We start from the raw sequence: 72,089 nt of genomic DNA, 5'->3' as shown, positions 1-72,089 counted from the left end.
GTTTAAACCCTGCTGGAAATTCATGATCCAGCACCTCATCGGTGAAACATAGTGGGTGTGCGGTGCCCCTGTATTTGGGTGTGCCGTTGTCTTCGAACACTTGTCGTGTTGTGTTGCTTCCTGGGGCCCTCTTTTTTGGCCCGTAGATGGACCTGGCTGGGTCGTCTATTTTCCCAGGATCATAAGTCGGCTTGTGTGCGGCGCCGCTTGTCGCTTTTGGCCTGTCATCTGGTCGTCTATCCGGCCAGGCGGCCTCTTTATTTTTTGATTGTGAGGGCTCCATGGCTTCCTCGTCAAATTCTAGCAGCAGCTTGCGCTTCGGGTAGCTCTTTGTTTGGTGGCCATGGCCATATTTGTCTGCAGTCTTGAGTACTTTGCTCCACTTCATTCTGAGTATGTCTTCCGCTGTTTTGAGCTTCCGTCTTTCCTTCTTCAGACTTCTTGCAGTGGCGACGAGTCTTTTGTGAAGGTTCTTATGCTCCGGTGGTGTGTCCGGCGCGAGGTTGTCCGGACTGTTGGTTTCTCCGGGCAGGGGCTGATTATCCGGTTCGTCCTGTTCGGACGGTTGCTTGGTTGCATGTTCGTCGTCCACTGGTTTGCCCTGCTCTATTGCTGGGTCATTAGGAATGCTGTCTTTGTCGAGGCGGGACTTAGGGCGGCGTCTACGTCGCCATTTTGGTTGTTTATCGGCGGGATTATCCTTTGCCGCGCCCCGTTGTTCCTCGTTATCGCTTCCTTTTGGGGTGTCCACCATATATATGTCATGTGACGAGGTGGTCTTCCAGTGCCCTATAGGCGCTGGTTCTTGATTGTCTTCAGCATTGTCGTCCATACCGCCGATGTCTTCGGAGTCGTAGTTTAGCACGTTGGTTAGATCATCGATAGTGGCTACAAAGTGGGTGGTGGGTGGGCTTTGAATTTCTTCGTCGTCCGTATCCCAACCATCCTGGCCGTAGTCCGGCCAGGGCTCTCCGGATAGCGAGAGCTGCTTCAGCGATTTTAAGATGTCGCCGAAGGGTGAGTGCTGAAAGATGTCCACAGCGGTGAACTCCATGATCGGCACCCAATCAGATTCGATTGGCAGGGGCGCAGGAGGTTTGGAGTCCGGCAGGGAGTCCGGCACCTCGGAGTCACGAGCTTTATAAGGGACGAGGTCAGTGTTCGGCTCCATCACCGTGGAAGTTGCGGCTCTCGAGGCGGTGTCCAGCCACCCATCCTCGATCTGCGTGATCGGCTCCGGACTACGGGTCGGAGCGGATTCGTGTGCGACCTCCAAGGTACTGTCCGGCGGCAGAGTTAGATCATGCCCATCGTGACATTGCGGCATGCTTGGCTGCGGCTCGGATCCATCCAAGATCAAGTCTCCGCGGATATCCACCGTGAAGTTTAGGCGTCCAAACCTGACATGATGGCCAGGGGCGTAGCTTTCGATCTGCTCCAGATGGCCAAGCGAATTGGCCCGCAGTGCGAAGCCGCCGAATACGAAAATCTGTCTGGGGAGAAAAGTCTCGCCCAGGACTGCGTCATTGTCGATTGATGAGGCCATCAAGCCTATCGGTGACGACACAGAGGAACTCTCAATGAAAGCACCAATGTCGGTGACAAAACCGGCGGATCTCAGGTAGGGGGTCCCGAACTGTGCGTCTAGGCGGATGGTAACAGGAGACAAGGGACACGATGTTTTACCCAGGTTCGGGCCCTCTTGATGGAGGTAAAACCCTACGTCCTGCTTGATTGATATTGATAATGTGGATGTTACAAGAGTAGATCTACCACGAGATCAAGGAGGCTAAACCCTAGAAGCTAGCCTATGGTATGATTGCAGTGGTTGTTGTTCTGTCCTACGGACTAAAGCCATCCGGTTTATATAGACACCGGAGAGGGCTAGGGTTACATAGAGTCGGTTACAATGGTAGGAGATCTACATATCCGTATCGCCAAGCTTGCCTTCCACGCCAAGGAAAGTCCCATCCGGACACGGGACGAAGTCTTCAATCTTGTATCTTCATAGTCTTGGAGTCCGGCGATGATGATAGTCCGGCCGATGATGATAGTCCGGCCGATGATGATAGTCGGCCGATGATGATAGTCCGGCTATCCGGACACCCACTAGTCCAGGACTCCCTCACCCATGAAACACTATTTGGCCTATGCAACCTTTTCGACGTCATCTCTCGGAAGTCGATTGGCGTGAGGCAACTCAGAAGGCTAGAGGAAGAGATCGTGGTGATACTGTTGGAAATATGCCCTAGAGGCAATAATAAATTAGTTATTATTACTATATTTCCTTGTTCATGATAATCGTTTATTATCCATGCTATAATTGTATTGATAGGAAACTCAGATACATGTGTGGATACATAGACAACACCATGTCCCTACTAAGCCTCTAATTGACTAGCTCGTTGATCAATAGATGGTTACGGTTTCCTGACCATGGACATTGGATGTCGTTGATAATGGGATCACATCATTAGGAGAATGATGTGATGGACAAGACCCAATCCTAAGCCTAGCACAAAGATCGTAGTTCGTATGTTAAAGCTTTTCTAATGTCAAGTATCATTTCCTTAGACCATGAGATTGTGCAACTCCCGGATACCGTAGGAATCCTTTGGGTGTACCAAACGTCACAACATAACTGGGTGGCTATAAAGGTGCACTACAGGTATCTCCAAAAGTGTCGGTTGGGTTGGCACAAATCGAGACTGGGATTTGTCACTCCGGTAAACGGAGAGGTATCTCTAGGCCCACTCGGTAGGACATCATCATAATGTGCACAATGTGACCAAGGGGTTGATCACGGGAACGAGTAAAGAGACTTGCCGATAACGAGATTGAACAAGGTATCGGTATACCGACGATCGAAACTCGGGCAAGTACTATACCGCTAGACAAAGGTAATTGTATACGGGATCGACTGAGTCCTTGACATCGTGGTTCATCCGATGAGATCATCGTGGAACATGTGGGAGCCAACAAGGGTATCTAGATCCCGCTGTTGGTTATTGGCCAGAGAACGTCTCGGTCATGTCTGCATGGTTCCCGAACCCGTAGGGTCTACACACTTAAGGTTCGATGACGCTAGGGTTATAAAGGAAGTTTGTATGTGGTTACCGAATGTTGTTCGGAGTCCCGGATGAGATCCCGGACGTCACGAGGAGTTTCGGAATGGTCAGGAGGTAAAGATTTATATATGGGAAGTCCTGTTTTGGTCATCGAAAAAGTTTCGGGTTTTAACAGTAACGTACCGGGACCACCGGGAGGGTCCCGGGGGTCCACCAAGTAGGGCCACCAACCCCTGAGGGCTGCATGGGCCATGTGTGGGAGGGAACCAGCCCCAGGTGGGCTGGTGCGCCCCCCACAAGGGGCCCAAGGCGCAGGGGAGAGTGGGAGGGGGCAAACCCTAGGGCAGATGGGCCCTAAGGCCCACCCCAGGCGCGCCTCCCCTCTCTCCCCCTCTGGCCGCCACCCAGATGGGATCTGGGGGCTGCCGCCACCCCTGGGGAGGGAACCCTAGAGGGGGCGCAGCCCCCTCCCCCCCCCCTACAAATAGTGGGGGTTTTGGGGCTGCCAGAGACGTGAGAACCTCTCCCTCTTGGCGCAGCCCTACCTCTCTTACTCCTCCTCTCCCGCGGTGCTTGGCGAAGCCCTGCTGGACTACCAAGCTCCTCCATCACCACCACGCCGTTGTGCTGCTGTTGGATGGAGTCTTCCTGAACCTCTCCCTCTCACCTTGCTGGATCAAGGCATGGGAGACGTCACCGGGCTGTACGTGTGTTGAACGCGGAGGTGCCGTCCGTTCGGCACTAGGATCTCCGGTGATTTGGATCACGACGAGTACGACTCCTTCAACCCCGTTCTCTTGAACGCTTCCGCTTAGCGATCTACAAGGGTATGTAGATGCACTCTCCTTCCCCTCGTTGCTGGTTTCTCCATAGATAGATCTTGGTGACACGTAGGAAAATTTCGAATTTCTGCTACGTTCCCCAACAGTGGCATCATGAGCTAGGTCTATTGCGTAGATTCTTTGCACGAGTAGAACACAAAGTAGTTGTGGGATGAAGCAGCCCGGACCGACCTTACACGTACTCTTATGTGAGACAGGTTCCACCGACTCACATGCACTTGGTGCATAAGGTGGCTAGCGGGTGCCAGTCTCTCCCACTTTAGTCGGAACGGATTCGATGAAAAGGGTCCTTATGAAGGGTAAATAGCAATTGGCATATCACATTGTGGTTTTGCGTAGGTAAGAAACGTTCTTGCTAGAAACCCATAGCAGCCACGTAAAACATGCAAACAACAATTAGAGGACGTCTAACTTGTTTTTGCAGGGTATGCTATGTGATGTGATATGGCCAAGAAGAATGTGATGAATGATATGTGATGTATGAGATTGATCATGTTCTTGTAATAGGAATCACGACTTGCATGTCGATGAGTATGACAACCGGCAGGAGCCATAGGAGTTGTCTTAATTTATTGTATGACCTGCGTGTCATTAAACAACGCCATGTAATTACTTTACTTTATTGCTAACCGGTAGCCATAGTAGTAGAAGTAATAGTTGGCGAGACAACTTCATGGAGAGACGATGATGGAGATCATGGTGTCATGCCGGTGACGATGATGATCATGGAGCCCCGAAGATGGAGATCAAAAGGAGCAATATGATATTGGCCATATCATGTCACTATTTGATTGCATGTGATGTTTATCATGTTTATGCATCTTATTTGCTTAGAACGATGGTAGTAAATAAGATGATCCCTCATTAAAATTTCAAGAAAGTGTTCCCCTAACTGTGCACCGTTGCGAAAGTTCGTCGTTTCGAAGCACCACGTGATGATCGGGTGTGATAGATTCTTACGTTCACATACAACGGGTGTAAGCCAGATTTACACACGCGAAACACTTAGGTTGACTTGACGAGCCTAGCATGTACAGACATGGCCTCGGAACACACGAGACCGAAAGGTCGAGCATGAGTCGTATAGTAGATACGATCAACATGAAGATGTTCACCGATGATGACTAGTCCGTCTCACGTGATGATCGGACACGGCCTAGTTGACTCGGATCATGTAATCACTTAGATGACTAGAGGGATGTCTATCTGAGTGGGAGTTCATAAGATGAACTTAATTATCCTGAACATAGTCAAAAGATCTTTGCAAATTATGTCATAAGCTCGCGCTTTAGTTCCACTGTTTAGATATGTTCCTAGAGAAAATATAGTTGAAAGTTGACAGTAGCGATTATGCGGACAGTAGAAAGCTTATGTCCTTAATGCACCGCTCAGTGTGCTGAACCCCAAACATCGTTTGTGGATGTTGCGAACATCGGACATACACGTTTTGATAACTACGTGATAGTTCGGTTAAACGGTTTAGAGTAGAGGCACAAAAGACGTTTTCAAAATGTCATGGAAAATATGAGATGTTTCGAGGGCTGAAATTGGGATTTCAGGCTCGTGCCCACGTCAAGAGGTATGAGACCTCCGACGATTTTCTTAGCCTGCAAACTAAGGGAGGAAAAGCTCAATCGTTGAGCTTGTGCTCAGATTGTCTGAGTACAACAATCACTTGAATCGAGTGGGAGTTGATCTTCCAGATGAGATAGTGATGTTTCTCCAAAAGTCACTGTCACCAAGCTGCTAGAGCTTCGTGATGAACTATAACATATCAGGGATAGATATAATGATCCTTGAGGTATTCGCGATGTTTGACACCGCGAAAGTAGGAATCAAGAAGGAGCATCAATTGTTGATGGTTGGTGAAACCACTAGTTTCAAGAAGGGCAAGGGCAAGAAGGGATACTTCATGAAACGGCAAATCAGCTGCTGCTCTAGTGAAGAAACCCAAGGTTTAACCCAAACCCGAGACTAAGTGCTTCTATAATAAGGGGAACAACCACTGGTGCAGAATCACCCTAGATACTTGGTAGATGAGAAGGCTGACAAGGTCGATAAAAGTATATTGGATATACATTATGTTAATGTGTACTTTACTAGTATCCTAGTAGCACCAGGGTATTAGATACCGGTTCGGTTGCTAAGTGTTAGTAACTCGAAATAAAAGCTACAGAATAAACGGAGACTAGCTAAAGGTGAGCTGACGATATGTGTTGGAAGTGTTTCCAAGTTTGATGTGATCAAACATCGCACGCTCCCTCTACCATCAAGATTAGTATTAAACCTGAATAATTGTCATTTAGTGTTTGCGTTGAGCATAGACATGATTGGATTATGTCTATCGCAATACGGTTATTCATTTAAGGAGGATAATGGTTACTCTATTTTATTTGAATAATACCTTCAATGGTCTTGCACCTAAAGGAATGGTTTATTGAATCTCGATCGTAGTGATACACATTTTCATGCCAAAAGATATAAGATAGTAATGATAGTACCACTTATTTGTGGCACTGCCATGTAAGTCATATTGGTATAAAACGCATGAAGAAGCTCCATGTTGATGGATCTTTGGACTCACTCGTTTTGAAAGGTTTGAGACATGCGAACCATGTCTATTGGTGTATACGCATGAAGAAACTCCATGCAGATGGATCGTTTGGACTCACTTGATTTTGAATCACTTGAGATATGCAAATCATACCACATGGGCAAAATGACTGAAAAAGCCACGGTTTCAGTGAGATGGAACAAGATAGCAACTTGTTGGAAGTAACACATTTTGATGTGTGCAGTCCAATGAGTGCCGAGGCATGCAGTGAATATCGTTATGTTCTTCACGGATGATTTGAGTAGATACTGAGTGTATTTACTTGATGAAACACAAGTCTGAATTATTGAATGGTTCAAGTAATTTCAGAGTGAAGTTGAAGATCATCGTGACAAGAGGATAAAATGTCTATGATATGATCATAGAGATGAGTATCTGAGTTACAAGCTTTGGCACGCAATTAAGACATTGTGGAAATTGTTTCAAAATTAATACCGCCTGGAACACCATAATGTGATGGTGTGTCCGAACATCATAGTTGCACCCTATTGGATATGGCACGTACCATGATGTCTCTTATCGAATTACCACTATCGTTCATGGGTTAGGCATTAGAGACAACCGCACTCACTTTAATAGGGCACCACGTAATTCCGTTGAGACGACACCGTTTGAACTATGGTTTGGAGAAACCTAAGTTGTCGTTTCTCAAAAGTTTGGGGCTGCGACGCTTATGTGAAAAAGTTTCAGGTTGATAAGCTCAAACCCAAAGAGGATAAAATGCATCTTCATAAGACACCCAAAATAGTTGGGTATACCTCCTAATTCAGATCTGAAAGCAATAGGGATTGTTTCTTGAATCGGGTCCTTTCTCGAGGAAAAGTTTGTCTCGAGAATTGAGTGGGAGGATGGTGGAGACTTGATGAGGTTATTGAACCGTCACTTCAACTAGTATGTAGCAGGGCACAGGAAGTTGTTCCTGCGGCGCCTACACCAATTGAAGTAGAAGCTTATGATAGTGATCATGATGTTTCGGATCAAGTCACTGCCGTACCTTGTAGGATGACAAGGATGCGTACTACTTCAGAGTGGTACAGTAATCATGTCTTGAAGGTCATGTTGCTAGACAACAATGAACCTACGACCTATGGAGAAGCGGTGGTGGGCCCAAATTTCGACAAATGGTTAGAAGGCATGAAATCCGAGATAGGATCCATGTATCAGAATAAAGCATGGACTTTGGTGGACTTACCCGAAGATCGGCAAGTCATTGAGATAAATGGATCTTTAAGAAGAAGACGGACGTGGGTGGTAATGTCACCGTCTATGAAGCTCGACTTGTGGCGAAGAGTTTTTCACAAGTTCAAGGAGTTGACTACGATGCTTAAGTCCGTCGGAATCATGTTAGCATTACCTGCATTTATGAAATCTAGCAGATGGATGTCAAAACAAGTTTCCTTACCAGTCTACGTAAGGAAAGGTTTTATGTGATACAATCAGAAAGTTTTTATCGATCCTAAGGATGCTAAAAGGTATGTTGGCTCCAGAGATCCTTCTAAGGACTGGAGCAAGCATCTCGGAGTTGGAATGTACGCTTTGATGAGATGATCAAAGACTTTGGGTTTATACAAAGTTTATGAGAAACATGTATTTCCAAAGAAGTGAGTGGGAGCACTATAGAATTTCTGATGAGTATATGTTGTTGACATATTGTTGATCAGAAATAATGTAGAATTTCTGGAAAGCATATAGGGTTATTTGAAAAGTGTTTTTCAATTAGAAAACCTGGATTAGGCTACTTGAACAATAAGCGTCAAGATCTATAAGATAGATCAAAATGCCTAATAATACTTTCAAATGAGCACATACCTTGACGTGATCTTGAAGGAGTTCAAGATGGATCAGTCAAAGAAGGAGTTCTTGCCTGAGTTGTAAAGGTATGAAGTTAAGAGTTAAAGCTCGACCACGGCAGAAGAGAGAGAAAGGACGAAGGTCATCCCCTAAGCTTCAGACCTAGGCTCTATAGTATGCTATGCTAAGTACCGCACCTGATGTGTGCCTTGCCACATGTCTGGCAAGAGGGTACAAAGGTGATCAAGGAGTGGATCCCCAGATAGCGGTCAAAATTATCCTTAGAGGAATAAGGATTTTTTTTCTCGATTATGGAGGTGATAAAGAGTTCGGCGTAAAGGGTTACGACGATGCAAGCTTTAACACCTATCCGAATGACTCTGAGTAACAAACCGGATATGTATAGTGGAGCGACCATTTGGAAAAGCTCCAAGTGGAGCGTGGAAGCAGTATTTACAATATGACCTAGAGATTTGCGAAGTACATACGGATCTGAATGTTGCAGATCCGTTGACTAAAACCTCTCTCACAAGCAAAACATGATCAAACCCCAGAACTCATTGAGTCTTAATCACATGATGATGTGAACTAGTTTAGTGACACTAGTAAACTCTTTGGATGTTGGTCACATGGCGATGTGACCTGTGAGTGTTAATCACATGGCGTTGTGAACTAGATTATTGACTCTAGTGCAAGTGGGAGACTGTTGGAAATATGCCCTAGAGGCAATAATAAAATGGTTATTATTATATTTCCTTGTTCATGATAATTGTCTATTGTTCATGCTATAATTGTATTAACTGGAAACCGTAATACATGTGTGAATACATAGACCACAACATGTCCCTAGTGAGCCTCTAGTTGACTAGCTCGTTGATCAATAGATGGTTATGGTTTCCTGACCATGGACATTGGATGTCATTGATAACGGGATCACATAATTAGGAGAATGATGTGATGGACAAGACCCAATCCTAAGCCTAGCACAAAGATCGTAGTTCGTATGCTAAAGCTTTTCTAATGTCAAGTATCATTTCCTTAGACCATGAGATTGTGCAACTCCCAGATACCATAGGAATGCTTTGGGTGTACCAAATATCACAATGTAACTGGGTGGCTATAAAGGTGCACTACAGGTATCTCCGAAAAGTGTCTGTTGGGTTGACACGGATCGAGACTGGGATTTGTCACTCCGTATGACGGAGAGGTATCTCTGGGCCCACTCGGTAATGCATCATCATAATGAGCTCAAAGTGACCAAGTGTCTGGTCACGGGATCATGCATTACGGTACGAGTAAAGTGACTTGCCAGTAACGAGATTGAACAAGGTATCGGTATACCGACGATCGAATCCCGGGCAAGTACTATACCGCTAGACAAAGGTAATTGTATACGGGATTGATTGAGTCCTTGACATCGTGGTTCATCCGATGAGATCATCGTGGAACATGTGGGAGCCAACATGGGTATCCAGATCCCACTGTTGGTTATTGGCTGGAGAACGTCTCAGTCATGTCTGCATGGTTCCCGAACCCGTAGGGTCTACACACTTAAGGGTCGATGACGCTAGGGTTATAAAGGAAGTTTGTATGTGGTTACCGAATGTTGTTCGGAGTCCCGGATGAGATCCCGGACGTCACGAGGAGTTCCGGAATGGTCAGGAGGTAAAGATTTATATATGGGAAGTCCTGTTTTGGTCACCGGAAAAGTTTCGGGTTTTGTCGGTAACGTACCGGGACCACAGGGAGGGTCCCGGGGGTCCACCAAGTGGGGCCACCAACCCCGGAGGGCTGCATGGGCCATGTGTGGGAGGGAACCAGCCCCAGGTGGGCTGGTGCGCCCCCCACAAGGGGCCCAAGGCGCAGGGGAGAGTGGGAGGGGGCAAACCCTAGGGCAGATGGGCCCTAAGGCCCACCCCAGGCGCGCCTCCCCTCTCTCCCCCTCTGGCCGCCACCCAGATGGGATCTGGGGGCTGCCGCCACCCCTGGGGAGGGAACACTAGAGGGGGCGCAGCCCCCTCCCCTCCCCCTATAAATAGTGGGGGGTCTGGGGCTGCCAGAGACGTGAGAACCTCTCCCTCTTGGCGTAGCCCTACCTCTCTTACTCCTCCTCTCCCGCGGTGCTTGGCGAAGCCCTGCTGGACTACCACGCTCCTCCATCACCACCACGCCGTTGTGCTACTGCTGGACGGAGTCTTCCTCAACCTCTCCCTCTCTCCTTGCTGGATCAAGGCGTGGGAGACGTCACCGGGCTGTACGTGTGTTGAACGCGGAGGTGCCGTCCGTCCGGCACTAGGATCTCCGGTGATTTGGGTCACGACGAGTACGACTCCTTCAACCCCGTTCTCTTGAACACTTCCGCTTCGTGATCTACAAGGGTATGTAGATGCACTCTCCTTCCCCTCGTTGCTGGTTTCTCCATAGATAGATCTTGGTGACACGTAGGAAAATTTTGAATTTCTGCTACGTTCGCCAATAGATACTATGCGAGCTTGAGATGTACTTCCCGCCCGCATTCTTCGACGTTATGGTGCATCTGCTACCATATCGTGGAGGATATCATCCAACTCGGGCCGACATTCCTGCACAGCATGCCGTTCGAAAGGATGAATGGTGTCATCAAAGGATACGTTCGCAACATGTCACGTCCAGAGGGAAGTATAGCCAGGGGCTTTCTGACCAAAGAGTTCATCTCCTACTACACGAATTATCTAGGCATCGAGAACCCCGTTGGTCTGCCCGTCAACAGGCACCTCGGCAGGCTCGCTGAATGGGGTCACCGTGAGGGTCGCCGTGAAATGCATGTCGACTTCGAGGGTCGACTCGCCGACTTTGAAAGAGCAAACCTAGTCGTGCTACAACACATAGATGTGGTCGATCCTTGGGTGGTAGAGCACAAAACCTTTATTGAGAAGACGTACAATGACCGAGGCCAACAGAGGATGGACGGAGATATAATCAAAGAGCACAACTCATGTTTCACGCGTTGGTTCAAGCAGAAGCTTATGTCGTACCCTTTACATGAGGATTCTTCCACGGAAGAACAACTCATATTCTCCTTGTCACAGGGCACCGAGCACAACCTGATGACCTATGAGGCGTACGATATCAACGGCTACACATTCTACACCGAGAACAAGGACATGAAGAGAGATGGTTATCAGAACTCCGGGGTAATGATGGAATCCTACACCGGTAACGACAAGGACAGATACTACAGAAGGATCGAGGAGATCTGGGAGCTGAGCTACGCTGGAGAGAAGGTCCCGATGTTCCGTGTCAGATGGGCCAACAACGTCCTAAAAGAAGACCGGTATTTCACCACCATGGTTATACCCGAAGCTAAATCCAAGACCGCGGGCGCAAACGTCACCGCGAAAAATGAGCCATGGGTACTGGCTTCCCAAGTGGACCAATGCTTCTTCATTACCGACCCGCCAAAGCCCAGTCGTGTTGTCATGAGGAGAGGCAAAAGGAAGATCATCGGAATGGATGGAGTAGCCAATGAGCAAGACTTCGACAAGTATGGCAACCCGAAGATCGAACATGACGACAACGATGAAGTAGCAGCACACACCACAAGAAGAAGCAGTACCACCCTACCTAAAGGACGTCCGTTCCACAGAAGAACTCCATTTGCGAAAAAGAAGGGCAAGAAGATTGTGAACAGATAGCTAGCTAAGATCGATTGTATTTAAATCGTAGTCTTCATTTCTCGGGCACTTTTTGATATCATGAATATTTTTAAATTTCATGGGCACTTTTTGAATTCATGAATATTTTTTCAAATTTGATGATATTTTTTCATATTCAATATGAAAAAATATTGAATATTCATGAGGACACTCAATCTCGATCCCCCTCCCTCTCGATAGCTATCCCCCTCACCAGATCCCCCTCGCCACCGAGCACCCCCCGCACCCTCCCCCGCTCCACCGCCGACGACGACCCCCCGCACCCTCCCCCGCTCCACCGCCGCCGCCGACACCCCGCACCCTCCCCCACTTTTTGATGATATTTTCAAATAAGAAATTTGATGATATTTTCAAATAACAAATTTGATGATATTTTCAATTAAAAAAATTGATGATATTTTCAAAAAAAATTGATGATATTTGATGATATCTTCTGTTCTAGTCCTCATGAAAATAACAAATTTGATAAAAAAAAAATTATTAGATGCAACAAGAAATAATGAAAAAAAAGTTACTAATGGCGCACCCTAGGTGGGTGCACCACCCTCTGGTGCGCCATTAGTAGTTTGAAAATATCATCAAAGACCCTAATTGCATGCAAAATTGGATCGGAGAGAGGCACATTACCTATTCGAAGTTGAATCTGGCGGCTCCATCTCAGTATGCCCACGGGCTCCCCTCACAACCTATCGATTCAACAAGTGGAAACAGAGGAAACGAGCTGAGATCTACGGGCCCGAGAGAGGAACGGGAGGGCGACTAGGGTTCTCACTCACTATTTTCTGAGGACGAAGGCTCCGCCGCCGCCACCGAGAACGCAAGATCCGCCGCCACCAGAGAAGAAGGGGGGGAGGGGCAGAGTAGCGGGTCCGTCACGGTCGGGCAGCTGGGCACGGTCAGCTATTTTGAGGAGCAATTAAGTTGGACCCACATGTCCTAACATAAACGGGTTTGGTTGACGACCAATTTAACCACATTTAACACCCATTGTGGCCCTGGGCTATTTACACGCTCAAATGTGTCACATCACAGTCATTCATTCCAACAATGTCGCACTCTTTTCAATTCACATCAAAGACGTCGCATAGGAGCTATTGGCCCGGGTTTTTTTTCATGGCTCCTTGTCATTTAGTGTTAGACGTGTTACACTGTACGGTAGCTTGTGAGCGGTGCATTTAGCTACAATACTTCATATCCACACCGATGTTTTGGATGCAACTTCTATCAAAAAATTATCCTTGGCATCTTTGCTTTAGTGATGATGCAATCTTCTTAATTTAATTTGTATTCAGGTCAATGGGCAATTGGTTGAGTCAGCTGCCGCCCTATTTGCGTGTGATTCTTCTGAGAAGAATTATTCTACAGCCTTGCGCAATGCAGGCGATATCATTAAGGATGTGTTTGGCATCAACTATGAGGATTGGAGCATACTGAAAATTGCAACAGCTCTGAAGATGATATGGTGGCCTGAAGAAGTTGACGATTCTTGCGAGGTAAACTGCACGTACAATTTTGTGAATGTGTTTGCAGCTGGATGCCGTGCATTGCTTGCAAACTTGTCACTCGTTTAAATGTTCAAATCATGTTTCTTTCAGATTTCAGAAGATGAGGTACTAAGGGCATCTCCAGCCGCGCCCCCAAAACCACCTCCCCAGGTAATTTTTTTGCGCCGGCGCCGAAAAAATGGCCCAGTTGCGCCCTAGGAATCCGTTTTTCCCCGGCTTCGGCCGAAATCAGCTCCGGCAGACCCAGGCCGAACATGGGCGCGCTGGGAGGCGCCCGGGGGCACCGGGGCGAGTGGTTTTGGCGCGAAAGAGTCGCGGGCCGCCGAGTCAGGAGACGGCCTCTTTGTTGCACTCATCGCCTCGGTTCCCACGGGAATCAATGCCAAGGCTGACGCACTGCCGCCGCCGGTCAGCCTTGCCATTGGTTCCTCATCACGGGCGGCGCGGCGACGCCTCACTAGTAGAAAAGGGGGCATTTGTCCCGGTTCATAAGGGCCTTTAGTCCCGGTTCTTGAACCGGGACTAAAGGGTCGTTACTAATGCCTTCACCCTTTAGTCCAGTTCTAACACGAACCGGGACAGATAGGCCTCCACGTGGCCACTGTGAGTAGCCCAGGCAAGGGGGCCTTTGGTCCCGGTTGGTGACATGAACCGGGACCAAAAGGCTTCCACGTGTCAGCAGCTGAGGTTTTTCTTTTTTTTTAAAAAAAAGTGGCTGGTTTAGGGGTTTTGGGGGTTAATTTTAGGTTGTTATTAGCTAGCTAATAGAGAGAAGTGTCCTCTCTTATACTGCTATGTTCATTTCACCCGCTGATATATAATAACTCATGCATGCTCGCATCATACATCATCATATATAATAACAAGTCCTACTAATCATGCATCATCATACAACTTCTACTCGTTATTAATAGCAAGTCATACGATCATCATCCTCATAGTCATCGAACTCAACCCTACATAATTGTTCTTAGCACATGATCATCAGTATTAGGTAGGACCTAAACACCCTTAAGGTAAAATAGCATAAAACAATATAGACTCTGACTCTCCATTATGAAGAATGGAGATCATCCTGTCTCTAATTCTTGCGCTTTGCCTCCTTTTGTTTGCAAGAAGCTCCTAACGACTGTCCATACATTTTTTCCATTCTTTGATTGTCATGTCTCCACTTCTTTTAGAAATCCGGTATGGACAATTGAGATTCGTAGGACGACCTGGTTGTATGTTCAAAACATCAAGGCGACCGTGCGTATACATTAGATGAGGCACACAATCATTCGGGATTATCTGTTGAAAAACATAGTAATAACTTCGTAGTTAACAATGATGTACTAGTTTTAGAAGTATTTAAAAAAAGCTGCAGGGATGTCGTAATAGTAAAAAATCTTACCAGGGTATCTCCATGGTAGTTACCGTAGTTCAACACGTGCACTAGTGGCATGTATTGATCATAATGTTGAGGAGTTTGATTGTAGATATTCTAATTCTCAAGATAAGTACAAAATGCGATCAGATGATTTTTCTCCTTATAAGTTAATTCGGAGCCATCGGTGTAGTGGGTTTTGTCTACCATTTTCCGCACATTCTTTGAAGAATGAAAATAAGCTGTCAATGGAAACAAGCTGTCAACTATTTTGAAATAAACAATATAAATTACTTAATAACTATGTTAAGCTCACATGGGGGAAGAATTGGAGGTGTATCCACAAGGACCCAAATGCCCATATTGTCTTGCTGGATTGTAGGATCACCAAGATCCATGGTGACAAGCATACCCTCATCAAAACCATACATCTTGCAAAGTGCTTCCCAATTTTTGCAACCAAAATGGGTTACACTCTCAGCATTGTACAACTTTACTTGAAAATCCACACCATGATGGGTCCTTAGGAGAATTTTTTTGGTTTCCATACTTTCATGGTCTTCAAAACCCATCCTCTCCAAGACATAGCGTCTTGCATAGCATGGGATAAGCTAGTCGAATTGGACAAGATGAAAAATACACGTTAAAATAGTTGAAGTCGTGCTTAATTACAGAAAAAAAACTATTGTCGTCGTTGTGTACCATATGAACATCGAAGGTCTCCTCGAGCTTAATGCCGAAGCGCCAATCTTCGTCCAACTCAATGAACCTGTCGCACATACCTCGGTCGTCGTGGCACCAGTCGCACTTCCCCGGGCGGTTTTCGTCGTCCCAGTACGACATTTCCGGCCTAAGTTCATAATTCAAATATTAAATATATGTACTAAAAAAACCTAAATTAGATCATTATTATTAATCACGGGTTGACTATCGGTGATGGTACGTAGCTCCTCCTTTCATTCCCGAGTGCATTATTACAACAAATTGTCTAGCACACGGGAATGAAGGAGAAGCTACCCCCACGACGGCGTGGATGATGGAGGGGCTCCTAGATTTCTGCATAGAGTGCTCTTCAATTTTAGCATTCAAAGTAGGAGTACTTTTCCAATATGAGCATTCAATAAGCAAAACCAAATCGTAAAATAAAGTAGTATTCAAATTAGCATGCATTCAATTATAACCAAAAGTACATCATCTCCTGTGTCCGTACATCGTCGAATACTCCTCGAATACTATCATACATATAGCATCGCTAATTAATACAGCTAGAACCGTAGCGCTCGACGGGTATCATCGCGGGCGGTGGACACCCAAAAATAAGGAACGATCATAGGATCATAGCTCCAGTGAGATCCCTGAAGAACTTGCCAGGTATTGTCGAACCTGCCCTCCAACGCAACCATGTAGCGACGGACGTGCTCGTCCTCCTCGTTGACACGGTGACGTACCACGTCCGCGGTGTCCAGAAGCTTCGACACCGTCACTGGCCCACGCGACCGCCACCAAACAAGTATCGGGTCAACAACGGCTGCCTCCTCACCAACCTACGTCCCCCAGAAGGTAGCACCTCCGAATACCAGCCCGGCGGAGCCCAGTCCCGAACATGGCCCTGATCAAGCAGACCTCCACCACCGCCGAGTCGACGACGACGAGGATGCGGGATAGGCGTCGTCGACGTCGATGCGGGAACTACTTCTACATATAGTTAAATAAAGTAGTTTTATTAATTAAATCAACTAGTTCAACTACTAAGCACTTACTATAAATAAATAAAGTAGTACTTATTAAAAATAGACTACTTCTATATATAGTAAAATAAATTGGTTTATTAAATCAACTATCTAGTTCAACTATATATGAAGCACTTTCTATAAATAAAATAAAGTACTACTTACTGAAAATAAACTAGTTTAATAATAGTTCTATTATTTTTCTAACTAATTTTCCTATACATACACAATAAATTGACAAAGAAAATACTATGAACAACATGAAAAATTTGACATCTAAATTACTTACACAATATGAAAAAAATTGACATCTAAATTACAACAGAAAAAAATCATAAAAATTTGACATCTAAAGTACAACAGAAAAAATCATAAAAAATCTAACACAATATGAACAAATTAATTACACAGCATGAAAAAAAATCTAACAGAAAAATCTATGAACTACACATCTAAATTACTACACATCTAACAAAAAAATTAATGAACTACAAAAAAATCATTAAAATTCTATGAACAAAATTAGAACAGAAAAAAATCATAAAAATTCTATGAACAGAAAAAAATCATAAAAATTTGACATCTAAATTACTTACACAATATGGAAAAAAATTGACATCTAAATTACAACAGAAACAAATCATAAAAATTTGACATCTAAATTACAACAGAAAAAATCATAAAAAAATCTAACACAATATGAACAAATTAATTACACAATATGAAAAAAAATCTAACAGAAAAATCTATGAACTACACATCTAAATTACTACACATCTAACAAAAAAATCAAAGAACTACAAAAAAATCATTAAAATTCTATGAACAAAATTAGAACAGAAAAAAATCATAAAAATTCTATGAACAGAAAAAAATCATAAAAAATTGACATCTAAATTACTTACACAATATGAAAAAATATTGACATCTAAATTACAACAGAAACAAATCATAAAAATTTGACATCTAAATTACAACAGAAAAAATCATAAAAAAATCTAACACAATATGAACAAATTAATTATACAATATGAAAAAAAATCTAACAGAAAAATCTATGAACTACACATCTAACAAAAAAAATCTATAAACTACAAAAAAATCTAACAAAATTAACCACACATCTAAATTAACTACTACTAACGTCAAATTAAATTAGTTGCTCACGGTGACGGCGGCAGCGACGGTGACGGCGAGGTGCGGCGCGGGGCGGGCGGGGCGGCAACAGCGTCGGGGCGGCGCGGGCCGGGGCGGCGCGGAGACGGCGTCGGGGTGGCGCTGGACGGGCCGGGGAGATGGATTCGCCGCCGTCGTGGGAGAGCAGGCCGGAGAAGAGATTGAAGTGGGGATGGGCGGTTTCTGAAATTTTCTTAAGTGCTACTTATATAGCAAAGGCATTGGTCCCGGTTTGTGGCACCAACCGGGACCAATGCCCCCCTTTAGTCCCGGTTGGTGCCTCCAACCGGGACCAAAGGCCTCTGCTTCCCGCCCGAGGCCTTTGGTCCCGGTTGGAGGCACCAACCGGGACTAAAGAGGGGACATTGGTACCGGTTGGTGCCACGAACCGGTACCAATGCACCCCTTTAGTTCCGGCTGGCACCACCAACCGGGACTAAAGGCCCTGTGCTGTCCGCGTCGCGGCACGAAAGTTTAATCCCACCTCGCTAGCTGAGGGAGCTCGAGAGTGGTTTATAAGCCCCAGTCCCGCTGCCCTCTCGAGCTCCTCTCAAATGCAGGTTTACGGGCCTAAACTCACTATATGTGCCTGTGGGCCTATTGGGCCTGTTGCGGGCCTGAATCCTGGCCCATTGTTGGGTTTCTAGTCGTATTCAGGCTGTGGTAGCCCTTTAGGTGGCATTTTTTTATTTTATTTTTTGCTTTGAATTATTTATTTTCTTTTGATTTTTGCTTTTTTTATTTTATTTTCTTTCAGGTCAGATTATTTATAATCTTTCTAATTACTTATTTATTTTCTTTTATGATAATTTTTTTTGCTATTAAAGTTTGTAACAAAATTCTAATTACTTATTTATGTTATTTTATGATAATTCTTGTTGTTTTTAATGTTTTGAACAGAATTCTAATTACTTATTTATTTTCTTTTATGATAATTCTTTTTTGCTTTTAATATTTTGAACATAATTCTAATTACTCATTTATTTTCTTTTATGATAATCCTTTTTGCTATTAAAGTTTGTAACAAAATTCTATATAATTTTAGTTTCAATAATACTAGAGGTTTATAAAAGCTTTTTAGTTGATTCCTTCAGTACCAGTTCTAAGGCTGTTACAAAGGCATTTTATTTGGTACAGGTTTTAAGGCTGGTGCCCCACGAGCACCTTTTAGTACCGGTTTGTGCCATGAACCGGTAAAAGAGTTTTTTAGTTGATTCTTTCTGCAGCTGTTTTTTAGTCCCACCTTGCCAAGCGAGAGGCACTCGCAGCGGTTTATAAGCACCGAGTGCAGAGACGATGCAGAAGAGGCTCAATGCTAACCTGCACGTTGCTTAGCTTTAAGCCTTGAGGAATAGGGTAGACTGCACGGAGCTATATGCAGTGCAGTTTACACTATTTCGAAAGGCTTGAAGCTAATTAACGAGCATTGCGCCTCTTTTTTATTTTTATAGACTTATTACAACTCAGAAAATAATAGAAAAAATAAATATAGCAGAAAAGAAAAAAAACTATATAAAAAACTACTCAGAAATAAATAGAAGAAAAAATAGTTGTGATTAACTTTACTAAAAAAATGAGCATAGATGCGCTTATAGAGAAAATTAGACCTAAATTCATAATAAATTTCTACTAACTTCAGAGAAATTCAATATGAATTTAGGTCAAATTCCCTGTATAAGGGCATCTATTTTCACTTTGAGAGGAGCTCAACAAGGCAGAGAGGGAGGGGCTTATAAACGGGTGTGAGCGCCCTTCGGTTGGCGAAGTGGGACTAAACTCTGACCGCAACGAGGACCAACCCTTTAGTCTCGGTTCATGCCACCAACCGGGACTAATGGGCTGCCTTTGGTCTCGGTTCGTCCCACCAACCGGAACCAATGGTGGTGGGCCAGGAGCGAGGCCCATTGGTCCCAGTTCGTCCCACCAACCGGGACCAAAAGGTCCAGACGAACCGGGACAAATGGCCCACGTGGCCCGGCCGGCCCCCGGGGCTCACGAACCGGGTCCAATGCCACCATTGGTCCCGGTTCTGGACTGAACCGGGACTAATGGGCCGACCCGGCCTGGATCATTGCCCCCTTTTCTACTAGTGCCTCCCCTCCCGCCACATGTACACACGGGCGCGACTATATAAGCCGGTGGCCTCCCTCGCCTCTGGCCACACCCGCCCTAGCCCATCGACTGCCGCCGAGCTCTCCCTCTCCCGTGCGTAGCCGCCGACGCTTCTTCCCACCCTCTCCCTCACTCCCAAGCCCGATGGCCGCACGTTTCCCTGACGACGCGGCAGCGGCCAACGGCTTCGGCCGCCGCTCGCTTCACGAGTGGGAGGCGTGGCTCCTGTTCGAGGCGAACATCCCAGCGCCACCAGACATGCGTGCCGGGCCGACGGGGTGGAGACTCAGCAACGGGGGAGTGCCTATTCCCACGGTGCCCGACGTCGAGGCGCACCCCGCCTACTTCGCCAACGAGATCGACCGCGTGCGAGACTCCATCACGGAGGAGCAGCTCGCCCTCCCCCAGTACTCCGCCGACAACCACGTGGCGTGGGTGGCGTACTTCCAGCGCCGCCAGGAGCAGAGGCTGGCGTCCATCAACGGGGCGTCGGTGGTGGGCGGTGTCAAGAACAGCGAGGGGCGCCGCGTGTGGTGGGGCGCCCCCGGCCGCACGCTCGACGACGTGTTGTCGTACCTCGTGGGCGGCAACGAACCGCCGCTGGCATACCATGCCAAAACGAACCGGCGTGGCGGGCAATGGATGCCCAGGAGGTTCCGTTCCTCCTCGACTTCCTCCTCGCACTCCTCCTCCCGTTCTTCGATCCTTCCCATTCCTCCGGCTCGCCGAGTTGCTCGGCGTCAAGGCCGAGCCCGCAGCGGAGACGCCGCTCGGCCGGCGCACATGCAGCGCCGGCATCGTCATAAACGAGGGCGGCCGGCGCGCCTCCTCGTCGGCTCCTCCACGCTTCGTCAAACCAAAGACGGAGCCGGGGCTCGCGGCCATGAAAACAGAGCCGGGGCTCCCCGCCGTGAAGACGGAGCACGGCGACATGGAGCTCGACAAGGAGGCGGCCCTGAAATGGGCACGCGACGACTATCTCAAGATGGAGATGGAGCGCCAGCGCGCCGCCCTGCAGCGCTACGAACAGCGCCGCGGGGCCGCGACGAAGGAGGCGTCGTCCTCCTCGACGACAGCGATGACGACGACACGCCGCCACCGCCACCGGTCCTCCATGGCGATGCCGGGCCGGGGTCCAGCAGGGCCGGCCGCGTCAAGGAGGAGAAGGCCGCCGCCGCCGCCGATGACGAGGATGGCAGCGACGGCGGCGACTACGCCGCGTTCAGCGACTCCTTCGCCCCTTAGTTTCGGCCTTTCGTTTAGATAAATTTGCTATGTAAATTGTCGAACATGTCTAATATATGCCAAGTTTGCTGAATTTTAGCCGAATGTTTTTTTAACTTAGACGGCGTCTGGGGGCGGCTCTGGGGTAGGCGACTGGGAACCCACTCGCCCCCAGGCCGATTTTTTGCGCCGGCTCGCCCCCAAACGGCGATTTTAAGCGCCCCTTGGGGGGCCAACGGCGGGAGATGCTCTAAGGTTGGTGAATGATGCAGATACAAATGAAGTTGAGATGAATAAGCATGCTTGCTTGAGAGCCTACGAAGATATGGTGAAAGCTCATGATGTTAGGACTTCGAAAAAAATACTTTTGAATTGAGGTGAGGAGACTAAGGAAGCATTCGAAGCTGGACAAACGGGGAAGCGTCCGAGAAGAATGTAAATGATAAGCTCACAGCTAGCTGAAACTGTTGCAGCTAACTATTTTGTTGTTAGTCTGAAGGGAGCTTTTTGGGGCACATGTAGGCTGAGAGAGAATTATATTTGGAAGAGATGCAGATCTTTGTTGAATATTACGTATCTTTGGTAAGCTAGTCTCAGTCCGAGATGGTCAGAACTAAAAGGTAAAGTGCTAATTGTGTTTGATCAAACCTGTTTAATTCGCTCATTAACTTATAGAACAGTTTTTCTACTTTCGAGAGTTTATTCTCGAGAAAAGATAGCGTGAGTCTGTGAACAAAGATAAATGTGGTTTGTGAAGTATTTGGTTCCATTCTTGCTACTTTAAAACTTAAGTCATACATGTGTTAATGTGTATCATATCTAATGCAGGAGATTTATTTTGCAGTCAGCAAGTTATTGAGAACTAGCAGGATTCATGATAATAGCAGTTTTCTGGGCAATACAAAATGAAGGATTCATGATCTACTAATGACTTCTACCATTTGTAGTACCAAGTTATTCAGAAGTATAACTGACATCACCAAGTTATTCAGAAGTATAACTGACATCACCAAGTTATTCAGAAGTATAACTGACATCACCAAGTTATTCAGAACTAAAACTGTAAGGCTTAACAAGAGATCGAACATGAAAAACACTTCTGACAAAGTAAAAGTATAGCATATTCTGACAAAATTTTCAACAGCATCAACAAAGCACTGGTTATACTCGGCAAAGTCACCCAAAAAAGGAAAAGGTTCGCGAACTCGACATCAGCCAGGAAAACCTACTCGTTATACTCTGCTCTGAGTATAACCTATGGGGCAAAAAACCTGGCGCATCAATCAATACGCCCTACCAATCAAGTCTGTCCATAAAAGCAGTACATCACAAAGCAACAATCAAAAAGAAAAGGGAAACACTTTCTATCTATAGTCTGAGAAGATGCCAACGCCAGACCACTTGACTGCCGTCGATTTGATTAAAATCGGACGCTCAAGGTTCTGCTTCTTATGGAAATAAAAAATTATAAAAATCCAATCGGACTAACGATCCGCAATCAAAGCCCGTAAATCTCTCTCCCTAATCTCGCACGCAGCGCCAAGCTCTCTCCCTGCACCTCACGCGCATCGCCTCCAGCCCTCCAGCTTGCCTCGTCCAGATCCCTTTCTCCCCCGCCTCACACACAGCTGACTCCACCGGCCAGCTCCGCGTCCTGGTCAGCGACGAATTCGCCAGCTAACTCGCCGTCGTGCTTATCTCCACCGGGATCAGGCCTTGCTCCACTTGCCGTTCTGGACTCCGGTCCACCTCGTTGGTGTAGCACTCGGTTCAGGAACAAAGCAAGCTCGTATGGAGTATCATAGGTTCTCCCACCACATCCTCATCAGAACTAGGGTTTGAGTCCTCTCCTCTTCTACTTTTTAAATGATGCAGTGCTAGTTGATTCCTAAAATAATTGTTTTCTGATTTTCATATGATACCTAGATGCCAATACCTTGGTTTATGCCATGTTTGTGGGTGTGAATTTGTGCCGTCTAGAATGCATTGGATCACTAAATCAACCACAATTTTTTTGTGAACTGGGTAGATGCATCACACAAATATGCCTCCTCGGTTGGCAGCAATATTAGTATTTGTGCCTTTTTTTTCAATTTTCAATGCTTCCAAGTAACAATACAAATGTACCGAGCTCACTTTTTGATGCTTCTTTGTCAAAATAATTACTTCCATTGGTCACTAAAAAACTGGTTAAATTTGTATGTAGGCGACGAAAAGCATACATCCTCATGTTGGAAGCAATCTTAGTTGTTTCTATTATCAATTTCTATGCTTCCGACCAAGACGAATAATTAATGTTGAGCTGTCATATTTCCAAGCTTCCTACGAATCGACATACTATGTTTAATAAACTACTTAGGTACATAGGATAAGCTTCTTAATTCCATTGTCTTGCTTCCATACACTTACTTTCAGTGAACATGTTCGTGTCTCGGTTTATTCCTTCAATTCCCATATTTTGACACACACCAATGAACATGCCGAAACAGATTGTATGCTCAAGGGTCGATATGCGGCACTTCGGCTCAATGATGACGTCTTAGATTGAAACGTGTGTGACCTTACCAAACCAACAATTAGTTTTGATGAAATTGCTGTTCTAGATCTAAAATAATTGGACTCACGTATTGGTGACAAGCATGGGTTATCCTCAATTTCAAAGTATTGTTCTTGAAGTATGTGCAAGCTTTGTTGAGGCTGTATGATTTTTTTTTTGTGGGGAGGTTGTATGAATATGATGCTATCCATGTTTCATATGCATCATACTTGTGCTTCTTTACTACGTAGAGTTGACATTCTAAATATGCTTCTATTTGCGTACTCTTGTTTTATGTTGAGATAGCATTGATGCTTCAAAATTCCATAATTCCTAAGCATCATAGATCTGCTTCTTCAATCTTGGTAATTGGTGGCAATAGTCCATGATCAGTTTGCTAATAGTTTTCTTACTGAAAATAGTTTAGTCTTATTCATATTTGTGGTTATATTCACAATACCCTATGTTCATATTAGCTAAGATTCTATATTTTAATTAACTTTATGCCCTAATCATGCTAGCGATCAAATTTGCGTGCTTCCAGGTGTCTTGTATATGGTGTGATAAAATGAAACTATGCTTCCAATCCACCATGCTTCCTCCTTTAATTTCTTGCATATTTCTATCTAATGTATTTTTTGCTTCGATCATTGTAAGTGTGTGCTACTTTTATACATTTTTTTGCTTCAATCAGTATCAGATACTAGCATATGCTTCAACCACTACTAATGTAATTCAACCATTACCGGTGTTGCTTCTGTTAGTAATTTTTGTTGTACAATTATTTTGCTTTGTTTAGTGATTTTCTTATCACTACAGTGTGCTTCCTTCATTCTCACCGGATGCTTCTATTGTATAGATATTTTGCCACACCTGATTCCAGCTGTGCTTCGTTGTTACCAGCATACTCCCAATGATCTTCTAACGTGTTGAGTATGTATGAGGTGAGATCAAGTTAAGGCCCTGTTCGGTAGTCCGCCGGCTCCAAGAAATACGAGGATCTGCAGAGCAGGTGTTTCCCAGCTCCTTTATTTTCAGCTGAAGCTACCCCCGCTCCGGGAGTGGAGTTCTGGAGTGGTGAGACTCCGAACAGGCCCTAAGTTGTCGGTTGTGCTGTGAATGGCGTACGGCTCGTGGCATCAGCAGATCATCCCATCGTGATCAGATTATCCAGTGTCCACCACACTAGCTATGACAATGTTAAAATAGTGTTCTAGTAGTCTTCTAGTTTTGGTGCAAAACAGAGTTGTAATTGGTTCCAAAGGAAATGTTTCCATTATATACAAAAAGAGTGTTCCCTTTACATCAAAATTTTGGTTATGAAGCTCTTAGAAACATAGCACAAATCAAATGCTTATGTTGACCAATATGTTTCTACTGCACTACAAATTATTTGCTTCGGTCTACTGGAATGTTTTCAGGGAAGCACGCAAATGCCTTGGATTTTTTTACTACATTATTTGCAATATTTCCATGAATCAAAGGAATGCTTCCATTGCACATCCATGTATGTTTTGTAGCATAAGATGCATCTGGAAATACAAAATTTCGTACTAGATTTTAGTTGTTTGAAACTAATCGTAATTAACCAACATTATTTCCACATGGAAGCAAAATTATAGTCAGCAACTGCTAACAAGTAAAACAGTCTCTTTTAGATCGAAGCACATTTTGTTTTTGCTCGACGCAATTTGAAGGAATACTAGAAACAAGAAGTGCTTCGTAAGGAAATAAACTGTGATTCATAAGGAAGAAAAATGCTTTTGGAAAGTCTCAACGCTACATTAATTCCCCGCTAATTATTTTCCTGAAACTCCTCGATTAGTTTCCTAAATATCTGGTATTTCTTAGTTTCCCTATATTACGTGCTTCCATATCTCAACAAACTTGCTTCCAAAATCCAAATAACTCAGTACTATCCAACGGTCCACCAGGTTGTGATCCAACGGCTGCATGCTAGTCTGATGGTTGGCTAGGAATAGTAGTCTGATTCCTAGTGCTTCCCGAAAATTACAGCGGCTGAGAAGTATTTGCCGCACTAGCTAGCTACCACCATCGATCCCCTTCATCAATCCCTGTGGGCATGCACCAGACGGTCTTTGAGCTACATGAGAGAAAAAACAGTGATCAGAAAGTGAACTGAGTAGTAGAAAAAATACACAGTACTGGAAGCCTTCACCGAGTGCCAGAAAAACTCAGCAAAGGGCAAAAAATACTCGGCAAAGGTTTAGCCGAGGTGTTGCACTCGGCAAAGGACATCCGGCGTACCCCCTTCCGGCGAACAGAAGTTTGCCGAGAACCATTTGTCGAACACTCGGCAACAAGTTTGCCGATTGTTTTCATGGCGCTCGGCAAAGGTTTAAACTCGGTAAAAAAAGCTACTAACGGAGAACGAAAACGGAGGAAATCAGTCAGTTTGCCCGGAGTCACAAATGTTTGTCCGAGTGGTGCACTCGATAAAGCTTTTTTACAGAAATAAAAAAAAGGCACCGCCGGCGGCGCTCTTGACCGGAGCTCGTCGCGCTTGCGGTAGGGGCGGGGCTCAAGACGACGGACGGGTCTACCTGTCGTTGTCTAGCTGCTCATCTCGTCAGTACACACACATCAGCCGGCGAGCTTCTAATCCAAAGCATGCACGCACATACCGCCGGCCAAGCCACACGCACACATCAATAGGCAGTACACAAGCATGCATGCATCAACATGCCAACACAACACACGTACGTACAACGCCGGACAACGCACACGCATCACGCCGGCGAGCCGCATAGCAAGTTGAAGCCGTCGATCTCCGAGATGCCGTAGATGTCCGGGCCACTGCCATGCTCGAGGTTGAACATGGCCAGCGTCGCGAGCGGCTGGCTGAACAGCATGCCTGCACAGGGCGCCGCCCAAATCGCCGGTCTTCCGCTCTTCTCCGGCGGCCGGTGGTGGACAGCGAGATGTGCATGGTGTGAGAAGATAGAGAAGAGAGAGGAGGTGTTCGTGGCTATGATTGAGAGGGATGAGATAAGGAGAGAGAGGGAAAGGAGCCGGCGTGGTAAAGGAAGGTCGCCACGTCATCCATCCATGTGACTTCGTGCGATTGGTTGAGAGTGTGCTTTCTTAGTCTGACTTTTACCGAGTGCAACATTTGGAAATATCAAAAAATATTAGAAATATGCAAATGAATAAAAAAAAGGGATTTGGTATTGAATATGGTCTACTTTATGTGAAAATTGGAGTGGTGCCATTTTATATCCATCTTTTACTCAAAGAAAAGTGAAAAACATTTTTTTAAAGCCATCACCTTGGTCCTTTGACTTGAAAGTCATGAATTTTCATACACGATAGCCCGTTTTGTGAAGGATTTTTTTCTTCAAATTAGTTATATTGAAATTTGATTTTTTTTTCTCGCAACTAGTACACTTAAAAGGATTCGATGCAAAAGGATTGCATTTTTTAAAACTTGTATTCTTTTTCTTTCATTTTTCCCATAACGGGTCAAAATGGTTAACATGGCTAGTCATAACAAGAGGTTGAATCTCTCAAATTTCTAAGTGGTTCTCCCATATAATTACTACTTGTGTACATACAAATATTTTTTGCTAATTTTTATGACATAGCTATCACACACACTTGCAGTTCAAATTTGAATTACTTTCGGAAAATTGGCATAAAGTCATTTAAATGTGCGAAAGTAGCTAGAAAACTAGAAATCCATGAAACTTGTTAATTGTGCATAAAATATGGTCAACTTATTGTGATAATTGGAGTGGTGCCATTTTGCACCCTGATTTTTGTACTTGCTTCACAAAAAACACCCATGACACTTACAAAATGAAAATTAATTTTTGTAGAAAAAAGTAGGAAACTCTATTTGGCAGCATTGTTTGTAATGTCAAGATGCACCTATGTGTCTAATTTGGAAACATTATAATAAACTATGCAATGAATTTGATCATCACCTTGGTCCTTTGACTTGAAAGTCATGAATATTCACACACGATAGCCCGTTTTGTGAAGGATTTTTTTTTCAAATTATTTATATTGAAAGTTTGGTATTTTCCTTCTTAACTAGTACACATAAAAGAACTCCATGCGAAAGGATTGCATTTTTTAAACTTGTATTCTTTTTCTTTATTTTTTTTTTCAAACGGGGTCAAAATGGTTGGAATGGCTATTTATAACAAGAGGTTGAATATTTCAAAACTCCAAGTGGTTCTCCCATATAATGACTACTTGTGTACCCATTTTTTTTGCTAATTTTTATGATAGAGCTATCACACACTTGCAGTTCAAATTTGAATTACTTCCGAAATATTGACATAAAGTCATTTAAATGTGCGGAAGTAGCTAGAAAACTATAAAATCAATGAAACTTGTGAATTGTGCATAAAACATGGTCTACTTACTATGATAATTGGAGTGATGCCATGCTCCCCTATTTTTGTACTTGCTTCACAACACCCATTTTTGACACTTAGAAAATGAAAATTGATCTTTTTGTACAAAAAAGTAGGAAACTTTATTTGGCAACATTGTCTGTAATGTCAAGACGCACCTATGTGTCTAAACTGGGACCATTACAATAAACCATGCAGTGAATATGGCCATCACCTTGGTCATTTGAGATTATATTAAAATTTGGCATGCCAAAAAGTATAACTAATATGGCCTAAACGAAAAAGTTCTCAACATGCAAATTGTCCGTCTCTTCAAAATGAACAACTTTGATTTTTGAACCGTCTTTATCCGAGGTCATATGCAACCTCTACGACCAACGCTATGCAGTTTAACAAAGACCTCCCTTTACCGAGTGTGACACTCGGTAAAGAACCCCTTTTGCCGAGTGTAGCACTCGGCAAAACACTGTTAGCCGAGTTTTGTTGTTTTACCGAGCGTTTCTTCCACGACACTCGGCAAAGTACCTACTTGCCGAGTTTCGCATTTTTGCCGAGTTAGGTACTCGGCAAAAATACTATTGCCGAGTGTCCGACATAATGCACTCGGCAAAGAGCCTAACACTCGAAAAAGAGAAAAATTCTATTAGTGACATGAGACTACATGCTGCAGCGATAATTAACAATTTGTCAAAACAAATTAGTCACGAGGGAGAGCCTGAGATTATTTCGGTGTTCTTTTAGTCCTCCAAATTAGTTGAAACTATTGCTGTAGGTGTAGGTGCAGAATTATTGCTGTAGATGTACCACATATATATAGTTATCAGCGGAATTGAACCCACAAATTTACCAATTATGAGTGGGGCGCTTTAACCATTCAGCCATCGATGCTTAACAGGGATCATCGTACATTGTAAAAGACTTGGTTTAAACACATGTACCTTGATTTCACAGGCTGCTCGTGCTTCTGCTTGGATATCAAGAAGCTGCCTCTTTTCATGTTCAAACGAAAACAGCCCTCAATCAACACATTTTGTATTTCTGAAATGTCGTCTGCTCCACCAATGGACACAAGGCCCCAACAATACAGAATCTGTAATTCCTGGAGTGATGAGAGAGTACTGCTCCAAAGGTGCCCTGGAATGGATCTTATATTTTCACACCACAATAAATTTAGTGAAACTAGGGATTGAAGGTTTTCTAAGCCGCTGGGAATAAATGAAGAGATATCTCCACATGACTCCAAATGGAGAATTTGGAGGGAAGATGGTAACACCAGTCCCCCCCAGTTGATTCCATGGCATCTAGAAACTTTCAAATCCTTCAGAGAAGAAAAATCCCCAAACCTTTTACCGTATATGAACAATTTGGGACAGCAGTCAAATGTAATACTCTTAATGGCAGGTAGATATTCTTTTTCTAGCATACCATCAATGGTGGACAGTTCTGTGCAGTTCTTCATGGTTAGAGAAATAAGGTTTCTGAAGACCTGTTCACTTTGTCCAATAGATGTAAGGGATCTACAATTTGAAATGCGCAGTTCCTGTAGAGAGGTAAATGGAATACTCTCAATGGTTGACAGTCCTTCACAGTTGCTGATGGTTAGGTAAATGAGGTTGGTGAAGACATGTCCAGACTGTCCAATGGATGCAAGAGATCGACAATCTGAAATGTGCAACTCCTGTAGAGCTGGAAGGTTCCACATTTTCAGTTGGATGGACGTGAGAGGGCAGGATGACAGGAAAAAGTTGGTGAGAGAGCAGCATTGGATACTGTTCATGAGATTCTCACAGCGACCATGTAGCACGAGCTTCATCAGAGAGGGTGCAGTCAAACTCTCGGAGTTTAATTTTCCACAATCCACCAGCTTAAATATTTCAAGACAATGAAAATCCCCAAATCTTTCGGTCCCCACTGATATTAAGTTCCAGCAACTCATTATTGCAATTTTCTTGATAGCTGGTAGATATGTTGGATGGAGAAGCTGTTCGAGACTTGATAAACGGTAGCACCCATCAATGATTAGATCTGTCAGGGACGAGAAACCTGTGCTGCCATTATGTATCTTCAGTCCATTACAACGAAGAAATGAAACTGATATTAAGCTTGGCAGGCTTTGTGGCTGAAACCAGCTCGGAGAAGAAACAGCTGGGCAATTGTCAAGGACTAGAGACTTGATACTAGCAGGAGGTTGTAGATCTGCAAGGACTTCTATCTCGTTTTCCTGACTGAATGTTTTACCCCGTTGTCCCCATTGCAGCGTCATCTTGTCAAAACATTCCTTATTCTTTAGTTTGGCTTCTGCTAAATGATACTTGCTTAGCTTGTAAACATTATTTATCACCAAATGTCCACGAAGTTGGTTCATATTCTTTATGAAGCTACATCCTAGTCCACACTTATCTTCGGCTGCATCAATATGTACTCCATAATAATATTCTTCTGGAAATCCTCTAATATTTGGACCATATTTAAATCCCTGTGATTCAAATCTCCATAAGTTGATCAACCTATTGAAGTCACTAGGCAAGCTTTCTACCTGGCATTTCTTGACACATAAAACCTGTAAATTATGGAGCCTACAGAATGTTGTAGGAAAACTGGTAACATAACAAGATCTGGATATCTCAAGGTACCGAAGATGCTTCAGTTTGCCAATGCTAGTTGGTAACTCATTCAAAGACGCACAAACAATCACACGCATACGCAGAAGTTCATTGCACCAATCTCCCACCAAACGACCTGAGGTTTTTTTATTTCCCAAAGGTTTGTTGCAAAGAAGGGTACGGAGCTTTTTGTACTGGCATAGGCTCGACAAGTCAGAATTGTATTTGCCTTTGCCACTGAGTACTGACAAATGCCGGACATTCCGAGGAATCCTTTCGAAGTCAGACGTCCTTTTCACAATGAAACAATCATGCTCGGAAACTTTTTGTGCCATATCATGCAACAAGTCATGAATTAAATATTCGCCTTGAACTTCTTGAAAGAAGAACCTATTTAAAAGGTCATTAAAGCATTGACGGCCAATATCTTGAAGTGGAACAGCACCTTGACATTTCACAAAGCCTTGTGCCGCCCAAATTTCCGCCAGGCTGTCCTTTTCAAACTTCTTGTCTTTGGGATACACAGCACAGAATGAAAAGCATCTTTTCAAGTGGAATGGTAAATAAATGTAGCTCAACCGAAGAGCTGGCACAATTTCAGTTGTCTCTTGGTCCAACGCCCACAATTCACTGTTTAGTATATTAGTCCAATGTGATGTACGAAGGTCATCCCGTAACATGCGTCCAAGAGTTCTAGCCGCTAAAGGAGAGCCCTTCAACTTAGGAAGTATCTTTCTACCAACGAGCTCCAACTCTGGAAAATCATTGGAACTCTCAGATCCAAAGACACATAGTTTGAAGAAATTCCAAAATTCATCATCTTTTAAACCCTCTAATATAATTGGCTCCATAGTGCTTACAAAATCAGCAACTTTTGGAGATCTGGTGGTGACTAACATCATACTTCCTTGTAGCACATTTATCAAAGGTGCACAAAACCTCTTCCAGCACAGGCCATTTTCTTTCAGAGCATCATCCCACAAATCATCGAGGACAATCAAGAACTTTCTGTTTTCCAATATTTTAGAAAGAGCATGCTGAAGAGAATTCAGATTGTTAGTTGTTGCCTCTTTACCAGGACATGATTCTATAGCCTCTTTAGTTAGCCTCTTCTCATCGAAATCATCTGAGACGCAAATCCAAATTACTGTGTCATAGTGAGATTTCACTTGTGGATGACTACAGATATGTTGGGCCAGAGTGGTCTTTCCAACATCCCCAATTCCAACTATCGACAAAATTGGAAGATTGGGTAATCTTGATTTATTAGCATGACTTTCCCACTTGTCTTTCGAATGATTGTGTGTAGGCACACCGAGCACTCTCAATATCTGCTTTAGCTCCATGCCACGACCAAATATTTTTGTTTCATTGGCGAAAGAGCTAGTCTCTGGCCTGACTGTTCTGTCAAACCGTGGTGTCAGTTCACCTAACCCCTTTTTATCCAGGCAATTGGAAATATGATCTAGCCTTTCATGGATATCATTGACATTGATGAAGCTGTTAAAGAAGTCAGTAATAGATGATTGGCTTGCATTTCCCTCCACTATCACCTTATGGTTGTACCATCTGAGCTCGTCAAGAAGGTCTTCAACATCATAGACTACATCCTTGAGTTTTGGAAGGAGCTCGGCCACGCCATCTTTGTGGCTTCTCCACTCCGCTCGATTAATGAGGTCATACATTTCCGGAAGACTGTCACTAAGGCGTTGTAAGACACTCTGCAAGTGAAATAATTTATTTTGAAACCCTTGCTCCTCCTGAGTGCCTCTCCATTTGCATGAAATAGCTGATCTAGCCCACTGAAAAAGATTGACATACTCATTGATGCCAATAGTGACAGTAGTAATATCCTTTACATCCATGGTGACGAGAGTGTGAACACTTCCTTTCTCCCTGTTGACAACCCAGGAGACAATAAAAAAACACATATTTTGTGATCAAAGGATGCTAATAACAGCATAAATATGATAAGCTAGATGTGATGCAATCAAAGCTAACTACTTCTACGGGCTTTCTAAAATGATAGTGCTCTTATTCTTGAAATCTCAAATGGCATATATGTTTCACAGAAGGATAAACCTGACATTCGGGTACCTCGAGCAATGGCCAGCATCTGTCTGATTCAGCTCTCCAGGCATTCCAATACTCTCCAGGCATTCCAATACGACGGGACTCCGAGTTCCTAAAACATTGGCATAGCGAGCCTAGTGTGAGTATAAAAAACACCTTCTTGAGGAAACAGGGGGCATATATAATTTATTAACCTCATGAAGGACCCGTGTTCATAATCCATGGGTTCATCCGAGGACTTGAACCTACTGCTGCTACCATGAATCACGATTGAAGCTGTAGAGGTCACAAAATATATCACAACCTTTTTGTACAAATGAAAACAATATTTCAACATGCTGGTGTAACCATTTAAAGCAGCCCCCTGCTCTGTACAACAAAAGTGCACTTAAACATAATGAATATTACAAAGTGTTGGTACTTTAAGGCATTTGGAATATTTCAAATTGCCAAAACAACTCGGGTTTTTCATTGAGAAATTCATATTAGCGAAAATGAATTCGTAGTACTCTGAGTTTGGAAACATAATTGATAATTATTTTGAAGTCTGTGTTTGAAATTTTTAATAGTGCAACAGAAACTGGTGATTTTTTTGTACAAGGACATTTAATTATTTTGAAGATGCATGCATGTCTACAATTAAATCACATTGAACTGTGTACAATGATCCTCCTTTTACGACAAGTTTTATGTTGGTTGAGAAAAATAAAAACCATCTATCAAAAGTAATGAAATGGTCGAAAAAAGGTACCAAAAGCAAACTATTTGGAAGTACCAAACAGGTGAGGCCAGAAAGTACGGAAAAAAATGTGAGACCAGTAGCCATATTGTTTTATTTATCATAGGGTAGGCAGATTATTTTATAATTGTTTATATGAAATGACTTCATCTTCCTCCAGAATTCGGTGGACCACGAGTCCGAGTTTGCCGGCACCACCGGGCTTCTCAGCGACGAACACAACTAATCCCTCCCTTCTGATTTATAGGGTTCAATTCAAAAATCTCACCAACCAAGATAGATGATGAATGACGGATTTCTTTTGTCTTTTTCAAAAGTACTCAATCAATGTGCTCATTTTCTTTAAAAATTATTTTTTACCAATGCATGCACGCGTGACTAATAAATGACCAAGAACTTTTACATGCATTGGTGATGTATTAATGCTTGCATGAAGCAATTTAATGCATCTTAAAATATGAACCTATAATGGGGAGCAGTGAAATTAAGACTTATAAAATGGGAAAACAAAATTTTGGAGATAGGCCCTATAAACTAGAAGGGAGGGAGTATATGCTTAGTAGCGATGGTTGTGCCTCCAAGCTCTGCCACCATGTCGTGCCTTCTCCCAAGTCATGCATGAACTATAGATCTACGAGTGCCGCCACCTTCGGGGTTGGTGAGCGACCCCTGGGTTTGTGATCCGCTATGATCTTTACTTCTATGTGAGCATCATTGAAATCAACATGCCTAGTCAAAAATGCATTAAAGAAAAGCACTTGTTGGGAGACAAGCCAATAATTATACCTACTGTTTTTGTGTGTTCACATGATTAGGCTACTATCGTAATCCTGTTTTATAGTTTTTGTTTCAACGAAGTGCCAAGTAAAGCCTTTGGGATAGTGTGGATGATTGTTGACTTGATTCTGTGCAAAAACAAAAACTTTCGCGCCTAGTTCTGGAATTCTATAAATTCACTGGAACGTGCTTTTGCTCTGAATTTTTTAAACATGATTGATATACAAATTTCCTACGTTGTCATAATTGTTCAGAATTTTTAGAGTTGCAGAAGTATGGTCATTATTCAGATCATTACAGGCTGTTCTATTTTTGACAGATTCTGTTTTCAATGCATATTTGCTTGTTTTGTAGTTTCTTTGGCTTATATTGGTCAATATAAATTATGGAAATAATAGAGTATATTAAGCATTGAGTGGAAGCAATTATGAATCTTTTCTTGATAGTACCCAAGTGAATGATTTATTTTATTATACTAATGCATCTCATGTAGTCTCGTTAAGTTTTGAGTGATTGAAGTTTGCAAGTTTTGGGTGAGATATCAATATGAATAAAATAAGGAGTGACAAGACCATAAACTTGGGGATTCCCAAGGCACCCCAAGGTGATATTCAAGCAATATCAAAGCAACTAAGCTTGGGGATACCTTGGAAAATATCCTCTCTTTCGTCTTCAACATTATCAGTAACCTAACTTGGAGCTATATTTTTATTCGTTACATGTTATGTGTTTTGCTTGGAGCGTCATTTTATTTAGTTAGATTTGCTTGATGTTATTTAGAATGATGTTTTGTATCTTTTATTTTAATAAAACTGTCAAGGATAGCCTTCATCATGCTTAGTTTGCAAGTATTTGGGTTGTTGTTTCAAAACAGAAAGTTGCACGCTATTGTGTGAATTCTCTAGAAAAGTCAGAATGTGATAAAATGTTAAATTTTGACACAATAAGATATGATAAATTATCTACAGTGTGGTAAATTTTCAGAATTTGTTGAGTTAAATAAGTATGGATCCTTCTTCATCCTTTACAGACTGTCCTGTTTAGACAGATTGTTGTTATGATTGCATTGTTTGAATATGTTTGCTTATTTAATGATCCTATTTCAGGATATGAGTATTAAATGCAGAGGAATTTAGTATGCAATGTCAAATTAGAATTTTAATGATTTGTTATAATAGAGAATGATAAGGCTTTGCTTTGATTTATACTAACGTATTTTACGAGTTCTTGTTGAGTTTTGTGTGGATGATGTTTTTAAGAAATAGGGAAACCGTGATATGGGAGGAATGAAGAAGACACAAGAGCTCGGGGATGCCCAAGGCACCCCAAGTCTCAAGAAGTTTCAAGCATCTAAGCTTGGGGATGCCCCGGTAGGCATCCCACCTTTCTTCATCAGTAATTATCAGTTAGTCTCGGGTGAGCCTAAGTTTTTGCTTCTTCTCATGATATGTGTTATTCTTGGAATGTCATTTTATTTTGTTTTACTTGCTGTTTAATAAAATACTTAAATATCTAAAATTGTTAAATGAGAGGGAGTCCTCACATAGCTTTAAATACTCACTTGATCTTCACTTATATCTTTTTGGAGTAGTTTGTCATTTACTCTTGTGCTTCACTTATATCCTAAGAGTAAATTGTTGAATGAATTGAATATCATAAAGTTGAAATTATTTGTGCTTCATATGCTTGTATCATACCTAGTAGTAGCTTCACATCGGGTTTAGAAAGTGAAAACTATTGAAGCTTGACAATCGCAATATTGGTCATCCAAGCAATTCATGAATGATTAGTATAAGAAAACTGTTCCCTGTGCGTCCCTTCCTCTTCGAAACTGCAAACCACCTCTTTCCCCCCTAGCAAGCTCCCCACCCCCCCCCTCCCCACTGCAGGCAGACACTCCGGCCCCGGCGTCCACCTCGCTCCCGCAGGCGGCCAACCAGGCCCCGGCATCCACTCCCTTCGCCGGCGGCCGCTCGGGCCCCGGTTCTTCATCCATTGGCATGCGCGGGGCGAGTTCTCCATGGCCTCCGGATCTGCCAGCCCTGCTTCGGTGTCTTCCAAGCTGCAGCCCGTCGTCTCCGTTCTTGGGTTGTGTGGCTCATCGGGATCCGCGGGTTCGTCGACAGGAGCGGGAGGCGCGCCGGCTGGTGACAACCCTGGTCTGGCCGCGGGATCAGCCATGCCATGGCGCAAGTTGGGGCCGTCACGCAAGGCTTTATGGCGCAAGAGGAAGGCGCTTCAGAGGCAGGCGGCGGCGGGTGGTGCACGGTCGCGCTTCTCGGCTTCGTCCCCGGAGAGGAGGGAGATCCCGGCGGATTTGTTTGGGCTATGCTTCAAGTGCTTCTGGGAAGGCCACTGCCGGGAAGATTGCAGCTTTCCCCCGTTGTGCATCCGGTGCGGTCCGGAGGGCCACATCTCTATGGAGTGCAAGCGGCCGAGGAGTCCTAGATCGGAAGAAGATCTCCGACGGGATGCTGTTGCCAAGGTAGCATGGGCTTCGCAGTAGTCAATGCAGGCCAGACTCGCGAGCAGGCTGTCGTCGGCGACTAGGTAGACCGCTCCTTTGGAGAGGTCCTCGCCAGTGCTGGTTGACACTGCACCTGCAGGGTTCGGGCAGGCATCGGCTGCAACCACGGCTACCGGTGGCATCTGCGTGCTCCGCAGGACGCCGGAGATGGAGGTCCTCGAGCAACGTTTGAGGCTCGCGGTTGTGGCTTACGTGGGAGGCACCTGGCCCGCGGTGTCATGCCGGGAGGCGGTGGAAGGCTTGTCGGTGGAGCTGCTCATCCCCCTTCATCAATTCTTGGTGCACAAATTCCACCTAGAGGACTTCCTGGTGGTTTTAGCCACATCGGAGCTGCGCAACAGGGCGTTGGCGGCGGGCACCGTCGAGCACGGATTCTTCAAGCTATTCGTCAAACCGTGGCTTAAGCAAGCTCAGGCGGTTACTAGAGTGATGCGTTCTCAAGTTGATCTCATGATCGACGGGATTCTTTCTCATGCATGGATGGCGGCCGAGCTCCTTGGTTCGTTGTGCATGGTGGAGATTTTGGCACCAGAGACGGAAAATCGTGAAGACCTCTCCCTCTTCAAGCTTCATGCTTGGTGTGTCGACCCTGACGAAGTGCCGGTGGCCAAGCGGCTCTGGGTTCCGGAGCTGGAGGTGAATGGCGGGCCGGCAGCGAGGTTGCCGACACCTCGCGCCTTGTTGGAGTATAAAACGCTCATTCACATTGGGAAACAGCGTGACCGCGAGGGTCCAGAGCGCTGGTTGCGGCCACCTAGTTCAGATCGGAGCGGGCAAAGTGGCTTGCCGGAGGACTCTGGTGACTTCTCTGGTCGCGGAGAGTGGCGTGTCTTGCCGTGGACGAGGGGTGTGTGTGATCACCGCGGAGGGGCACCGGTCAGCGGAGCACCTGGCGGCTCCTACACACAGGCCTTGATGGGGCGCATCGGGCCATCGGAGTGGAGGATTCCGCCAATGGCTAGAGACAAGGAGGTGTCGGCATGCGCGCCCGTGGTAACCACGACGGCAGCTGCGCCTGGGACAAGGCTGATGATGTGGCTGCAGCAACACAAGTCTCACCGAGGGAGCAACTGGCCACAGAAGATCCGAGACGAGGAAGTGGGACCCCACCTCACCACGTTGATGCGGTGGCCTACGCGATGCAGCGTCCGCTGATTGGCCCAGTTAACCAGGCTTCTGACCAAGAGGAGACCAGGGTTCAGGCTCTCACCAATGGCAGCACACATATGATGATTGAGGATTTGATTTGCGCGGATCCCAAGGAGGCTGGCCATGCCCAGGTGGAGACATGCCATGCTGCGGCATTGCGGAGTTCAAATCCCGCCTCCCCGACAGCGGCGGATAAGACAGATGAGAGGCAGTTCCTGGAGTTGGATAGGCCGGAGGGGGCCACCACCAAGGCTGGTCATAGTGGGGAGTAACTTAGACTAGTAACATACATACGTTACTAGTCCATGTTACTACCTTCATAGTGGGAAGTGTCATAGGTGTAGTAACATACATGTCTTCATTTATTGCTTTGTAGACTCATTTTGTATTGGGAACCGCTATGTTATGGTAACATATTATGTTACTCTATTTGTCTCTCTCCTCTTTAATTACATGACACATCATCTTTTTTGCTTATGTGGCATCTATGTTACTCCCATTATGACTAGCCTAATCCCCACACCACGGGACCCAAGAAGGAGAGGAGGCAGAGATTCTGTCGATGGGTGTGCCGCTGAGACCCACACTGCAGGACCCGAGGAGCAGATGAGGCAGCAAGAGAGGCTGTCGGTGGGTGCAGCTTCTGATCCCCATGTTGCGGCACTCGAGGAGGAGAGAGTGATTCAGGAGTCACAAGTGGTGCAGCCGCCTAATAAGCGATCTGCAGACAGGTGGGCCCCGGTGCGGGACCTGCTGCAGCACACGATAGAAGAGGGGGAGGTGCGTCCAGACTCCAGAGCATGCCATGCAAGAAACGGGACCCGCGCTACAGGAGTTGGGGACTGGGAATGCGAGCGCTGATGGGTTGCATGCATGCAGGAATCATTGCATGGCGATTTCATTGCAGAGGAAACACAACTCCAGGAGAGGAATCTTTCTGCTAAGGAAATTGCAGCGCTAGGTAACATTAAGGTGTTTTGTGCTGGTCTTCTCAAGAAGCTAGCTCCGCCTCTCCTTAAGGTATTCGAGGGTCTGCGAGGTGTCAAATCGGGATAGGATCCTTTTACGTCGCGCCACACTACACGGTCGGTCTGTTTTGTAGGAGCGAGGAAGACGAAGGCCTCAGCAGCCGAAACGGTCCTGGTGAAGACTCTGGGATTTAACTGCGACTACCTTGCGGTCTCCAAGGATGCGCTAGGTCAGCTACGTACAGTCTTCGACTCACCGCTAAAGGATCCTCTGCTGAGGGCCATCGCGGCAATCTTCGGGAAAGCAATACCGCTAAACCTAGCAGATGAGACACGGAGGGCCAAGCCTCTACTGGCGCAGTAGGTGCGAGGGCACCGGTGGTGTTGGAGTCAGCATTGCCTGATGACAAGCAACGCCTTGGAGTTAGTGTGTTGGAATGTTAGAGGCCTTAATAGTCTGATCAAGAGGAAGGTGCTTAGAGGATTTGTAGATTCTGCCTGTGCGACGATTGTTTGTATTCTAGAAACCAAATTAGAGGTGGTGGACATTTATGTAATATTGCAATGCATGGGACCGAGCTATGATGGTTTCACTTATCTTCCGGCGTTCGACACTAGAGGAGGCATCTTCGTGTCTTGGGATACCACGAGGGTGCTTTTGACAAATTTTGTCAGTGATTCTCATTGCGTCACTGGGTACGTTTCGCCCAAGGAGGGGACGCCATGGTGGTTAACTATAGTATATGGGCCACAGGAGGACGATAGCAAGATCAACTTCCTGAATGAGCTATCGGAGCGTAGATCGCTTAGCCCAGGTCCTTGGCTGGTTATTGGCGACTTCAGTCTTATTCTGCAAGCGACAGACAAGAATAACACCAACTTGGACAGGAGAATGATGTGGAAGTTCAAACGCTTTGTGGACAATAACGCTCTCAAGGAGCTCTTCTTGCATGGGCGCAGATTCACGTGGAGCAACGGAAGGGAGACGCCCACGCTCACCAAAATTGATCGTGCATTGGTCTCCGTGGATTGGGAACTAGAACACCCGGAATGTCTGCTGCAAGCCTTATCCACTGAGTACTCTGACCACTGTCCGTTGCATCTCACGCTCCATGAGCCGATGCATGTAAGGAGGAGGTTCCGCTTTGAGAAATTCTGGGTCAAAATGAACGGCTTCTTGGACGTCGTCAAGGAGGCATGGAAGTGCGACCCAAATATCACAGACCCTTTCTTGCGTCTAGATATCTTGCTGCGAAACACAACTAGAGCGCTTGCCACTTGGGGACAAAAGGAGATAGGAAATATCAAGCTGCAAATTGCCATTGCTAATATAGTCATCATGCGGTTTGACTGTGCCCAGGAAAGCCGCCTTCTTACGGAGGAGGAGATATGTCTTAGAAGAGCGCTTAAACATCTGGTGCTGGGGCTGGCATCCCTATAGAGGACCATCGCTAGACAAAGATCGAGAATAACATGGCTACAAGAAGGTGACGCAAACACCCAGTTGTTTCACTTGGTAGCTAATGGGAGGCGTATGAAGAACTATATTCCTTCTTTGACCATGGAGGGGAGAATTATCACTGATCAGAAAGGCAAGGAGGAGGCTTTCTACACAGCTTACAAAGACTTGTTAGGCAAGGATGAGGCTCGAGAATTCACACTAGATTTGGAGAGACTGGGGATTGAGCCTGTGGACCTCACGAAGCTGGATACTATGTTTACGGAAGACGATATATGGGCAGTTGCCAAGGACCTACCCTCGGACAGGGCACCAGGGCCGGATGGGTTCATAGGTCTGTTTTTCCAGAAAGCTTGCGAAGTGATCAAGGGAGATCTGGTAGAGGTGATTCACAAGCTCTTTCTTGGAAATGGAAGGGGATTCGGCAGACTTAACCAAACTTTGATCACTCTCCTGCCGAAGTCTCCGAAAGCATGCTCAGTATTCGACTTCCGACCTATCTGTCTCCTGCATAGCATGCCCAAGATCGCATCCAAACTCCTGACTGCTAGACTCAGGCCACATATGGGAGAGCTTGTTCAGGTGAACCAGTCCGCTTTCATTAACGGGTGATGCCTGCATGATAACTTTCTTTTGGTGAGGCAAATGGCTCGTTCGTTGCATCGAAAGAGAGCAAAAGGAGTATTGCTCAAGCTAGACATAACTAAAGCTTTTGACTCCCTGGCTTGGACATTCTTGTTCGAAGTGATGAGAGCTAAAGGATTCTCGGAGCGCTGGATATCTTGGATAGCAACACCTCACCACGGCCAGCTCAAGAGTGATTGTAAATGGATGTGCAAGAGACAAGTTCATGCGCGCGAAAGGCCTGAGGCAAGGGGACTTGATCTCCCCCTTGCTATTCGTTATTGCAATGGACGTGCTTACGGCTATTGTTGTCAAGGCGCATGAGAATCGTGTTCTGAGTACCATCAATGGATGCAGCCCGATGCATCACCTGTCTTTGTACGCGGATGATGTGGTGCTCTTCATCAAACCAACTTGGCCAGATCTTCTGCTCGTGAAGGAAACCCTCACCATCTTCGGAGTGGCATCTGGTCTTAAAGTGAACTTTGCCAAATCTGCGGCAATTATGATCTAGGCAGATACGGAGGATGAGGAGCTCGTAAAGTCGGCTCTTCCATGGAAGATAGACACCTTCCCGTGCAAATACCTTGGGTTACAACTTAGCATAAGACAGCTTAAAAGATCCGAGTGGCAACCGGTTGTTGATGCGGCCCTACATATCTTGCCAGGATGGCAAAGGGGTTTGGTGACTAGACCGGGGAGACTTATCCTCATCAACCAAGTCATGAGGGCGCGGGACACTCATCATCTCATGACTGCGGAGGCGCCAAAATGGGCACTAGAAAGAGTGGACAAAGGCTGTCGGACATTTTTTTTGGACCGGGACGGAGGAATTGAGCGGTGGCAAATGTGTGGTGTCTTGGGCCAAGGTGTGCAGGCCAAAACACATGGGAGGATTAGGCGTCATTGACTTATATAAAAATGGCCTGGCTCTTAGATTAAGATGGGAATGGCTCCAACGGATGGATGCGTCCAAACCTTGGCAAGGGCTCGACTTGACGGTGGACAAAAAAGTAGACCAAGCCTTTGGGAGTCTAGTCAAATGGAAGGTGGGCTCGGGAGAAAAAACATTATTTTGGAAAGACTTGTGGTTGCAAGGTGCAACAATCTCAGAGATTGCCCCCCCCCCCCCCCGGTAGTGGCAATGGTTCGCACGCAAGTGGTCAACAGGAGACTGGTACGTGAGGTCGTGGGCATGCATGCTTGGATGAACGATGTAGTGGGTAACCTATGCATAGTAGGTTTGACCCAGTTCATCGGGCTTTGGGAGATCATTTTGAAGGTGCAATTGGAGGAACAGATGGAGGACCGTCCCATATGGGCTTGGAACGATTCGGGAGTTTACACAACATCATCCACTTACAAGATGCTTTGTGAGGGAGGAGTGAGATTTCACTCATTCGGATCCATCTGGAAATGTTGGGCTCCACTGGCGTGTAAGATCTTCATGTGGTTGGCAGTTCAATATCGGCTGTGGACATCAGATAGAAGGACGAGACATGGGTTGCAAGACCAAACTTCAAGATGCTACTTATGCGACCAGGAGGAGGACACGATGGACCACATTTTGCAGCAGTGCGTGTTCCCACGGCAAGTGTGGTTTCGTTGTATGGCCAGAATGGGTTTGAGGATCGAGCTTTGCCCGACAAATGACTCTAGGATGGTGCAATGGTGGACGGAAGCTAGGAAACAAATTCACAAGAAAACTCGGAAAGGGTTCGAGGTGTTCGTGATGCTAATATGCTGGACACTTTGGAACAGAGGAATGCGAGGATCTTCGGATCGTGACAGAACAAGAATGAGGGTGATACGGTCGACATGATCTTCGACGGCTTGAGGACTTGGGCCACGGCAGGAGCGTTTGGAGGACAACTAGTATCCGAGTAGTCGATTAGCATGAGGGAGTGGGATGGAGGCTTGGTTAGGGTCGGTTTGTGACACCTAACTAGCAAATTTTGTAATCTCTTGTACATATTATTCTCTCTTCTATAAAGCTAAGGTGCGCCATTGGCATACCCTTAGAAAAAATATAATAAATAGAACTTTCATATATAAATATATCATCTTGGACATCTTCTATGATTGTGAATATCCATTAATTATTTTCAAACTTGGGCAAATTAGTTGAAGTTGGACAAGGAAGACAATGTAATGAGTTATATTTGGGTATATTTGCATAGAAGTTATATTGTTATGGATCCTCCAACATGGGGTGCCTGTCTGGACCCTTTGCAAGCCAAAAATTTGTACTAAGTAGAGATACTACTTGTGCATCCAAAAACCCTTAAAAACAGTTTCTTGCCATGAGTATCCACTATATCTACCTATGGATTGAATAAGATCCTTCAAGTAAATTGTCATCGGTGCAAAAAGTAATAAAAATTACTCCTAAATATGTATGATCTTCTATTGTAAGGGTAAATAAGTGTTGTAGGAACTTGTGACGGTAAAAAAATAAAAGCAACAGACTGCATAATAAATATTTCTATAACAAGGGGCAATATATATAATGTGACGTAACTTTGCAATAAGAGCTTGCACATCCAAAAAATAATAAGTGCATGACAACCTCTTCTTCCCTCTGTCAAGGGCCTATCTTTTACTTTATGTATTTACTTTTATGCAAGAGTAAATAGTACTGCCTCTCATTTCAAACTCAATTATTCTCTAGTTGGCAAGCATCATGTGGTGGAGAAAGATCCAAGCACATATGGCCAGTCAAATATATTTGATCATGAATTATTATTGTTGACAATTATCTCTATGATAAATGAGTTGGGAGGCGAAACATTAATCCCCTATCTTTCTCTGTGGTATTTGTTCAAAAATATGCTTTGAGTACTAGCAATCATAGAAGACTATATGATGATTGAGTATGTGGAGGTCGTACTTAGACTCTATTGAAAATGAGTTGAATTGCAATTGTTTGGTGACTAAGAACATAGGTTCTTAAGTTTCAAGAGAATGCATTGTTTGAACCATAACATGTGAATTGATTGCTACTTTATCATGATGAGTTTTATGAGATGAACTACTGTTTATGATATACAATGATGCTAGACAAAGTGATTAGAGTTATCATTGATCAAACTTATGCACTATGCTAGCATCACACTTCATAAATTATTTCTTTTATAATTTACCTACTCGAGGATGAGCAGGAATCAAGCTTGGGATGTTGATGTGTCTCCAATGTATCTATAATTTATGAAGTATTTATGCCCATATGGTTTTGGTATAATTTGAATGGAACTAACCCTGACTAACGTTGTTTTTAGCAAAACTACCATGGTGTTGTTTTTTGTGCAGAAATAAAAGTTCTCCAAATACAGCGAAACTTTTTGATGATTTTTTGGAGAAAAAGAGGCACTAGAAACTTCGTGGGACGACCAGAAGGTGAAGGAGGTGGCCACTACCTAGGTGCCTAGTGGGCCCACTGTCGGTGTCAAAACCGGCGGATCTCGGGTAGGGGGTCCCGAACTGTGCGTCTAAGGCTAATGGTAACATGAGGCATGGGACACGATGTTTTTACCCAGGTCCGGGCCCTCTCGATGGAGGTAATACCCTACTTCCTGCTTGATTGATCTTGATGATATGAGTGTTACTAGAGTTGACCCACCACAAGATCGTAGAGGCTAAACCCTAGAAGCTAGCCTATGATAATGATTGTCCTTCTCCTACGGACTAAACCCTCTGGTTTATATAGGCACCGGAGGGGGCTAGGGTTACACAGAGTTGGTTACAAAGAAGCAGATCTAACATCCGAATCGCCAAGCTTGTGTTCCACGCAAAGGAGAGTCCCATCCGGACATGGGACGAAGTCTTGAGTCTTGTATCTTCATAGTCCAACAGTCCAGCCAAACTATATAGTCCGGCTGTCCGGATACCCCCTAATCCAGGACTCCCTCAGTAGCCCCTGAACCAGGCTTCAATGACGATGAGTCCGGCGCGCAGATTGTCTTCGGCAAGGCAGGTTCCATCTCCAAATACTCCAAAGTAAATCTCGAACACTTAAATCATGTCCGGCTCTGCAAAACGATTTTCACATACCACCGTAGAGAGAACAATATTCCACAAATATAATCTGCTGACAACTTTAGATAACGTGGCATCACACCATGGTCGAGTCATTATTTGAACCGTTTTCCCACAACTAGCCACCACACATATTGCGAGGCAGTTTCCTCGGCACGTCTTGTCGAAGCAGAGATCATGTCCCCTTATCATGGGATCCTCATTAATACGGGTACGGGTAACCTAACCGTGCTATTAACGTGGCGCTTGGAAAATAAGCGATTTCATCAGGCAAGCAGGGAGGCGCACCGTTTTCGCCACCTCTATAAAGGGACAAGGATCTCCCATTTTTACCCACACCTTCTTCCTCCTTTACTCATCCATTCTCGCACTCTCGAGCCCCAGCGCCCAAGTTCTCACCTTCTCCGTAGGACCATTCGCAGCATGTCCGGAGCGGGAGGCAAGTGGATGGCCTCCTCCGTTACGGAGGAGAACATTACCAAGCTTCGGGCGGCCGGATACCTAGCCGCAAACATCGCGCACAGGCTTCCGGCAGAGGGATAGATCACCCCCACTCCAAAGTCTCGGGAAAGAGTAGTGTTCCTCTCTCATTTCGTCCGCGGACTAGGATTTCCACTTCATCCCTTTGTCCGCGGGCTCATGTTTTACTATGGGCTGGACTTCCATTATCTAGCCCCAAATTTCGTCCTCAACATCTCGGCGTTTATCGTCGTGTGCGAGGCCTTCCTCCGCATCAAGCCCCACTTCGGCCTGTGGCTACAAATCTTCTGAGTGAAGCTGAAAATCTTGAGCGGCCAGCAAGCGGAGTGCGGAGGCGCCATGGTGGGCAGGATGCCTAATGTTACCTGGCTTGACGGCTCCTTTGTGGAGACCGTGAAAGGGTGGCAATCGGGATGGTTCTACATCACCGAGCCACGCGATGCCAACTGGGCGGTGTCCCCCGAATTCCGATCCGGAATCCCCATGCGGCTCACCTCCTGGGAAAAGAAGGGCCTGGCCTGGGGCGAACCTGTGGAGCTGATAGGACTTCAGAACTGCATTAAAAATATGATGGACAAGAAGATCAAGCTTGTCAACATGGTCCAGGTTATGCTCTCCAGCCGAATCCTTCCGTGCCAAAGACGGGCATTCAATCTGTGGGAGTTCGATCCGGCCGAACACCAGACGCTGCAAGAGCTTTTCGGTACGACGCATAAGGACGTCTGGAAGGTGCTGTTCAAGGCCACCGAAGTACCTCCTCCCACATCAGAGGACTGCGGACTCTGCGCCACGCGGCTCGCCAGTCCGGTAAGTTTTCTGATCATCACTAGATGTACCTTTCCCAGCATATTCATGGGAGGATTTTAAGTCACCATGTTTATCTAATCAGGATTACGTGGTGACGGCGGAGCGGATCGACTGTCCGCCTCAGCTGCCGGAAGATCCAGCAACCGCACTCCTGACAGAGATGCTAGTTCTGGCACCTTACAAGGCGCCGGAAAAGAAGGCCGAAAAGAAGGCCACGGGGACCAGGAAGGGTCTCCGGCGCAAGGTCGCACCGGACGCCTCATCCGAAGGCGATGAGGCTCACTCCTCCCATGAAGAGGAGGAGAGAAAGAAGAGGGCCGCCCCATCCGGGGAGGCTGAAGGGTCTAAGAAGGCGGCCGCGGGGACCAGGAAGGTTCTCCGGCGCAAGGCCGTAATAGACTTGTCGTCCGAGGACGGCGAGGCAGATTCCTCCCGCGGAGATGGGGGGAAACATGAAGAAATTCCCCCTCCCCGCATTGGGGAGGAGAAGAAAAGAAAAGCTGCCCCACAGGGGGAGGCTAAGACGCCAAAGAAGGGAAAGGCGTCCCTTCCGGATCACTCCACCACGGCCGCTTACAGCAAGGAGGAGTAGCTGCCCAGGGGCAAGCCCCTGGCGAGATCGTAAGTATCCGCACTCTTTAATACTTTTCGTGCGACTTAACTTCATAGTTTGTTATAACGCTGAACGCACATATGCAGTCCGGCCAGGTCCCATCCCGAGGTATCCTCTTTGGATGGGTCTCTGAGTGATCCGGCAATGAATTCGCTCCTGACGGCCTCCTCCCCTCGGCCTGCGGATGACACGGAGGTGTTGTCCCAAAGGGTACTGGAGCAGGGGGAGGCGGTTCTGGAGACGCCCCAAGGCAAAATTCCAAACGTCAGGCACATGGGGGGTAAGATCCCCATAGATTATACTGACGAGAGACGCAGAAAGTTTGGCTCCCAGCCGGACACTGCACCGAAACCTCCAAAGGTTCCAGATTCGGGTAGGCAGCCCCTCGTTAGGGAGGGCGAGCCGGCCGTGTTGATGACCACCGTCGTGCCGGAGGTGTCGGATAGTCTGTTGGAAGTGCTTCACGGCGCTTCCATTGATGAAGAGCATCGTACTCTTATGAGTATGGTGATTCAGAAGGTTCAGTCCGCCAAAAGCGGATTGACCGAAGCCTGCACCAGCCTCCTAACAGGCTTTGAGGTAAGTAATCAAAAGTGTGAGAAATTATCACCCAATAGACAGTAGCCCCTGATTCTCTGTTTAGTGTTCGGAAATAAAAGCCAAATGGAGGGTCAACTTTAAACCGCAGGAATCTAACAGTATGTGTCTATGTTAATAAGCAGGCGGTGTTGCTTGCCGCTGCTGCCCGCACAACAGAGGTCGCCGGACTTGAACGGGACCTGAAGCAGGCCGAAGAGGAGCTCAGCCTCACGAAGAGGCAGCTCAAAGAGAACAAAGGTGAGTGATGCCCCGTCCATGTGTCATATATAGGAGAAAAAATTGGTGACGCTAACAAAAAGCGTCATAATTTTTTAATAGGGGCCACGACCGAAGTGGCGGCCCTGAAGAAAGCGCTATCCGAGGCCGAAGACAAGGCGGCCACGGAGTGTATTGAGCGTGAAAAGCAAGATGCTAGGGTGGGCGAGGTACAACAAGAGCTCCAGGAGCTCGGCAAGAAGTTCGAGTCCTTGGAGCGTGACTTCAAGACGCAAGAGTCTAAGCTTGCAAAGGCCCTTGAGAGCGCGAAAGACGCCAAGGCCGAAGCCCAAAAGGCCCAATAGGAAATCCAGGCAGCCAAGAAGATAGGGGCGGGTAAGGCATTCATTATGCAAAGCAAGCATGTGGAGGAGACATTTCTTTTACTTACCCGAATTCGGAGCTCTCCAAGGGCATTCACAGATCTGCCACGCAGCATATTGGATGCCACGGAGTTCTACCGTGCCGAAGAGGGGAGCTCGACGGAGAAGCTGTTCTGGTCCCAATATACTGGAGCCGAACACCCAATGCCTCTGAGTGACCAACTGAAGCAATTGGTTGAACTCCACAGGGCGGCCGAAGTGGCCATGAAGGACTTCATAGTTCGGATGTGGCCTGGTGAGCCCCTGCCCGACAGCTACTTCGGCCTTATAAAGCGGATGGTAAATGCCTGTCCGCGGCTTGAAGTTATCAAGCAATCTGTTTGTATTGAGGGTGCCCGCCGGGCCTTTGCCCGTGCGAACATGCATTGGGCCAAGCTGGATGCAGAGAAGCTGGTGAAGGATGGACCGCCGGAGGGCAAGGCGCATCGCTACCCCGAGAAATATTATGATGGCGTTATGAAAGGCGCTCGTCTCGTGGCCGATGAATGTACCAAGGACATAATCTTTGAGTGAATGTACTCATGTCGTCTTTGTAATATGAAAACCAATTTGTTTGCGCTATATGACACTTTGTTGATTTAAAATATTACCTTCTGTGCGGCTGTTTATAAAATTCTGAAAGTAGGCTAGTCGTCGGCTTCCGCCTCCACGTAACTAGTACTGGGGTGTTCGTGGAAAACCCAAACACTCTTTATCCAAATTTTTGGTCCATTAAGGAGGTGTTTGGCGCAACGAACAAGGCAATCGGACTATGCGGCTTTAAAACTCTCACTTAGCCATAAAAGTCTACAATTATAAATTTCGGCGAAGCCCCTAGAATTGACCTGATTATAGGTGGCGATTTGCATTTATTATATATGTATATTAGCATTTGAGCTAACAGTTTGATTATTGTTCAATTTAAATGAACGGTCAGATGGAGTGGTCTCCATTAGATGGGCCAATTTAATCTTTATAACTAAAGTATATCAGTGATAATATGAGAGAGAAATCTTATAATTGTATTCTCACCACTAAGGATAAAAAGATAGTTGACTTGTTGTGTTGGTGATGAGCTAGAGCCGAGGGAAATATCATTATCACTACATGTAATCTTACTTAATGTGCATATTGCATTGTTAGCGGTCTTTGGGTGGAGCATTAGCTATAGATATTCGGAAATTTACCGATCCATGGATTTGTAGACATATTGCCTCTATAATATAATCACAACACATGTGAGGTTTGTCATATAACTTTGAACATTCATCCGGCATGCCTACACTTATATCTATGCAACGTTATTAGTTGGAGGGATGTACTACTGAATTTATGTACTCCAGTCCAATTTTCCTCATAAAATAGCAACTAATTTTCTTTTACATATGTGCACTTCTATTTTATGCATTTATATATCGCAAAAACATAGAGCTACATCCAACCAAATAGTACACTCAAAATTTGCAGCAACTAGCATCGCGAGTGAACTTGGCAACCTCACTAGAATTATTGAGGACACAAGTGAAGTTGTAGTTGTCCTGCAGGGTTGATCATTGAACTAGAACACATTTAATCCCACATACCGATGTTATGGTTTTTCACCAAAGAAAAAGTTACCAATTGCTACAATCTTCTACATTTAGAGGCCCAACAACTTCTACCCAGCGAAGTTCCTTGTAGTAACAAGGCCCTAACTTGTCATATAGCATTTGTGTCATTATTTTAACTTATTCCCCCACTTGACGCTCCCTGTTTCACTTCCCTAGTGACGGAGGGTGAACCCTAGCCACCACAAGAAAGCCCCCTCCCCCTACCATCTCTCGTTGCCGCTTCCGCCGGCTTTGACCATGTGATCGCCATCCTAAGGAAGCATGCGTGATCGTGGCTAGGGAAAACAAGCGCGAGTAAGGGCAATGACTGATTTGCAACGACGAGAGGTTGCCGAGGTAGCAGACCCTGCATTAGGCTGGGGGTGGAATGTGTCTAGGTGCGACATATCGAGGGATTCTACGGTTTGATTAGATCGGGTGCCTGCAATTGCATGACTAAACGTGCAATTATCACCTTCGGTGGGTATTTGGTGTAGATCACATATGTGTTGTGGACTAACATTGTTTGTTAATGCCATAAAAGGTATGTTATTCCATAAGGTTGCAACCAAAGGTATATGGTGACGCCAAAACGCATCTCCCGCCTTAACTGTGTTTCTGATTTCTTAGATGATAACGGTGCGTGGCAAGTGGATCGGTTAAGAGAGAACTACAAACACAAATGCAGAGTAGAGTTGCAAATCGGTTGAGCAATTATAGCTGCTCCGAGAGAACTACAGTTGTGTGGTTAAACTCGGTTCCACTTTGTATTGAGGGTATGTGGCCTCTTGATTGTAACACTATTACCTTGCAATACATGTCCCTTTACCCCGCAAAAAAGGTATATGGTGACCCCCAATTACAAAAGAGAGAAGAATGACAGGATACTTCATGTGTATATCTTTTCCCTTCGATTTTGAGTCGTAGTAAAGCCATACTATTAAGGGGGGTCACAGTGATGAATTTAGAGTGGTAACTTAATTGCCTACGTATAGCCAAATACGTACACATCCTAAAGTTTCATACATATGCCACTATAAAGTCCTCAGAGATACACTTTGGTAAAAACACCATTTGAGACACTTCTGTGTGGCCCCAAATATTATGCGAAAATTCTAGTAATGTCCCGGGCCATCCAGAATTCAGATAGTGGACTGGAGACGCTTCCAGCAAAGGTGAGTAGCTTCCAAAGGTGCTAGGTTACCGAAACCCCCTCGGGAACCTTGTCTGGAGTCCGGGCCGGTTCGGAATTCTGACAGTGTTCCAAAGTGATTTTCGACCGAGATCAGTAGCCTCCAGTGTTGGCTTGCACCGGAACCTCGTTTAGAATCCGGGTAGGCCGGATCCGCTTCCGGAACTTCTGGAGTATGTTCCGGATTGTTGAAGCATGCTTGTAACAGGTAGAAAACCCATGTTTAAAAATGATGTTTGCATCCCTAGTTGGTGCAGATGCCGGGGAAGTGAAATTCTCCCCCAAAATTGTTGGCAATGGCGAGGATCAGATCTGGTCGAGACTGATCTGGTCGTGCTTCTTAAGCATCAGTCTCGAGCTCCGGGGTGAAAACCCGATGACCTTGTTGGTTATATCTGGCAATGGCGATGCTTATTGTGTCGTTACCTTGTGTTGAAGGAATTGCTCGGACTTGCTCAAATTTGTTCTTCAGGTTGAAACCAATGATCCGGCCTTTGGTGGTTGAATCCGGCGTTGGCGGCGCTTGAGCATCGTTCCCTTCTGAACACGTTGTTGTTGGAGAATCCTTCTCGTGGTATTGGTGATATCAAGTGATTGTTGGTGCAGATATGCTTGCTGCTGTAGATTGTTGGTATCGCTTCAGAGTTTTTCTTTTTCTTTTACTCCACCAAGGCATAGCTTCGGTCTTGTTCGACTTTGCTAGTTGCCGGTGTGATTTTTATCTGTGCGCATTGGTGTTGGCTGTGTGCATCCTAACTATGCAGAGGCGGAGTGTGTTGCTCATTCTGTTTGTATCTCCTTTATGCTTCATTTTGAGCTAATAAAATTGACCTTTTGTCGGAAAAAAAAAAACCACCTCTTCCTGCCCGTATAGAAGAAAGCGCTGTTGAAAGTTTTTTGAGCTACGTGTTGCACTAAATCAGAGGTGGCGCACTCGCTCGTATAGCAGAAAGCCCTGTGGAATGTTTTTTCACGGCATTTTCTTAAGGGCATCTTCAAGGGATATACACCTATTGTCTGTGTTAAATATCTGTGGAATGTGCCTCTTTTGTCCGTCTTCATTTCCGCAGGCATTTCGTCCAACAGCCGGTGTGCGGAGGCGCCCACGGCCCACGTCCAGCAAAAACACACACACACCGATAACTCCCAGCAGGCAGGCACGCCAACGATACTCAGCACGCACGCAGGCGACAACCAGAGGCATGGGCAAATGCATGGCTGGTGCACGCGCACACTAGTACACACACACCGCACACACCGGCACGCACGCCATGGCTGGCCTGGCCTCCTAGACCCGCCACACAGTAGCTCACCTAAATCGCAGAAACAACCGCGCGCGTGTCCGCCGGGAAATGGCACATATGACCTGGGACTGGGAAACAAGGATACATGGACGCGAGGTGCACGCACGCACCAGCTCCTCACAAAGGTTACGCCTCGGCCACCGCTCGCAATCGATGCGCATGGAGCTCGTGAGGCTATGGTCCGCTCAGCGAGGTGAGTGCGGAAAGGTGGGGTTGCGGCCGGCCGGAGCCACCGCACGAGTGGTGCTAGCTCAGGGAGGCGGGTCACCTATAGGCTATAGCTTACGGGGCAGCTTGCGCCTGGGACGAGACAAAGCTCGGGAGAGAGAGAGAGAACCTCGCTGGTGATGTCCGACACCCCCCCCCCCCCCCTGCCTCCCGCGGCGCTCCCGCGAGCGCCCGGGGGAAAACCCTAGCGCCGCCTCCAGCCGCCCCTTCCTCGAGCCTCCCTCCCCTCGCCGCCGCCTCGACGTACTGGCGGGCAAAGCCCGGCCAGTGCTCGCGGCGCCGGGGCCCTCTCCTTCCCTCTCTCGGTCCGGCAGGTGCGGGCTTCCGGGGCGGGCGGCAGCGCGGCGCTCGCTCGGGGCGCGGCGGCGTGGCGGCAGCAGCTGGCGGCGGCAACACGAGTTGTGGGCGGCGGCGTGAAGGGACTGCAGCGGAGGTGGTGCGCGGAGGGCTCCGGAGGCGGCGTTCGGCCAGATCTGGGCCCTGCCGGCGAAGGCCGCGGTCGGCGTGGGTTGCGGGCGTCCGCCCCTACCAAGGCATCGGCTGGTGGTGGTGGAGGCGCAGCGGCGGTGGCTGGTGGGCGTGCTGGTCGGGATTCGGTCGTCCCGCCGGCTGGACGACGACGACAGGGCAGATGGGCTCCCCGGTGAGTATTCTTGGCGTTCGGCGGTTGTACTTGGGGTCCCCCTTGCCGGTGGTCGGGTCTGCGTCGGTGGCCTTGCGCCGTGTTGCGTCGGCCGCCGCGGTGGGGCAGCACAGGGGTGTGTCCCGCGGGGAGGCTGGCTGGAGGGATGGGTGGCGCCGACATGCACGGGCCCCCGTCACTGGCACAGGGGTGTGCCGGTCCGGATGCGTCCACTCCCCCACCTCCCCCTTTCCCCGGCCGCGTGTTGGCTGTCCCTGCTTCGGTGATGTTCAAGGCAGGATGTATGCTGCGATTCGTCGGTCAGTGGTGTTCCTTTGGTGCAAAGTTGATCTCTTTGGATGGTCTTGGGGGTGTCTGGATGTTGGGCGGCGGCCCTGGAGGCGGGAGGCGTGGTGGTCGGGGGTGGAATCTGCGTCTCAGGTGCGGCGGGCAGCCATGGTTTCGCGGGGGACATGCCTGCGGGTGGTTGGCGGAGCAGGGGTGTGTCGGCGGGGTGCGAGCACCGGGGTTCATCACTTGCCCAGTTTCTGGCCGTCGGTGGCGGCGGCCGTGGACGTCGTATCCTTCTTGAAGGCTCCGTCGCGGTGCTCCCACCCCCTGCGTTGCTCCGGGTGAAAACTTGATCTACGGATTGGACGGTGGAGGCTATCCGTGGGCGTACCCTTCTGGGAGGCACCGTCTTGGAGTCCTTGCTTCGCCATGGTCCATCTCACCCCCTCGGTGGCTCCAAGTGGTTCTTCATAGCTCATATTATGTTTGCTTGGTTGTGTCCGAGTGGTGTGATGGTGCTCGGCACCTTTGTATCTAGCCTTGGGTGTGTTCGGCGTGTGTCGTGGTGGCGTGTGTGTGTTCGGCTTGCTCAAATGTATGTGATGATGTTTGCTTTATAATATAAAGCGGGGGAAAACCCTTTTCGGTAGAGAGAGAGAGAGAGAGATAGAGAGAGAGAGAGAGAGAGAGAGAGAGAGATTGGAAAGAGAGGACCTCCCCGACCAGCCACCGTTTCCTCTCGTTCCCATCGATATTCGGTGAATTTCCTCAGCCGTTTTTAAAAATATCTCAAAGAATTGCGATTGAAATTTTGTTTCCTTGTTTTGCAGATGACTCTTTTCTTTATGCTTACTTGTTTTATGACGACTCTTCGTTGGATGAGGATGACAAACGCGAATCAAATTTCACAAATTGTGATTTTGAAAGGATGTTTAATTATATGTCTGAAACAACATTATTTGAATTATTATGTTGATAGAATAGATATGCATATGCCATTTGTATGCTGGTTTAAAGAGAACTAGAGAAAAAAAACAGATTTTAGAGGAAGATGTAGGGATCTGCTCAAACACATGACGTGCAAATCTCCCCTAAATTATGTAGACAGCCCGTATATGCAAAGTTTATTAAGGGGCTTGTTGGAGATGCTTTAAACCCCTACACCCGCCCGAGTCGAGGGGCGGGGTGGTGGAGTCCGAATGTCCGACACATCAGACTTCGGTAGCCTACCCACCCTAAATCCTACCCCTGGACTCTCTCTCTCTCTCCCCCTCTCTCTCTCTCTCACCCCCTTCTTCTTCTCTATTTCCGCATAAGGAGCCCATCGCCATCGGTGCACCCCCCCCCCCCCCCAATCCTGACCCGGCCTTTCCGGACCTCTGCTGGTCCACCCCTATTGTCGCCGAAACCAGCCGTCGCCCAGCTGCCCCTGCCTATACCCTCCATGGCGGACACCACACACAACTATTCATTCAAATGCTATAACCAATTTTTTACCCTTTTTATTGTTTACTTTGATGAGAATGAGTACTCGTACACCGAGTTCATGGATTTATCTTCGTCAGATGAGGATGAAACGACGATAATGATGGTGGTTCTTGAAGAAACATAGAATGCAAAGGAGCATGTTCTCAATTTCAAGGTTTCAACCCTAGGACATCAAATGTTGAATCGACGTCGAGCATGGGGCCGCGGTGATCTCTTTGGCGATTACTTTTCCCCTGATGCACTATTTGAGTTTTTTCCACCCTTGCTACAGGATGCAACATCCATTATTCTTCCGCATCATGGACGATGTCAGGGCCTTGGGTAATTACTTCAAGCTCGGGGGGGGGGGAGGGGTGACATTGGCTTGCTTGGGTTCTCTGATATCCGTAAGTGCACTACTGTTGTGAGGATGCTTACTGATGGAGCAGTTGCTGGCCATTTGGATGAGTACCTCCAGATTTTTGCGAGCCAGAGCACATTCTTTGAAGGAACTCTCGGATTCACTACTGTAGTGTTGAACTTGTTTAGGCTGCAGTACTTTGAAGGAACTTTCGGATTCACTACTGTAGTGGTGTACAACAAGGCTCATGGCACTTGGAGAAACAAAAGAGTTTCCAAGTATGCTCAAATCCCCTAATTACATGCAATGAAAATGGAAGAACTACCCCTATGCTTAACAAGGTCAATAGCAGGGCCATGTTAAAAAGGCCACCATATTCTTTAAGCTATTGCATCACAAGACCTCTGAATTTGACAATCTTTATTTGGCATGTCTTGGTCTCACAATGACATCAACGTGCTCTAACGGTCTCCATTGTTTGTAAGGTTGTGTGAGGGCAATGCTCTGAAGTGCAACTATACCATAAATGGCTATGACTACAACATTAGGTACTACCTTGCTCATGGTATATGTGCTCACTGGGCGACATTTGTCAATACCATCTCTAATACAATTGCTACCAGAAAATCTCACTTCACTGCATGGCAAGGTGCTAGAAAGAATGTGGAGAGGGCATTTTGAGCATTCTAACCCATTTTGCAGTTGCTCACGGACCTGCTAAAAATTTAGAGACACTGTGGGAGGTTATAACATCATGTGTGATCATGCACACCATGGCTGTGGAGGATGAGGACGAGACAGTTTACAATACTCTAAATTTTGAACATACCGGTGTACCTATCAAGATTCCATATCAAGAGGCGGCGACGTTTCAACAATTTCTCTAAATGCATCATCTGTTTCACAATCAAACAACTCATACCAAGCTTCAGAATGATCTAGTGGAACATTTGTGGACATTTTTGTTAAGCTTCATGCACTAGCCAACGTAACCAAAGTTTGAACTGATGGAACAGGCTAGGCAACCCACATATACACTTCAACACCCCTCTCACGTGTGGCAGGGGAAGTCAACATGTGAATAGACTGAGAGATATATCTCAAGATGCCTATACATGACCACATAGGGAGCAACAACAATTTTTGGATATATTGTAAAAGGGAGGACTTGAACTCAAGACCTTAGGCCCTGATACCATGTTAAGCTTTATGCACTAGCCAACGCAACCAAAAATTTGAACTTTTGGTTGCGTTGGCTAGTGCATGAAGCGAATTTTTGGTTGCGTTGGCTAGTGCATTAAGCTTAATAGTTTCATGTGGACAATTAGAACTATTTTATTTGGAAAGTTTATGTTTGGATTATAATATTTATGTTTGAATTATTGTTGCATCAGAATATTTATATTTGAATCATTGATGTATTGTATTTATGTTCAATTATTTCCAATATTTGAAGAAAAATGACTTAGAAAAAAAGAAAGGAGGGGCAAACCGATATGGGATATTTTGGATATACCATTGGAAGGCTGGCGCCTGGGCATTTAAGGGTGTCATGATCGCCCATGGAGATACCCTAAGTAGTCATTAGGTGGGGTTGGATGGGGTAGGGGAACATGACAAGCCTCTTTTGACGGTGCTTTGGAAACCTCTTTTAAGATAATAATGTCATTAGGTGGCAGGAGGATTTTTGTGTGTTGGCGTTAGATGGACCCCGGCGCCTACATGTTTGGATGTATCCGCAAATAAATAGGGACGCTCATGTCTGTATTTGACTTGAAGATACTCTAACCTCTCTAGCTCTATGCATAGAAGGGACACGACACTTTGACCAACCATGCCAACTACCGTGTTGTAGTGACATTTGCCGAGACTATTTGAATCCCCATCATTGTTCCATATTCAAATTTGCAAACTTCTGTAAATAGGCTACCCAAGCAAAAGTCTTGCATTGAGGGAGATACTTGCCTGAGTTATTGTGATGGTTATAAGCGGAGGCCTTCCTGCTTGATAAGTTGGTAGCCTGTAATGTCAACAAAAAACCTTGGAGGTTTAGGCAGTCCTAGTGCTCCAAGTTGTATTATATCTAAAACATGCCACGTAGTAAAAAATCTGACGTGGTATCATATTTAACGAGGAAAGACATTAGTGCTATATCTTAATCAAAATATAGCTCTTAGCATCAAAACCAAGAAAACTAATGTTTTCTTTCACAAACCATATTGAACGAGAATAATTTTAGATATTCTAAGATATATAATCCATTGGACAAGTTGTGTCTAACACACATTTATATCATATAGCTTAAGATATAGTGCACTGGAAGTGCCCATAGTCCATGTACCTAGAGGCCTCTCCTAATACGGTACTATTTGAAAAATGTGTGCCTTATAGTTGAGCAATATTTTAGTGGTACGTTAAACCAGTTTTCAATTATCAGTGATTGACAGGAAGTTGTTGCATGCATGGAACAACAACTGACACACTAATCAAAAAATAGTTATTCCATCTTTTCCGATTTGTTGGGCATATTTCAAAAATATTAGAAATCAAGGCAGTGTATGCGGACACTGAATAAGAAGGAACAGTAACATGCCCTAGTTAGTTCATATGTAGTGATTTAATGCACCTCACAAGTCTGAATCTAAAAATGCGACGCAGAGGAATATAAGAGGGATTAACAATCTGAAAATGCGAAAGAATGAGATAGACCAAACAAACCAGAAAGAAGGGACTAGGTGGCAAACTCGCATGAATATTTTTGCATTTATGGTATATATAGTATTCACCCCATCCGAAAATAAGTGTTGCTGACTTAGTACAACTTTGTACTCCCTCCATAAAGAAATATAAGAGCGTTTATAATTGTTCTAAACGCTCTTATATTTCTTTATGGAGGGAGTACTAAAGTTGTACTAAATCAGCGACACTTATTTCGGGATGGAGGGATTAGTTGATATGTTTTGCTTAGTTGGGATAGATATTCACGGTTTAATCTTCTAGTAAAATGTTGTGCTCGGAAATTATTACAAATCCAACTATTAAGTACTATCTACTTACTTAATCCCTTCCAGACTATGAAATGCCCGTGTGGGTCTTATAAACCGCTAGGAAGGTACAACATCTATAGACACACTTAAAACCCTAATACCAAATAAATTTGGAAGAAAAATGTTTTCATTGTTGTAGCACCATTATATCATAAAGAAGGAAGTCCAAATGGCTAGACTGAAAATATCACTAATCTTTCAATACCTCAATTGTAAGCGACAATGCTTCAATATCAATCCTATTAAGTTCATCGATGATCTCTATTATGGTTGGTCTTTTATGTCGGTCATCCTGCAGACATCTTAATGCTATTCCGATGCATGTTTTAACTTCTTCCCATGTTTGTAATGACATTGTTGGATGTAGCTTCTGCCATTTTTCACATACCTGGAAAATTGAAAAAACAATGTTCACATGTTGCATAGATGTACCAAGGCAGAATAAGACCAAACCTAAATTTATGAAATACGAGTATTCATGATTCAGAAACCCTTTTTCTTACAAGATCGATCATTTTTTCGGAAGGAACACTTCCAGAATCATGGTAGCTCTGGCGTCCTGTCATTATTTGTATGATAATAGCACTCAAACTAAACACATCATATTTTGGTGAGATTTCTTGTTCGTTGATATATTCCGGTGGCATGAATCCCCTGCATAGTATCATATCCAATTATTTTGCAAATAGTTATATTATAACTGCATATTTTTCATAAGGTACCAACTCACATTGTCCCCATCATTCTTGTTGTGGTGGTAACGGTTTTTGTGGAAGGGAAGATCCTTGATATACCAAAATCTCCAATTTTCGGAATCATGTCGTTTCCCAACAATATATTTGCCGGCTTTAAGTCTAGATGGTAAATGGAATCTATATGTCCGTTATGAAGATAATTTAAACCCTGACAAACTCCCTTAATTATCTTGTAACATGTTTGCCAATCAGGCCTACACGGCTGCTCATCTGTAGATATAAACATGAAATGTATTCAATGATGTCAACTGAGAGATTGAAAGAGGTCATAAATTAGGTATAATGTTTCTTTTCATGCAAAAAAGACATAATCTAAGTAGAGCACTGTCATACCAGAAAGGTGACTCTCAAGATTTCCACCGTGCAAATATTCAAAGCAGAGAATTCTTATTGGCTCATGAGCAAAGATATACTGTCCATTGTGCATAACCCAACTAGTACCGGGATGGTAGCAATAGCCAAAAAACTGTACAATATTTTGATGACGGGCCCTAATAATGTTATTGAACTCGTTTATAAATTCCTTGTCGTTAAGCCCTTTGTGAGTAAGCTTCTTCACAGCAATCACAATTCCATTGTCCAATACTCCCTGTTCAGTATTTCTTGTTCATATGGCACATTGGTTCTTGAAGTTTACAGTAGCACAACAGTTAAGAAAATAGAAATGTAATTAACACTCGCACCTTGTAAACTACTCCAAACCCACCCTCGCCAATTATGTTGTCCTCGGAAAAATTATTCGTAATACGTTGTAGGAATTCGAGTCGAAACTCCCTTGGCTGTGGACTTGCATCCTGTAAACTGCTCTCCATTGTATCCCTGTATCTTCTGCTGTCTAGGACGAGCCTCCACGTCCCATCCGTCTAATAACACAGAAGTCGTTTCAAATTGATAAGCTGAAAGTTTATTCTTTTTTGATAAAAAAATCGAAAGGTTGTATGAATAATTTTCAGAAAGAACAGACATGTTTCTGATTTAGAAAGGAATAAATATGTCGCTATATGCCTTGTTCTTTTTACAAAAACCAACTCGGACGCTCTGATATTGCTGTGTTAGGATTAACAATCTCAATTTGACCTACTTGCTGAGATGCGCAGCATACCTTGATTAGGCTGGCCGGCAGCAGGCTAATAAAGAAGAAACAAAACCTGTAACAACGAGCTAGCAAGCTCAAGAACTGATAATGGAGGAAAACTGAAGAAATGGAAGCAGTTAGCTAGCTGCTTTCTTCGACACAAATCGAACAAAATGATAGAGGGATTAACAGAGGAGTCCTTAGGAGTAGTCCCGGACTAACCTGGAGAGGGCCTTTGTGAAGGGGGAGGAAGAATATGTACGAATGCAGATGCGACGTTAATCCCTAAGGAGAATGCTTCCACGGCCGGCTCGTATGACCAGAGAGGCAAGAGGAGGGTGTTAGAGAGGACGACATGCAAAACAAGTTTTGATTGATCGAGATGTCGACCTGGAAGAAAAAAAAATCACCTTTGTACCTTGGCAACACGACAACTTGGTAGCCCCGAAAGAATCGACAACAAACGGTGCAAATTAGGCTTGCAGTGACAACTTGGACTTCAAAAAAAAAGTGGCTCATAAAGAATTATATTTTCCAGTCGATGAGTAATATGTAATAGCCATCCAGCAATGAGCAGGCGGATTAGGTGGGCAAGTGGGAGGAGGTCTCTGGCGAAGGAGCAGAGGAGGAAATACAAGGGCAAGACGACCATAAGCCCCTGTCACTGAAAAGAAAACAATTCAAAATCTATAGGAACGCACATCAATATTTCTCCTCTAGATTCAAAGTTTGAGAGAAGAGGGAACCAACTCCACACCTATTTGCCGTCCGATCTGGGTATGTGCCAGGTAGAGTCGTTAAGGCCACTTCTGCTAATCACGTACGGGAATCATCTAAATAATATCAGGAGAGCTGCACCGCTGCACCAACTCTGCCCACATGCATGGCTGCTTTTTGCCACAACACAGTGACGACAAATAAAATTGGGCCAAATACATATATGCACCTAGTTGCAACCCACCAACGGGTTTTGCCCTTACTTTTCGACCTTGCTCAGTTTTTTCCTTAGATTTGTCCCAGAGGTTGCCGTTTGACCGAGATGGATCATTCTTTTGGACATTTTTGCCCCCCAGCGTGGAGCCCCATTCAGCAGGACCAGTCAACAATGACAGCTCGGGGTCCACCTGTAATTGACCCTATGCTCAGGATTTTTTTAGAAAGGATCACGGCCCACTGTCATAGAATGGATAGTTAGTTAGTTAAGTGGCAAAACTAAATCAACTAATCTATAACTATTAGGGTTCGTCCACAAAGGAGTCATCTTGACTATATAAAGATAATCTGATCAAAAGGAATCGGGTCGCTAACTCCAGGTGCTGTTTTTGTGATCAAAATGAATCAATTAAACATCTCTTTCTCGAATGTCCTCTTGCAAAATTATTATGGCGTTCCATTCATATAGCTTTTAACGTTCACCCTCCAATGAGTATACACACGTTATTTGGGACGTGGCTTAATGGAGTAGACATCCACACTTCTAAACATATTCGGATAGGGATATGTGCACTACTATGGGCTATATGGAACACTCGAAATGATATGATTTTTAGTGGAACGAATTTCAGTAAATTTTTGCAGGTTATCTACAGAGCTACAACCTGGATCCGTATGTGGTCGTTACTCACTCATGTGTACTACATGGAGCTTATGGTTACTGCGTGCAATCATTGGGAGTCGGTAGCACGGGCTATCTTCAGCCGGTTTGGATGGCGAGTTAATAATAGACTAGCTGTGTAGGCCTCGTAGCCTGTTTGTTTATCGCCGGGTGTGGCGCTTTATTGCCGGTTATGGCTTTTTACAGATTTACTTGCAGGTTTGGCTCAGTTTTTGAGCTTCCTTGGAATTTGTGATACTATATATTCTGCTTCTTAATAATATGGGTGCATGCATCGACCAATGCAGAGGCCGGAGGTAACCCTCCTTTTAATAAAAACAGGTTAACTGGTTTGCAAAGACAACCTATTTGGTGAGTTTCCCAATCTAGAGCTGGATCGGGGGCCTCCCACATCCAAGACATGTTGAATGTGGCCCTGGAGCGGGGGTGCCATTGTAAATACTAAATGACACACTACCGATTCTACCCATATACAGCTTGAGGAAAAGAAAAATATTTCGCTTCCCAAGACATTTAGAAGACGGCACCTTGGCCTTCTTGTCAACCGGCGCGGGAGTTTATGATGTAAACATCTTATTGATCCACTTAACTCGTTTCTATGATTGCACCATCAAGTGCTTATTTCACTCACCACAATAAACTTCACATCACATGCTCCCAGAATGAACTGCCGCCCAAGAAAAACAGCAGGCGGAGACCCCTACTGTGTCCATCTATATATTTAATTTTCTTTTGGAAGCATGGCGATTAAACTATTATAAAAACAAAACCAAGATAACTTTCACAGAAGAAATATTGTAGTAACTCGGGTCTATGCTGATAGATTCAGAAATTTAGTGCTATGGTACACCGCATGTCCACATGGAATGGAACACAACAAGATTCCAGTACATCGAAGACTTGTACCTCAACTGCAAGTACCTCGACGACAAGGTGAAAACCAAGCAGACAGGAAACACTTGCAGAATAAGCAACAAGAAACAGGGGAGAATTGCCTGCAAATACTAGCACCAGCTCAATTGGAAAACTCTTCTTGGTGGACACACCTCAACTATAAACATCCAGAAATAAAACACAGCATATGGAACATTGTTGTTTTGTTCATATTACAGTCCGTGTGGCAATCTTCATCATGCTCCGGCACTTAATGTCGATAAAACTCACTGAATTATGTTCAGGTAGATGATTAAGCAGGTTCCGATGTCGTGCCCGAACTTGGGCATAAATACATCCGGTGTACAGGCGGACGGTAGCCATAGCATGAGATCGTCTACGGCTATTCCTATGTCTACTAGCTTAAGAATCAGAGTCACTTTCTGTATCGGAATGCACGTCGAATGGACTATTTCGGTTTGTGTTCGCCTCGAGTGGAGGAATATCATCATCTTCTTCTTCGGAGTTCTGCTCTTCGTCAGCCTGTGATGACGTTCCTTCAGGCCCTGTCGCCCACCCATTGGGAGTTGACCTGAAGATAGCTGGCCTAGGATAAGAAACATGAGTGAATCAGTGACACCCAATCAAGAGGATGACATGCTAACAATCCTGGTTTTATCAAGTAAAACTACCAATGAATCAAGAGGATGACAAGCTAACAATCCTGGTTATATCAAGTAAAACTACCAATGAACCCAATCAAGAGGATGCCAAGCTAACAATCCTGGTTTTATCAAGTAAAATTACCGATGCAGAGCTTGTGCGGATGTACAAAGAACAAACTGGCGCATTACTAGAAGGCCTCCTGGGAAATCTTTTAGATTCTTCAATCCAAGTATTTTTGCCATAATTTATGCTAAATCAACATTTTATTATAGTATCAATTCTCAGTGTCACTTTTCATGTTCATTGGATCAAGCAAAACGAGAAACAAACTATTTAAGCTATTGAAATGCATTGGTAACTTGCATGTCACATGGAACGTAAATTCAATCTAATGTTTAAGGAAAAAAACTAGTTTTTGAAGCTGAATCTCCGGCACAGTATACTATCGAAAAAGCTGAATGAACTGCCAGTCAACCACAAACATATGAACCACGCCAATTATATGCACATACTAGAGAAGGAGGCAGTACATGACTGCTTTGCCAATGCATATGCTGGAGAAGGAACACTAGATGATTGCTTTGTCAAAAATGACGGCATGATAAATACATGAAACGGCAAAGTACAAAGCAGAGTGGCAGCCAGCTTTCAGCCTTTCACAAACTGACCCTGGTGTAAGTAGGTCATAAATCACACTAAAAGCTTATAATACAACTTCAATATGAGTTACATCACAGTTATTTGAAATCACAAGAAAATCTATATATGGATTCCAAGGGAGGGTGTATTTTTACCAATATCCTCGCAACTAAAGGGAAGCCTTTTGTTGTCTGAAAGTGGTATAATATAACACTGATAACTAATGGACATCTTGGGCCACTGAGCAGAATGGATTTAAAAGACCAAAAATTACAACCACTGCTAACTCATTATTCAATATAGTATGTGCATGTACTCTTACGGTTACTTCTTACTACTACTCCCTCTCAGGATCTTATATTTCTTATCTTACTACTACTCCCTGTCACGATCTTATATTTCTTTAGAGAGGGGGTACTGATAACTATTACTCCCTCCGTCCGGAAATACTTGTCGAAGAAAGGATCAAAATGATTATATCTAGAACTAAAATAAGTCTAGATACATTCATTTCTATGACAAGTATTTACGGACGGAGGGAGTATTATACAGGAAGGAACACAGTAACTCACCATTCGCCAGATTTCTCGAGCGCACGAGCCTGGTCATGAAAGAGGACTCGTGACACGACACAGGCTATCTTGCTTCCAGATTCTAGAGCCTCGTCCCTCCTACTAGCATCGACGACCACGAAATTGCCTGCACATTCGGAGCACACATGACATGAGCAAACCACCAGGGTGCTAGTGACAAAGGCCATGAGTAACTAACCAACGACTTTGGAAGTCATGCCATTTACTCCATCCGTTTTTAAATACAACTCTTTTTAAAGATTTCAATGGGGATTACACACACGGATGTATATAGACATATTTGAGAGTATTAGATTCATCCACTTTTCTCCGTATGTAGTTCACATTGAAATCTACAAAAAGACTTAACGGAGGGAGTACTAACTAAATTACTCACCATTCTTGATCCAGAAGCTCTTCTGGAACTTGGCGGGGAACAGGGCGAGAGACTTGACTGCCTCGCCGTCTGTGACCTAGCATCAGCACCAGCACGGCCGGCGGCAGAGTGAGAACCAATTTTATTTTTAAGAGAGGGGGAAGGCCTGGGCAAGAAGCGCGCGTGTACCTCGATGAGGTTGGAGCCGCGCAGCGTGACGACCTGCATGATGCTCTCGCCCTCCGCGAGCGTGACGGGGTGCCCTCCCGGCACGCGCGCCGCAGGTTCTTCCTCCCGCCCTTCATGCCCGCTCGCCCTTCCATGCCGCCGCAGCCGACGTGGGAGGAAAGAGGAAGCGGGCGAGTGGGACGCTCGATGGCGCGGCGACGATGGCCGCGAGGAGTTGCAGGTGCGGCGGGCTGTCGTGTTCGTTAGGACTAGCTGGGCTGGGCTCGAAGCCTGCTATATTTTTTTTTTGACGGAGGGCTCAAAGCCTGCTTTCTCATTAGGCCGATACTAATTGACAGTCCACATGGAACTGAAAGTTTCACTTGATCAATATTTTGCCCCTCAAAAAAAACTTGATCAAGTTTCTTACCCTAAAAAAACTTAATCAATTTTTTGAGGGGTTTTACTTAATCAATTACAATGTCATTTCCTATTTCCTATCCATATTTCCAGTAGTTCCAGAATGGTCTAAAAAAATCCAGTTTCAGAATGGACATGTCTCCCTAAGAGGAGAATGTTTTGCATATACAAAATGTCAATTTTGTATCTACTTTTTTTAAAAGGATTCGACATCGTCTCAAACCAAAAAAAAAAACAACAACTCCATACTACTTTCATTCATGAATATAAAATGTTTTATTTATTTTAATATGACCTTCATACAGACTGAAATGCTTGAGTGTTTGGTGTGTTGGGTGCACTTTGTGCTCTGTTCTCTGTGTGTGCTTGGTGTGAGAAGGGGGATGAGAGAGTGCACGAGAGAGGAAGAGAGGTGGGATTTGTTATCACTTGTGTGACTTGGATGGTGATATAGCGGTCCAACCCATACGACATCTCAAGTTTTGGTCAACATATATTCAGGTTGGGCAGAAACCACCCGAAGCAGTACGAGGGACTACACTATTGGGATTGAGAATTGAGAGGTTGAAAGACTATGTTTGCTGGTTTTGAAGTTGACGGACTATTTGTATACTTTCCTTAGAGTTGAGGGATGGAAAATATATCTTTCCCTGTATCAAATAAGGGAGTAGGAGTAAGAATCTACTTCGTACACCCAATCACTACATAAGCTCCCTCTTTCAAACTTCTATTCCCTTGCCTCAGTGGTCAACATGATGAAGCTGGTCACATGTAACAAAACAATGTTCCAAACGTTGTGTGCTATTCTGGATGTTATAGTTGGACTGTGCCCCAACAAGGAGAGACAAGCAAAACTGAGACGGGGACATGAATCTTAACCTGAAGTTCACTCTTTTTTAGGAGTGCTAATCTTCATTGGAGAGGTGCCTAAGCTAAAGCGCTGGAGCGCCACCAAGTGGTTCACCTTATTCTTCCCTTGAGTCATCCCCAACGGATGAGCCTCAAAACACTCTGGATTGGCCTTGAAGGTGACCGCCACACTTTATAAACTCCGCGTATCATACCACAATCAAGGAAGCTTCCGGGCCTTGACTCCTACCACTTAGGAGCTCAAATTTCCAAGAGTAATAAGTGTTGGTGACTTTGGGAATCACAAATCGGTTTGAGAATTAAGAAGTTAAAGGACCATATCAAACAAGGGAGTATGAGTACAAAATCTACTCACGCCCAATCGCTACATAAATTCCCTTGTGCAAACTTCTATTCCCTTACCCTAGTGGTTAGCATGATGAAGCTTGTCACCTGTAAGCAGTGGAGGCAGATCCTCTGACTTACGACCCGCTCTCGTTGCGCCACTGACGCATGGGCCCGGGGCCACATGCCAGTGGGCGTCATGGCACGTCAGAGGATCTGTGTCCGTAAGCAGTAAGGGCATCTCCAACGCCGACCCGCAAACAGGAAGCCGCATTCGACCGCGAACAAGGGGGGCCAGTCCACAGACACGGAGGTGGGAGGTGGAGGTACTGTTGGGGAACGTAGCAGAAATTCAAAATTTTCTACGCATCACCAAGGTCAATCTATGGAGTAACTAGCAACGAGCGAGATGTGAGTGCATCTTCATACCCTTGAAGATCGCGATGCGGAAGCATTGCAAGAACATGGTCGGTGGAGTCGTTCACTAAGCGATTCAGATCGCGGTCGAATCCGATCTAAGCACCGAACAACGGTGCCTCCGCGTTCAACACACGTACAGCCCGGGGACGTCTCCTCCTTCTTGATCCAGCAAGGGGAGAGGAGAAGTTGAGGGAGAGCTCCGGCAGCACGACGGCGTGGTGGTGGAGCTTGCAGTTCTCCGGCAGAGCTTCGCCAAGCACTACTACTACTACGGAGGTGTTGGGGAGGGAGAGGGCTGCGCCAGGGGAAGGGTGAAGCTCTCATGCGCCTCCCCACTATATATAGGGGTGGAGGGGGCTGATTTCTTGCCCTCCAAGTCCATTGGGGCATTGGCAAAGGTGAGAGGAAAGAAATCCCATCATTTCCTTCGCCACCGATTGTTATCCCCCTTTTTTAGGGATCTTGATCTTATCCCTTCGGGATATGATCTTATTCCTTCTAAGGAGGGATCTTGGTGCGCCTTGACCAGGGGTGTGGGGCCTTCCCCCCACTACCCACGTTCATGTGGGTCCTCCCATGCAGGTGGGCCCCACTCCGGAACCTTCTAGAACCTTCTCGGTACAATACCGAAAAATCCTGAACATTTTTCGGTGGCCAAAATAGGACTTCCCATATATAAATCTTTACCTCCGGACCATTCCGGAACTCCTCGTGACGTTCGGGATCTCATCCGGGACTCCGAACAACATTCGGTAACTGCACACTAATTCCCATAACAACTCTAGTGTCACCGAACCTTAAGTGTGTAGACCCTACGGGTTCGGGAATCATGCAGACATGACCGAGACAACTCTCTGGCCAATAACCAACAGCGGGATCTAGATACCCATGTTGGATCCCACATGTTCCACGATGATCTCATCGGATGAACCACGATGTCAAGGATTCAAGCAATCCCGTATACAATTCCCTTTGTCAATCGGTACGTTACTTGCCCGAGATTCGATCGTCGGTATCCCAATACCTCGTTCAATCTCGTTACGGCAAGTCACTTTACTCGTTCCGTAATGCATGATCCCGTGACTAACTACTTAGTCACATTGAGCTCATTATGATGATGCATTATCGAGTGGGCCCAGAGATACCTCTCCGTCACACGGAGTGACAAATCCCAGTCTCGATTCGTGCCAACCCAACAGACACTTTCGGAGATACCCGTAGTGCACCTTTATAGCCACCCAGTTACGTTGTGACGTTTGGCACACCCAAAGCATTCCTACGGTATCCGGGAGTTGCACAATCTCATGGTCTAAGGAAATGATACTTGACATTAGAAAAGCTTTTAGCAAACGAACTACACGATCTTGTGCTATGCTTAGGATTGGGTCTTGTCCATCACATCATTCTCCTAATGATGTGATCCCGTTATCAATGACATCCAATGTCCATGGTCAGGAAACCATAACCATCTATTGATCAACGAGCTAGTCAACTAGAGGCTCACTAGGGACATGTTGTGGTCTATGTATTCACACATGTATTACGGTTTCCAGTTAATACAATTATAGCATGAACAATAGACAATTATCATGAACAAGGAAATATAATAATAACCATTTTATTATTGCCTCTAGGGCATATTTCCAACAGTCTCCCACTTGCACTAGAGTCAATAATCTAGTTCACATCACTATGTGATCGTAATGAATCCAACACCCATGGGGTTTGATCATATCTCGCTTGTGAGAGAGGTTATTAGTCAATGGGTCTGAACCTTTCAGATCCATGTGTGCTTTACAAATCTCTACGTCATCTTGTAGATGCAGCTACCACGCACTATTTGGAACTATTCCAAATAACTGTTCTACTATATGAATCCGGTTTACTATTCAGAGTCATCCAGATTAGTGTCAAAGTTTCCATCGACGTAAGCCTTTACGACGAACTATTTTACCACCTCCATAATCGAGAAAAATTCCTTAGTCCACTAGTCACTAAGGATAACTTTGACCGTTGTCCTGTGATCCATTTCTGGATCACTCTTGTACCCCTTGACTGACTCATGGCAAGGCACACTTCAGGTGCAGTACACAACATAGCATACTGTAGAGCCTACCTCTAAAGCATAGGGGACGACCATCGTCCTTTCTCTCTCTTAAGCCGTGGTCAGGTCTTGAGTCTTACTCAATACTCACACCTTATAACACAGCCAAGAACTCCTTTTTTGCCGATCTATTTTGAACTCCTTCAAAATCTTGTCATGGTGCGTATTCATTTGAAAATACTATCAAGCGATTTTTGATCTATCCTTATAGATCTTGATGCTCAATGTTCAAGTATCTTAATCCAGGTTTTCTATTGAAAAACACTTTTCAAATAACCCTATATGCTTTCCAGAAATTCTACATCATTTCCGATCAACAATATGTCAACAACATATACTCATCAGAAATGCTATAGTGCTCCCACTCACTTCTTTGGAAATACAAGTTTCCAATAAACTTCGTATAAACCCAAAATCTTTGATCATCTCATCAAAGCATATATTCCAACTCCGAGATGCTTACTCCAGTCCTTAGAAGGATTGCTGGAGCTTTGCATACTTGTTAGCATCTTTTATGATTGACAAAACCTTCTGGTTGTATCACATACAACCTTTCCTCAAGAAAATCGTTGAGGAAACAATGTTTTGACATCCTATCTGCAAGATTTCATAAATTATGCAGAACTGCTAATATAATTTCAACAGACTCTTAGCATCGCTACGAGTGAGAAAGTCTCATCATAGTCAACTCCTTGAACTTGTCGGAAAACATCTTAATGACAAGTCTAGCTTTATTAATGGTGAGACTTACCATAATTGTCCGTCTTCCTTTTGAAATTCATCTGTATCCAACAGCCTTACGACCATCAAGTAGTTCTTCTAAAGTCTATACTTTGGTTTCATACATGGATCCTCTCTCGGATTTTATGGCCTCGAGCCATTCGTCGGAATCCGGTCCCACCATCGCTTCTCCATAGCTCGTAGGTTCATTGTTGTCTAGCAACATGACCTTCAAGATAGGATTACCGCACCACTCTGAAGCAGTACGCATCCTTGTCAACCTACGAGGTTTGGTAGTGACTTGATCCGAAGTTTCATGATCACTATCATCAGCTTCCACTTCAACTGGTGTAGGCGCCACAAGAACAACTTCATGTGCCCTGCTACACACTAGTTGAAGTGATGGTTCAATAACCTCATCAAGTCTCCACCATCCTCCCACTCAATTGTTTCGAGAGAAACTTTTCCTCAAGAAAGGACCCGAGTCTAGAAACAATCCCTTTTGCTTCCGGATCTGAGACAGGAGGTATACCCAACTATTTTTGGATGTCCTATGAAGATGCATTTATCCGCTTTGGTTTCGAGCTTATCAGCCTGAAACTTTTTCACATAAGCGTCGCAACCCCAAACTTTATAAGAAATGACAGCTTAGGTTTCTCTAAACCATAGTTCATACGGTGTCATCTTAATGGAATTGTGTGGTGCCCTATTAAAGTGAATGTGGTTGTGTCTAATGCCTAACCCATAAACGATAGTGTTAATTCAATAAGAGACATCATGGTATGCACCATATCCAATAGGGTGCAGTTACAATGTTCGGACACACCATCACACTATGGTGTTCCAGGCGGTATTAGTTGTGAAACAATTTCCATAATGTCTTAATTGTGTGCCAAACTCGTAACTCAGATATTTATCTCTATGATCATATCATAGACATTTTATCCTCTTGTCACGACGATCTTCAACTTCACTTTGAAATTACTTGAACCTTTCAATAATTCATATTTGTGTTTCATCAAGTAAATATACTAAGAATCTACTCAAATCATCTGTGAAGTAAGAGCATAACGATATTCACTGCGTGCCTCAGCACTCATTGGATTGCACACATCAAATGTATTACTTCCAACAAGTTGCTCTCTTGTTCCATCTCACTGAAAACGAGGCCTTTCAGTCATCTTGCCCATGTGGTATGATTTGCATGTCTCAAGTGATTCAAAAACAAGTGAGTCCAAACTATCCATCTGCATGGAGTTTCTTCATGCGTATATACCAATAGACATGGTTCGCATGTCTCAATCTTTTCAAAAACGAGTGAGTCCAAAGATCCATCAATATGGAGCTTCTTCATGCGTTTTATACCAATATGACTTAAGTGGCAGTGCCACAAGTATATGATACTATCATTACTATCTTATATCTTTTGGCATGAACATGTGTATCACTACGATCGAGATTCAATAAACCATTCATTTTAGGTGCAAGACCGTTGAAGGTATTATTCAAATAAACAGAGTAACCATTATTCTCCTTAAATGAGCAACCGTATTGCGATAGACATAATCCAATCATGTCTATGCTCAACCCAAACACCAAATAACAATTATTTAGGTTTAACACCAATCTCGATGGTAGAGGGAGTATGCGATGCTTGATCACATCAAGCTTGGAAACACTTCCAACACATATCGTCATCTCACCTTTAGCTAGTCTTCGTTTATTCCGCGGCTTTTATTTCGAGTTACTAACACTTAGCAACCGAACCGGTATCTAATACCCTGGTGCTACTAGGAGTACTAGTAAAGTACACATTAACATAATGTATATCCAATATACTTCTATCGACCTTGCCAGCCTTCTCATCTACCAAGTATCTAGGGTAGTTCTGCTTCAGTGACCGTTCCCCTCATTACAGAAGCACTTAGTCTCGGGCTTGGTTCTCAACCTTGGGTTTCTTCACTAGAGCAGCAACTGATTTGCCATTTCATGAAGCATCCCTTCTTGACCTTGCCCTTCTTGAAACTAGTGATTTCACTAACCATCAACAATTGATGCTCCTTCTTGATTTCTACTTTCGCGGCGTCAAACATCACGAATATTTCAAGGATCGTCATATCTATCCCTGATATGTTATAGTTCATCACGAAGCTCTAGCAGCTTGGTGACAATGACTTTGGAGAAACATCACTATCTCATCTGGAAGATTAACTCCCACTCGATTCAAGTGATTGTTGTACTCAGACAATCTGAGCACAAGCTCAACGATTGAGCTT

General features: G+C 45.0%; 2 protein-coding genes, 1 long non-coding RNA gene and 1 pseudogene across 3 annotated transcripts; all 4 read right to left on the bottom strand.

Annotated features, from left to right (window-relative positions):
* Positions 1-25,378: 25,378 nt before the first annotated feature.
* Positions 25,379-26,659, bottom strand: LOC123117731 (uncharacterized). Its single transcript, XR_006457489.1, has 2 exons — positions 26,384-26,659; positions 25,379-25,763 (listed from the first exon to the last, which is right to left on the bottom strand). It is a non-coding gene; the product is annotated as an uncharacterized lncRNA (long non-coding RNA).
* A 2,122-nt stretch (positions 26,660-28,781) lies between these two features.
* Positions 28,782-32,512, bottom strand: LOC123115303 (putative disease resistance protein RGA4). Its single transcript, XM_044536493.1, has 5 exons — positions 31,038-32,512; positions 30,121-30,269; positions 29,622-30,087; positions 28,983-29,561; positions 28,782-28,836 (listed from the first exon to the last, which is right to left on the bottom strand). Exons 1-5 carry the CDS (start codon positions 32,510-32,512, stop codon positions 28,782-28,784), a joined length of 2,724 nt encoding a protein of 907 aa, XP_044392428.1.
* A 169-nt stretch (positions 32,513-32,681) lies between these two features.
* LOC123115302 (putative receptor-like protein kinase At4g00960) lies at positions 32,682-59,783 on the bottom strand. The gene is made up of 8 exons (XM_044536492.1): positions 59,655-59,783; positions 59,305-59,560; positions 58,947-59,181; positions 58,720-58,870; positions 58,422-58,604; positions 57,135-57,189; positions 32,915-32,996; positions 32,682-32,832 (listed from the first exon to the last, which is right to left on the bottom strand). The coding sequence occupies exons 1-8, from the start codon at positions 59,781-59,783 to the stop codon at positions 32,682-32,684; spliced, it is 1,242 nt and encodes a 413-aa protein (XP_044392427.1).
* A 2,946-nt stretch (positions 59,784-62,729) lies between these two features.
* Positions 62,730-65,351, bottom strand: LOC123117730 (probable RNA-binding protein EIF1AD; annotated as a pseudogene).
* Positions 65,352-72,089: the final 6,738 nt, after the last annotated feature.

This window comes from Triticum aestivum, chromosome 5B, assembly GCF_018294505.1.
Source record: "Triticum aestivum cultivar Chinese Spring chromosome 5B, IWGSC CS RefSeq v2.1, whole genome shotgun sequence".
In the NCBI taxonomy this organism is placed as follows: Eukaryota; Viridiplantae; Streptophyta; class Magnoliopsida; order Poales; family Poaceae; genus Triticum; species Triticum aestivum.
This window is presented reverse-complemented; position numbering and strand designations above follow the sequence as displayed.

What these genes read in the sequence shown, in the direction of transcription:
- LOC123115303 (XM_044536493.1), bottom strand. Translation starts at nt 32,512, where the DNA reads ATGGATGTAAAGGATATTACTACTGTCACTATTGGCATCAATGAGTAT. An exon ending in TTTAATGACCTTTTAAATAG is followed by an intron (nt 30,270 to 31,037) that starts GTTCTTCTTTCA and finishes TAAAACATTCAG; the next exon opens with TCAGGAAAACGAGATAGAAG. An exon ending in GAGCAGCCTGTGAAATCAAG is followed by an intron (nt 28,837 to 28,982) that starts GTACATGTGTTT and finishes GTACATCTACAG; the next exon opens with CAATAATTCTGCACCTACAC.
- LOC123115302 (XM_044536492.1), bottom strand. Translation starts at nt 59,783, where the DNA reads ATGGAGAGCAGTTTACAGGATGCAAGTCCACAGCCAAGGGAGTTTCGA. An exon ending in GGTTTGGAGTAGTTTACAAG is followed by an intron (nt 59,561 to 59,654) that starts GTGCGAGTGTTA and finishes AATACTGAACAG; the next exon opens with GGAGTATTGGACAATGGAAT. An exon ending in GAACACGGGTCCTTCATGAG is followed by an intron (nt 32,833 to 32,914) that starts GTTAATAAATTA and finishes CCAATGTTTTAG; the next exon opens with GAACTCGGAGTCCCGTCGTA.